Source organism: Eschrichtius robustus, chromosome 19 (assembly GCF_028021215.1).
Source record: "Eschrichtius robustus isolate mEscRob2 chromosome 19, mEscRob2.pri, whole genome shotgun sequence".
NCBI classification, from domain to species: domain Eukaryota; kingdom Metazoa; phylum Chordata; class Mammalia; order Artiodactyla; family Eschrichtiidae; genus Eschrichtius; species Eschrichtius robustus.
Window position 1 is genome coordinate 37,640,946 of NC_090842.1, and position 63,398 is coordinate 37,704,343.

At 43.5% G+C, this 63,398-nt stretch overlaps 1 protein-coding gene across 2 annotated transcripts; it reads left to right on the top strand.

Annotated features, from left to right (window-relative positions):
* The first annotated feature begins 689 nt into the window (after positions 1 to 689).
* Positions 690 to 59,269, top strand: MYLK3 (myosin light chain kinase 3). Of its 2 annotated transcripts, none has more exons than XM_068528118.1 (13): positions 690 to 743; positions 18,698 to 18,788; positions 19,570 to 19,954; positions 28,187 to 28,644; positions 30,067 to 30,172; positions 30,792 to 30,885; positions 31,306 to 31,415; positions 32,360 to 32,501; positions 42,586 to 42,656; positions 55,630 to 55,758; positions 56,930 to 57,082; positions 58,034 to 58,166; positions 59,133 to 59,269. In XM_068528118.1, the coding sequence occupies exons 1-13, from the start codon at positions 690 to 692 to the stop codon at positions 59,190 to 59,192; spliced, it is 1,986 nt and encodes a 661-aa protein (XP_068384219.1). In that variant the 3' UTR covers positions 59,193 to 59,269. The 2 variants fall into 2 exon arrangements, with proteins under 2 accessions (XP_068384219.1, XP_068384218.1); XM_068528117.1 differs by lacking the exon at positions 690 to 743 and adding an exon at positions 11,642 to 12,112.
* The last annotated feature ends 4,129 nt before the right edge of the window (positions 59,270 to 63,398 follow it).

Below are 63,398 nucleotides of genomic sequence, written 5' to 3' on the forward strand. Positions count from 1 at the left end.
ACATTAATTAATGAACCATAAAAATAAACACTGCAGCTGGAAACTGGAAGTGTAAATTCAGTTGCCTGTTAGGAATGTAATCTGTGACCATCACACTTTGTCCATAGAAATAAGCAGAGGGAGTGCTGGACTTGTCTAGGGGCCTGGTTCCCAGGCATGTAAGGATTATTTCTCCCTGAGGGCCGGACTGAAGCCGGGCCAGAGAGTTTGCCTTTGAGCTGTTCCCATTTGTTCATCCAGCTCCTGGGGAGTCGTCATTGCCTTCATTATGGATTACTCTGGGCTAGTGATGGAAGAGTTAGCAGGGTGGCCTGGAGTGGCTCTTAGCAGGCTGGTGCCAGCTGACACATGCCACTTAGGTTTCCAAGGAGCCAAGCTGTCCCCACTCACGCATGGCTGATGCACTTGTGGCTAAATGCGGTGCCACCAGGGCCCCGGGCCAGATTCAGGGCAGGAAATAGAATGCCACCTCCATCACCAGGGAAACAATGGCCTGCGTGCATGATTTAAACCAGGGCCAACAAGAAAGCTCAAAGGCAGGGTCAGAAGAGGAAGGGAGACCAGAGGGTGGCTTGCATGGATTTTGTCTTGGGTTATAACTGTTGACAAGCCACTTAGCTGCCCCCATGTTTAAGTTTATCTGCATATAAGATGGAGGTAACAATATTTACGCATCTCACTGGGGACTTATGAAAACAACATTTCTGACAGACCACTCAGGATCCATGGATGGAAGGTGGTATGTAAGTGCAGATGGTAAACTTACTGTGTGTGTGTGTTTTCAGCAGGTGCATTAGGGGCATGTAGACCCTCCGGAAAACACCTTTAGAGTCTGACCAAAAGCAAACAATAATAAAAACTAACAATTTTAAGTGCATGGATTTGTCTTTGGTTTTGTGCAGGTTTGGGGGAATTGCATGTGTAATTCAGACTTCAAGACTGTTTTCAAACATTGCTGTGATTAGTAATACTTCTGGCTCAAATCATTTGAGAATGCTGTGGTTGTTGATTGTTTCCAGATGTTTGCCAACTTAGCTCTAAAAAATTCCCAAGTTAATTCTCCTGTATAGTTTATGAGTTGCACGTGGAGTCTGGAACTTTTGTTCCCAAGTTGGAAGGAGGCAAAAATCTATTTAAAAAACAAAGTGCAAAGAGGAATCGTTGCTCTATCCCCTGGAGGTCTGCTATTTCTGAGGAGTCCTGAGTCTGTTACCTATACATTTGTTCTGTTCATTTAAGGTTAAGCAATTGACCTCTGACCTCCCTATAAGGTTATTAAATGCTGCTTTCTGCTAGCTGGGTTCCTGAGGTAGTCTCTCACTCTGTTCTTGGTTAATTAAACCTTTCTCTGGTGCATATTGTCTGTCTAGAATAATACCTGTGGGTCCAGGTGAATGGTGACTATTATAAAAAAACAAACTTGTTTAATAACACAAATAATACACTTAAAAATTAGAATAATTATATAAATGAAATATAGAAGAGAAAGATCATCTGCAATTCTCTCATGCAGAATTAACCATACTGGCATATATATATATATATTTTTTTTAAACAAATATGGGAGTCTAATGTATGTACTTGCTGTTTTGCGACCTGCTGTTGGGCTGAAGCCTTCACCTATTGGATCTGGGTGGAACACCACAGATCCTTAGAGTGTCTGGCCTACAGTGGGGAGGGGTCCTGCTTCGGTTGCGGGCATGGGGGTGGTGGAAGGAGGGCCTCAGAGCTTTAGTCAGCACTTGCGAAAGGAGTTTCAAAGACTTGTTCTCTCAGATGTCACTCCACTTCCTTAGCGCTCCCGTGTTTTGGCAACAGCATACATCCCAGAACTGGTAAACACTTGCTGGCCTTAGCGTCTGTGCAGATGATGACCCTGTGCCCTCCTGATCCATTTGCATTCTGCTGTCACATCCATCGGTTCCCCCTTCCTCCCTTTTCTTCATACTAACAGAACTTGATTAAGGCATGGTTTATATGCAGCGCACTGCACAAATCTTACAGCCTTTTGAATTGAATACTGCAGACCTGTATGCACATAGGCATGAACCAATGTAACCACCACCCGGGCTATAAAACACCTCCAACATCCCAGAAGTGGCTTTGTGTCCCCTCTGAGTCAATCCGTCCTACCCCTAGGTAATCATTCCGTCCATTCTTAGACACTAATTTTATCATGTTGTTTCCCACCTAAAAACATTCCACAGGATTGTTGCCCCTTTATCTTGCTCCTTTGGGTCTAAATGTCTCTGCTTGACTTTCCAGGTCCACTTTCTTTTTTTTTTTTTTTTTTTTTTAACCTTGGGTTTATTTATTTATTTATGGCCGTGTTGGGTCTTCGTTTCTGTGCGAGGGCTTTCTCTAGTTGCGGCAAGCGGGGGCCACTCTTCATCGCGGTGCGCGGGCCTCTCACTATCGCGGCCTCTCTCGTTGCGGAGCACAGGCTCCAGGCGCACAGGCTCAGTAGTTGTGGCTCACGGGCCCAGTTGCTCCGCGGCATGTGGGATCTTCCCAGACCGGGGCTCGAACCCGTGTCCCCTGCATTGGCAGGCGGATTCTCAACCACTGCGCCACCAGGGAAGCCCCAGGTCCACGTTCTTAAGGGTCCTGCCTGCTGAATCAATTGGGCCTCCGTTGACACCTCGTGGCCTGAGGCCAGTCTCTGCACTGTCACTTCCATCTGCCAGGCTCCACCTGGAGCTTTGTTCACTCTGTGCCCTCACCTTTCCCTGGCCTCCCCGAATCTCACCCATCCTTCAAGGCTCAGCCCAAGTCCTGTTTCTGGGAAGAAGTCCTTTCACTTTGCCAAAACTTCTTCCAAGTTCTTTACCTCCCTCTTACACCCTGTATTGGTTGACATCAAGTGACTGAGTTTCTGCAAAGACTTGGGGCCATGGAAGGTAGGCCCCTCTGCCATTCCTACTTATGATTCCCCATGACCATCCACATGTGGCAGCACACAGTTTTCCAAACCCTCCGTTCTTTTCTCGCCCATTCTCTCACATCATGGGGCTGCCCCAGGTCTGCAGCTCCCCAACCCCAGGCCCTGCTCCCTGTCTATCTCTCCCCGTCTTTTCTTCCCCTTCTTGGTACTTTGCTACCCAGCTCACTAAATTGTCTCCTCCAGACGTCAGATTCCACCCCTTCTTCAGATCTGACACCAAAAATCCTGAGACCAGGCTCTCCTCGGAGGGTGGGGATAAAATGCGGGGAGAGAATTTGAGCAGATAATGATGGAATTCTTTTTCTCAGATACAAGAAGGCTGGAAACACTGGTGCATCATATAATTTTGCCCCATCCCACCCACATCATTTGCACCCAGCAGTTAGTGGCTGTGCCACCTTCTCTGTTGTTCCAGTGTGTTAACTTTGCTCCCGCCCAGACTTCCTGAGTTTGCCATGGCACAAGCAGAGTTCTGAGCTCGCAAGAGTCAGCGCAATCAAGGGGTTTAAGTAAGATATTGCAGCTAAAGGGCTTAGCACAGGTCTGCCGTGGTCAGGCTCAGAGCTACTATCAAAAGCCTGCAACCCCTTCTCTGATTCCTATCAAGTCAGATGTGTTGGGGATCCTAAAGTGACTGTGATTGTGTGTGAGTGTGTGTGTGTGTGGTCAGAAACCCTACCTACTACAGTGAACACAGGCCCTGGGGCCAAGACCAGCTCTGCACTGCCTCTCCCTGGGACCCTCAGTCTCTTCATGAGTAAAATAAGATTCATAATCCATGCACCTCCGATGAGCGTAAGTGGAGCACACATCAAAGCACTTTGCAGGTGGGTCCACCCTGCCAGTGTGAGCCGGTAGAAGGACAGGCAATACAATGTGCTGGCAAGAAACTGGTTGGCCTAGTTCCAACTTGCAAATATAATTGTGTTTCTGAATTGGCAGTTGGCAAATGCAGCCCCCCAGAGACAAAGTCGGGTTCTAGACAAGATGTTTCAGTTCGACTCCTTCAGTGGTAAGCAGACTCAGGAGTTTGGCTGCCTGCATTGATATACAGGTCCTTACACCGACTTTGGAAAACGGCTTCGTCATTCCAAGCCTCAGTTGACTTGTCTGTGAAATGGGGATAATAGTCTCTTCCTCTTAGAATTGTTGTGAGGGGCAAAAGTAATTTATGTGAAGATATAGCACAGTGCCTGACACATAGAAACGCTCGATGAATATTAGTGCTTTTTTTATTTCCTTATAAGTGTTGCTCTGTACATGTTTAATGAATGAACAGCTGCTGGTGTGGATTTGGCTTATGAGGGTGCTTTTTGTTCTTCTCTGGTATTTTCAGGCTGATTCCATCTGACCGTGCTTGGCTGGGAACAACTTCGACTAGGTATGTGGGAAAGAAAATGATGAAATAAAAAGGCTTCAACCAGGGGTAGGAATGCTGACTACAGAAGACCGTGAGATCCTGGGAACAAACCCACTAGCCACCTGAGAGCTAACAGGGGACTTCCCTGAGGCCCAGGCCAGTCATGCAGCTGTCATTTCCCTCTCTGCTTCTTCAGAGAGGCCAACTTGACTTTGGTTTTATTCCCAAGCACATTTCCTGGATTCATCCTGGCAGGACTGTGGCTATCTTTCTGGGTAGCCAGATGAGATAAGCTGTAGACGTTTTTCTACGAAAGAATAAGCAACCAATATAGTATCTGGGGGTCCCTGCCCTGTGGCCCCCTCCTCATCTCCTCAGACAACTGTCAGAGCTGAGCCTGTGGGCAGAGGCCTATTTCATGACACACACACCCTTGTGAAACCCAGAGAGCAGGGTGGAGAGTTCCATGGTCACTCTGAGGGCAACAGTTTTGTTATTTGGTCCTGCCTTTGCCTTTGACTTACTATGTGACCTTCAGAAAGTCCCTTCCCCTCTCCAGGTCTCAGACTCTCCATGTACAAAATGAGGGAGTTGACCCTTGCAGTCTCTGAAGTCCTCTCTGTCTCTGAAAGTGGCAGAGTGCTGTGAGTTTTCAACCTGGGTTGGAATTCTGCCTCCACTGTTTTCTGACTTCGTGGCCTTGGGTAGGCCACTTAAGTTCTTTAGATTGATCCCCCTCTGTAAAATGGGGATGGTAAATAGTAATCTACCCTATAGGGTTGTAGCAAGGTTTAAATAAGACATGTGCGGCTAAAGTGCTTAGCGCAGGATCTGCCCATGGTCAGGTTCAGCAAAGCAAGCCAATATCAAAAGCCTGCAGCCCCTTCTCTGATTCCTGTCAGCCAGGCCAGGTGAGTTGGGGCCCTGGAGTGATATGCGCGTGTTTCCGTCTGTCTGTCTGTGGACATGTGCCAGTGTATGTGGAGGGCTTGGCCTCCCCCAGGGCACTCTGGGAAGATCTGTCCAGGGAGCCTCCCTGAGGGCACCAGCTGAGTTGCAGCAGGTGTCTCATTCAGCAGAAGAGGCAGGTCACAGCCTTCCCCTCACTGCAGCATGCCCCAGCCTTTGGGGCTCTAGATATCTTCATTGTTTCCTGAGCAGTTTTCCTTGAAGAGGCAATAGCTGGTCCCTCCCAGCCTGGAGATAACTAACCAGGTTCCCAGCCAGGGTGCAAGCATCCCCGGAAGCAACCTGTTCTATTGCTGCTCAGGGCTTTGCTCTGTCTTGGAGGGCTGTCTGAAGGCAAGGAGCCCCAGCTCTTCTCCTGGGCCCCTGGGTTTTGAACTCAGGTCAGCTCTGTCCTAGGACTCCCTCCCTTCTTTCTTCTCTCCTTGGACCACGTGGTGTTTGTTTCACACTGGACACTCCGCTAAGTGATGCAGGAAGTAGGCCCCCAGGGAGGCAGATACCGCCCAGCAAAGCAGATAACCAAGTGAAACCTCTGGATGCCTCTGGGGCCTGGGGCAGGCTCAGTGATAAGTGGAAATGCCAGGCTTATCGCTGTGGGCCGAGTTCTAGAGAAGCTATCCTGGCCGGCCCACGTCGTTCCCAGGCCTCTGGGCAGTCGGGCATCTCCAGGCAGAGTAAACACTGGGTTGGCACAGCCGCAGCAGCAGGACGGGACACTGTGCCCCACTCTGGCACTTCGCAGTCCCAGCGCCAGAGGCCAGTAGCGGGCGTCGGATTACACCCAGATATTTGCGGTAAGCAGGCCGGTCTGCTTTGAAGTAGGAACCCGAGGAAGCATTGTTAGGTTCATGGGACTGAGGGAGTCTCGGTGACAATTGTCCCCCTGATCTGGGTCCTCTTGGACCAAGAAGCTCCATCAGCAGGAAGCTTTGGTTGATGGGTGCAGCCCAGGGAAGGTCAGCGCAGGCCTTTCCCGACTAACGTGCTGTATAGCGGGCAGAGGAGGCTGAGGGGCCGCTAACCCACAAGTTGTCCACGTTGAAGCCTGCGAGACTTTCTGAGGTTCTGTTTCAGCTCTGGTTTCCTTCCAGGAGTAAGCGCAGCTTCGTGGAGGACGCGTTTGCCCTTTCTGAGCGCACATCAGCTGATGGTGCATGCAGGGAGGTGGCCTGGGCCAGGCCAGGTGGCTGGGGGAGCTGATTTAGGACTGGGAAGACACCCCCTCGTCCTCCTGCCCCCACCGCACAATGAGGGGACTGAGTACACTGCCATCCTTGTTGGCTGACCTTCTGGGGTGGGATGGGTGTGGTGAGGGGTGGTGAGTTCCAAGCTCTACGTTTTCATGTACTTTACCATGTGCCAGGTGCCGTGCTAAGTGTTTTACTTATCCGAATACTCAAATAGCCCTGAGGTTATTGCGCTGTTATGAGCCCCTTTTACAAATGAGGAAAGCTGTGTTCGGGGAGATTAAGTTCCAGGTATGCAGCTGGCCCCTACGGGCACTTAGGTATGAAAGTAGGTAAGCACCCCTTTCCTCAAGATACGTGGCCTCTGTCTCTCAGAAAACTGTCATGATGTTTGATTTTCTTAGAACAAGAACTTTCACTGCCTTGTGCTGCCACACTTGTTATAAATCCACAAACCTACACAGTCTACCGCATGTCCGTCTCCCCCTCAGATGTTGTGCCCTTGAGCTTTGCAAAACCTGCTTCCCATCCTGCTCCCCAGCCGCAAACACGCTGAAGTCTTCGAGCTGTTTCTCCTGGTGTTCGCCTCCAATTCTCTCCTCATCAGTTTTGTTCATTATCTATGGACTTCCTCTTAAGAGAGACGAAGATTTAGCTCTCCCCATTTTCCCTTCACAACTCTTGTAATACATATATCACTGTTTTAACTTAATAAAGTATTTACTTTATTATGGCATAAAATTATATAATATATATAATGTAATATTATATTATATAAATATTATTCACTGAAAATTCAATCATGTACTTAATTTCATTCTTTCCTGATCTCTGATTTTCTCGGAGTCTCTGATTCCTTTTGTTCCCCTTTTGCCCTGTTGCCGGCATCATACTGATGGCTAACATTTGAGCACTCACTGTGTGCCAAGCTCTGTTCCAGGTGCCTTGCAAGCATTCTCAAGTGACCCTCCTGGCAACTCCATGAAGTGCGTGCATTGTTATTATGTTACAGCCCAGGAAGTACAGACTCAGAGAGGTTAAATAAACTGGCTCATGATTCTGTCTAAAAGCTGGCAGAGGCAGGAGTTAAATCCAGATGGTCTGACCCTAGGCCCCATGCTCTTAATATTTTACTACATGTCTTTAATTATATTATATTGTATACTGTTCTTTTCCCCCCTGAAGTCCTCCCTTTTGGGGACCCTCCATCTTCCTGCTTCAACTTTGGGCCTAGGTAGAAGCTGTTGTTTCCTGGAGCTCTGTTTTTTTTGTTTGTTTGTTTAGTCCCTGGTTTTGCTGGTGTTTATCCTCCAAGCAGCTTCCTTAGAAAGGGGGCATACATTTTTTTACATCTTGGAAAGTCTTAAAACTCTTTATTCTGTCCTCTGACAATGGTGCAATGTCTTCAAAATTCTAATTCTCTCTCATCTAGAATTTTACATACAACCTAACTGTCTTGCCACATCCGGCTGTTTTTAGGATGAGAAGTCTGATGTCATTCTGATTCCAGTTCTCTGATATGTGATTTTTTTTTCTTTTAAATTTCAGGGAGCTTTTATAATCTTCTCTTTAATCCTCTGTTCTAAAATTGCATAATGTCTGTAGTATTTCTTTAATAAATTCCTTCCCTCTTTCTTTCACTTCTCCTCCTGAACTCCAGTTAATTAGATGTAGGACCAGCTGGATCCACTGTCCCTCTTTCTTATCTTTTCTCTCCTAATGTATACATCTTCATCTTTCAGTTCTGTTTTCTGGAATATTATCTTAACCTTGTTTTCTAATCCCTATACTGGATTTTTAAATGTTAACATTCGTATTTGTAAAAGACCTCTCTTTTATGCTATGTTTGTTCTTTTTCCATAACATCCTCTTCTTTTTTTAATGGATGGAACAGTCTTTCACACTTTTCTGTGGTTACTAATGAGAACCTTTTTTAAAAACTTTCCTCTGTTTCTTGTTTTCCCTGTTTCTGCCACAATCATATTTCTGTTTATTTGTTCTGAGCTCCCCTTTTCATCTTGGGGGCTTTCTTTGAATACCTGGTGATCCTTTTTTTCTGTGCATATTTCAGAATAAGGCACAAAAACCTGGGTGGGTGGTTGAGGCTTGTTGACTGCTTGGCTTTGTAGAGGATCAGATGGGGAGCTCCCCAGGGACCCCAAAGTCAGTGCATAGAACTGTTGTATTGTGGACTGCTCCATCTCTCCAGAAACAGATCTCTGATCTGCAGGGCGGGTGGGGAGGGAGGAGAGCCACAGCTTTGGATGGACTCCTCAGCCTTGCATTTCTGCTCCGCTCTTCCTCCACCTAGGGTCTCAGGGTCCACAGGCCTCTCTGGGGTTTTTCAGGGAAAGCTGGCTGTCACCAGAAAGACAAGGGAAGAGTCTTGGGGTTCAGCACACACTGACCACAGCCTACGGCAAACAGAGGTCAGCCTGTGTTTTTCCGGGAGTGGATCAGCTCAGTCCTCACCCAGGAAGGATGAGGAGTCATTGCACTTGCTGCTCTGTGTCCATCCAGCTTGGCTGCCTCTTCTCTGGTCTGCGTTCTCTTGACTTGGTGGGTGGAATGCCTCCCCCGTCCTCTGGGCAGGCGGCATGGCCCAAAAGGAATTGCCCATGGCTCTTGCTGTGCCCTCTAAATCGGGGAGTTGGAGAGAAGCCATGCACCAGCCCTCAGAGAACCCGTGTGCTCATAAACTCACGTCTTCTGGAGGTTGAGAAATGAAAGGGGTTCAAAGCTGGTTTTCCTGGCTGCTCCTTTTCATCAAAGAGGCCTAAGGACTTGTCCTGTCGGCATATTCTGAGCTTTCTCCCAGAGGGTCCCAGAGCTTACTTCTGGGAATTGTCAGGGCTTCCTGCCCTCTGCTCATTTGATTGTTCTGGGAAATCTGGGCTGCAGCCTCCTCCTTCCACAATTCTCCCGGTGGCCAGCCCAGCCTCCGGCTCCTGCTGGAGCCTCCTTTATTCATTCCTTCCATATAGTTGCTTTGAATACCTATGTGCCAGGCACGTTGGTGTGCTGGGGATCAAGGCAAGCCAAAGGGGCACTGTTCTGCCTCAGGGGCCTTCAAGGTGGTTCTGTAACAGTGGATGACGCAGCAGACATGTTTGCAGTAAACCAGCTGCCTTGCAATTACTTGTCGCTTAAGGGAAACCTGGGGCAAATACTTTTGTAGTTTAAATAATTAGCTTTTGATATAAATAGGTGTCTAGGCCATTTATTTGTGTCCTTTGTGTTCATCTAGACTTTCAGGATATCTTTCCAGGCTTTATTAACCCAGGACTTGCCTGGATGCAGGCTGCTCTGAAACTCTCTAGAGCAGCGGTCATAGTGAAGCCAAGGATTGGTGGGAACTGTCTCCCAGAGACAGCATCTGTCTCTTTAGACTGTGGGGACTTCCTTTCACAAAGATTATCGGCACCTATTGTAGGACAGACATTGTGCTGGGTGTTAGACTTCCAGAGATTTCTCTAGGAGGACACTTCCCAAAGTTTGATCCAGGGAACAGTATTTCCACAGGGAAGTATTAGGCAGGAATTACGGGGGAAGAAGTAAGTCCCTACCCAGGTGCTGGTTTCTTTCTGTGACAGCTGAGGTCCTGCTGAGGGAGAATCCCCAGGAGGGACTGGAGCCTGGTGTGTCCCAAATTTCTTTTTCCAAGGAGAGTTTATCTGTGTGTTTTAAATCACAGTAAATGTAACAGACCAGTGCCCTTTTGAGCATGCTCTGGGCCGTTCCATCAGTGACACCCAGTCTGTGCTCCCAGAAATGGGTCTGGATTTCTACATGGGCTGCTAAGGGCAGCTGTCCTGACAGAGGGTGAGTGGCGAGGGGTTTGTGGTCAAGCTGCACGCTGTGTTTACCACTCACCTACAGCTTAAAACAGCAAAACGATCCCAAGGTGTTTTTAGATGTCGGAGTTCCAGGTCAAATTTATTCTCATAATTGCTTTTATTCAGAAGGAGGGAGTTTAGGGGTATGCTAACACTTGCTTCCCTGGTGCCAGCCTTCACCAGAGCTGCGCTATCCTCAGGAGGTCGTGTGCCGGGGCCACCTTGCACAGAGTCCCTCTCTGGCCTTGTTTTCTCTCTCTGAGGGCCTGGATGCAAGTGCTGTCAGTGGACTGTTCCGCGGCAACCTTGGGCTCTGTGGTGCCCCCTCACACCCCACCTTAGTGTCAGCCTGAGCGTGTCCTTTTGTCTGGTATATTTATTGTGGCTTCTGTAAAAGTTTCATTTGAACCAAGTGTTTCTGAGGCTAAAATATTTGGAAACCACAGGAAACCCAGGCCCCCTTGCTCTCTAGGGCCTTACTGTGCCTGTTTCAGTTTAGAGGCTGGGTGCCTGACGTCTGTGTAGTCATCCTTGGGGGAGAAGGGGGTCACTGGCAAATGGTCCCCAGAGGACTCTGCAAGGAACATGACCTGCGAGGATGATCCTTGGTGAGTAACCTAGGCCACTGTTCCTCACTTCTATTTTTAGGGATAAGTGACTAGTGACTGGTGGCCCCATGTGGGGAGGGACCTGCTGATTCACCCCAGAGCAGACTAAACACCTTTGGGGCATCAGCAAAGTAGGGGAACCAAAATTTTGTTTTTAATTTGCAGAAGCGTCAAATTTTTTCATCATGGCAAAATCAGAACTTTGTTGAATGGCCTCACATTTCCTTCTGTTTTGGTCTAGCCTCTTACTGTGAATTGGATGTGTATGTGATGGGTGGGACCCATCTGCTTCTCAGTGCTTTGGACCTCTAAAGCCCTTACTCTGCCCTGGTATCCCGGAGGCCCCCTTGTAGAGTCCAGCTATCAGGACGTTACCTAAAGGATCCCTTTTCTTCTAACCTTTAGTTTCAGCTACACGAACTCTGCCTGCCCTGGGCAGATTCTTAAAATATTTGCCCATCAGCAGCCTCTCAGAGAGGAATGTTAAATGCTGCCGTGATGTCAAAGGGGCCCCCAAGGGGAAGGGCCTGGGCCAAGCCCAGCCTGTCACTCATGGCCATGGCAGAGTGGGAGATAAGCAAAGGCAAAGGCTCGGAGAGAGTCTGGTCCTCTGGGCGCCCTGAACAACCCAGGTGAGCCTTAGCTAAAGAACAATGAACTTCCAGACACCACTGCCCAAGTGAAAGCCAGAGGTCTGCGGCCCTTCCGATTCCTCACCCTTGGCGATCTTCATCAGGATGTCAGGAGCCCCCAAGGAGAGTTTGCCGGGGCTGCCGGGGCTGGGCAAGGCCCGCTTAACCACCATGGACCAAAAGCTTAACGTGCTGGACGAGAAGGTTGACAAACTCTTAAATTTCCAAGAAGACGTCATGGAGAAACTGCAAAGCGTGTACCAAGGCATGGGCCACCTGGAGCAAGGCCTGCACCGGCTGGAGGCCTCCCGTATTCTGGGCCCAGCTGGGGCCGACCGCACTCCCCCCGCTGACATGCAGGCTGGGTGGCCGGAGGTCCTGGAGCTGGTGAGGGCCGGGCGGCAGGATGTCGCCCAGCAGGGCGCCAGGCTAGAAGCCCTCTTCCGGATGGTGGTGGCTGTGGACAAAGCCATAGCTTTGTTGGGGGCTGTGCTCCAGAACTCGAAGGTGGTGGATTTCATCATGCAAGGCAGTGTCCCCTGGAGGAAGGGAAGTCTGGCCGACGGCCCTGCGGAGGTTGGTTCCTGCTGCCCTGCCCCGGTGCCCTTCTGGCTGGAAGGGAGGCTCGGGGCCCTGGTGGGGAGACCAGACAGGAAGCTAGTCTTAGGAGAGCTGGAGGGCTGTTGTCCCCTCTTGTGCCTCCTGCGTGACCTGTTGATGGGAACAAGGAGAGATGGAAGCTTAAAGACCATAGGTGGATTTCCAGACAGGGCAGGACAGGTGGATTTCTCCCAGGGAAAGGGAGAGTCAGTGCCTCTGTGGGGCCCTGGGCTGTGCAGGGAACCTAGAAGTGGGGGACAAATGAGCCATTAGGGAGAGGAGGGCAGTTACACTTCTTTGACATCCCAGGAATTTCTTTTCTCCTTACACCTGGGGTGGGAGAGAGGTGGGGAGCGCTCAGTTTACCCTGACAGAGCCCCCTTCAGAAACCCAAACCCCCCTCCCTTCCTGTCCCCAGCCGTGTGCTCTGTCCCCGAGTGGGCGGAGTGCGCAGCTGCCTGTGGGGCGATGAGTGTTGACAGTGACCCACGGGGGACACAGGCGGGAGCCGGAGCCTGGGGGTGGAGTGTGGCATTTCTGGGAGCGGCTGTCCCCAAGGGTTGCATAATCGGATCCACTGGCTAATGGAAGCTTGGCTGGGGCGTGCGTGTGTGTGTGTGTGTGTGTGTGTGTGTGTGTGTGTGTGTGTAGAGGCAACACTGGGAACAGCGAGGGTAAGCCACCTAGCAACACTCAGATGGCCTGGAGCCACCCTTTCAGATCTCTGCAGCTTCCCCCCAGCATGGAGTCTGCGCTTAAACTCTGTCAGCGACTGAGGCTTTCAGGAGCAAGGCTGCAGGAGTTTGCCTTCCCTCCCCCTCCCCAGCCAGGCCAGAACTCGCTCTGCAGATCCCTTCCCCTCCCCGCCCAGCTGCTTCTCCAGAGCCGGCCCCTCCCACCCCAGCTCCCTGCTTTCTGCACCTTCCCTGAGAGTCAGGCCAGCAGGGGAGATGTGACCTTCTGCTCTTGACAATGATAACCAACCTCAGCCTTAAAACAGAAAATAAATCTAATTTATGCACATGGTAAAAAAACATTCTCCCTCCTACTGCATCCCCCCAGTCCCCGGGACAACCCTCCACCCCAGACAATCATAGGAACAAGTCTCCTGTGAAGCCTTCCAGATAGAGTCTGTTTATCTACAAGCACATTGGTATACACACCACCCTCTTTTTTTTGTTTTGTTTTAACTCAAATATTATTCACATTGTACTGGCCTGGATTTTTTTTTAACTTAATATATTTGGGGCATTGTTTCATATTTATAGCTAGAAAGCTTCCTCGTTCTTGTTCTTTAAGTTGCAGAGAGCTCTATTTTTGAGGATGTGTCTTAATTTGTTAATCAGTCCCATATCATTGTTTGTTTATATTGTTTCTCATTCTTAGCTATTATAAATAATGATGTAGTGACTAACCATGGAAGTGTGAGTTTATCTATATGACACACTCCTAGAAGTGGCAATGCTAAGCCAAAGGGTAAATTTATACAATAAATGAAGCCAAACCAACCTTCAAAGAAGTTATTCTAATTCGATAACGTATGGGAATGCTTGTTGCCCCATTTTTGCTAACAAAGCATATTATCCAGTTTTTGACTCTTTGCCTGTCTGGTGGATGAAAACATCTTATTATGCATGTGTTTTTAAAAAAACATTTTAGTATAAAAAATGTCAAACATTTATAAAAATAGAGATTAGTACAATGAACCCTGTGAGCCCATAACTGGACTGATGCTTCCCACCCACTTCCCTCTTTCCAGATTATTTTGATGAAAATCTGAGATAATGGATTATTTCTTCCATAAGCATTTCAGCATATATATCTAAAACATAAGGGCTCTTTTTTTAATTTTAATTAATCAACTAAGTAATTTTTTTAGAGTAATCTTTTATTTTTATATTTTTAAATTTTTGGCTGTGTTGGGTCTTCGTTTCTGTGCGAGGGCTTTCTCTAATTGTGGCAAGCAGGGGCCACTCTTCATCGCGGTGCGCGGGCCTCTCACTATCGCGGCCTCTCTTGTTGCGGAGCACAGGCTCCAGACGCGCAGGCTCAGTAGTTGTGGCTCACGGGCCCAGCTGCTCCGCGGCATGTGGGATCTTCCCAGACCAGGGCTTGAACCCGTGTCCCCTGCATTAGCAGGCAGATTCTCAACCACTGCGCCACCAGGGAAGCCCAACATAAGGGCTCTTTTAAAAAACATTATCATGATCTAAAATGTGAATGGTAACTTGATATTACCAGTCAGTGTTCAAATGTCCCTTATTTATTTATTTTTATAATTTGTTTATTTGAGTTAAAATCCAAATAAGGCAATTGGTCATATGCCTCTTAAAGCTTACTTTTTTTTTTTAATTCTTAAAATTAAAAAAAAAACCAACTTTTTATTTTGAAAAATTTCAAACATAACCAAAAGTAGACAGAATGATATATCTCATTGTAGTTTTAATTTGCTCATACCCTTTCCCCTTTATTTCTTTTTTTTTTTTTTTTTTAGTCCCAGCCTTCTTGCAACTTTAATTTTATTTATTTATTTATTTATTTATTTATTTATTTATTTATTTACTTACTTACTTACTTATGGCTGCATTGGGTCTTCGTTTCTGTGCGAGGGCTTTCTCCAGTTGCGGCAAGCGGGGGCCACTCCTCATCGCGGTGCGCGGGCCTCTCACCATCGCGACCTCTCTTGTTGCGGAGCACAGGCTCCAGATGCGCAGGCTCAGTAATTGTGGCTCATGGGCCTAGTTGCTCTGCGGCATGTGGGATCTTCCCAGACCAGGGCTCGAACCCGTGTCCCCTGCATTGGCAGGCAGATTCTCAACCACTGCGCCACCAGGGAAGCCCTTTATTTCTTTTTTTGCCTTTTTCTTGATTTGTAAGAATTCTTCATATATTAGTGAAATTAGCTGTCATACGTGTTGCAGATATTTAGGCATTTCTGGATAGGGTGAAGCCATGGAACCTTCTGTTTTCTGAGTTCTTGCCATAGTTCTTGCCTGTGATTGATCTGGCACGTGATTGATCTCTCTTCCGGTCTTTGTGTTTAATACACATGTCAGTAACTATGTACAGGGCTAGATCTAGTCTCCCAGTCAGGCTGTCAGCTCCCTGCTGACTGTGAGGGCTCTGCTTCCCTCTGTGTGCTGGCAGGGCTGGCCATTAGACAGCTGTGACCGAGCCCCAGCTATTTAACACACTGTCCACGCTGAAAGCAGTGCATTGTGGAGACTTTCTGGAGATCCTCTTTGTATTTCCTAGGAGAGTAGGGGCATAGCAATCTGTGGAATTGAATTCAGTCTTAGCACTGGCTGCCAGGACCTCGGGAAGCTCCTCCTCAGGTCTGGAGTGCCCAGTGGCACTTCGTTTGGTTGTAACAATGAATCAGATTATTACCGGAAGCTGCGTGCTCTCTCATGGACAGGGAAGGGCTCAGCCAGGATGTGCAGAATCACAGTCAAGCTGCTCAGAAGGCATCAGTCCTCCAGATGCCTAGGCGTTTGGGGTCTAGCCTTTTTCTTCGGGATGCATCGGACAAGGCAGGAACCAAAAGTTTGAGCCTTGAAGTCAAAACCCAGCTCTGCATGTGTGTGTGTTTGTGTGTGTGTGCGCGCGTGTGCGCACACGCCTCTCTCCACCAAAGACAAAGGGAGGGAGAGGACAGTCTGAGCCCCACAAGGTCTACTAAAGGACAGTCTGTTCAAGTCTTTCTCTACTGGTGGGTGAAACAGGAGGCAGCCGTGATAATGCTTCCAGTTCCCCCAACTACGGGGGTGGCAGGACAGAGTCTGAAAAGAGACCAAAGGAGAGGTCTCTGCAGAGCAGGGCATCCGGGTCGCATTGATGATGCTGGTGATAATCATGATGACAGCAGCTAGCAGTTATTTATTAAGTGTTTCCATGTGTTATGTTGTTACCATTAAGAGGGCAAAGCTTACTGTCCTGGAATCCCAAAGACATGAGCAGGAAACAGGACTGAGAGAAATGGGCACAGCATAGGAAAACTGGTTCCAGTGGAACCAACCTGGAACCAAGCAGAACCCCGTGCCACCCCCCCACCCCCACTCCAGTACAAAGGCCCCTCCACGTCCCCTGCCTCTTGTTTGTAGAAAAGCTGAAGTCTCCCAGGCCTCCCTGAGTCACAAAAGAGCAGGCCAAAGCAGCTAATGATTAGGACAATAGAGTCACAGACTCAGTGTCTGATGCACATTCCTGAGTTGTTTTACAGACACTGTAACTGCCACCAGAGGGAAAAAGCTAACTACATGATGACCAGACTGCAGCCGTGACATAAGCTCCATCTTGAGCAGCACTGAATCTATGGCTAACAAAGTTTCAAGAACTGGCCTCAAGAGAATGGGATACCATTGCTCATAATTATCTATATCTTTGTGGGCATCAACATAATTGTAGCTTCTTCTGCCCGTATATGTAAATGCGCAACTACACTTGACAGCAAAGAGATGCTAGAGACCCATGCCGACATCTTCCACTCTAAGAATACGGCGCCCTACGTCAGCACGAAGTAGTTACAGAAGATGGACCTTTGCCCATAATCCCACAGAAATGGAATGATGTTCTGACAAGTGGGGGGTTTGTAAGCAGCTTCTGGCAGGAAAGAGCTCTCTGCAGGAGGCCCCTTTTGTCTTGTCACTAACCTTAAACTAGGCTCCCCCATGCTCTACTCATCTCTGGCCCAAGCGCAACTTTCAAATCTTTTGATCACACAATACCTTGCCTAACATGTCAGTTCTTTCTGTAGATCGAAGAAGTAGAAATGAAGAATAAGTAACTAACAGAAGACCAGATCTCTTCCTTAGCTTCCCCTTCAGTAATCTCACAAACTGTGTGAACAAACTGTGAGCAAGATAGCATCGACAAGCCTGCACGACAAGCCTGCATACACTGGGGGATGGCGATAACTCTGATTAACTGAGATTACTTCCCTCTTTCCCTTTAAAAACTTTCATGGCTGAGCAGATTCTTTGGAGGTGGTTTTTGGGGGACGCTGAGTCCACCATCTCCCCAGATTGCCAGCATTCTGATTAAAAGCAACTTTCCTTTCCACCAACATTTGCCTCTCTCAAGTATTGCATTTTGAGCAAAAAGCAGCTGGACCTGATTTGGTAACAAACGTAACCTCCATCCTTAGTGTCAGGGAGACATGCAAGAGAGGTGAGCACTATGGTGGGAATTGCTCCAGCTGATTTTTGCCACATGGGCCTGGAATTCCCAGATCTTCTGATTTTCCTTTTCAAGAGAAGCTGGGAACCTAGAATTTTTTCTAATCAGTTTTATTAAGGTATAATTCACATAAAATAAACTGCACATACACACACTAAGTATGCAAATTTTAAGTATACAGTTCAACAAATGTATACACCCTAATAACCACCACCACAATCAAAATGTAGAACAATTCTATAACCCCAAAATGGAACTTAGAATTTTGATGTAAAAACCTCCTAGATTTAAAATGGTGATAACAAATTTAAAAATTTTAAATTCTATGCAGGCCAAAAATAATGCGAGCTCTTTTTGGACTCTGGGCTCCCAGTTAGGGCCTCTGTGGCCAAAGCAGGAGAAAGGGCCTTCAGTCTCTGGCCTGAGACCAGACCCACTTCTGTGACAAGTGCCAGGAGGAATCTTAGGGGCCATATCAGTCAAAGGCTCAGAAATACCAGGGGGACCCAGCAAGGGTCAGGCCACCTAGAAATATTTGCATTTGGAAATACTGAGTGCTCTGGACGATTTCAGGGGCATGAGCATATGCACTGGACTGGTGTGGACCATTCAGTTCAGGAAAAGCTGCTGAGAGCCTCACTGGGTGGGCTCCGAGTGTCCTTACATGATCTGCTCTGTCTGTCTCAGACAGCACAAAATCATCCGAGCTATTGAGCACTTACCATGTGCTGGGAGCACTTCTCAGGAAATTCCACAAATTAACTCCCCCAATCCTCCCGCTAGCTCTACGAGTAGATAATACTATTCTCCCCATTTTACAGATGAGGAAAGTGAGATGCAGAGAAGTTAAGGATCTTGGCCAAGTGGTGAAGGTGGGGTTTAAACCCAGCAAGTCTGGTTCAAGGGTCCGGTACTGCAAAGAGGCAACCTTGGGATCCACCCACCTAGCTCCCAAGCAGACATTATTAATTGATAGTGGCACTCTCCCTCTGCAAGCATGGATTTATCTGACCTCAGTATCCAACTCAAGCCAACACTGTAATAGCCGTGACCGATTGATCTAAATTGACACCTTAAATTTATTTTCCACGCCTTGTCTAGTATTTTCAGGTCCGGTCTGTTTAGATCACCCTGTCAAGGGCTAGGTCTGCCCCTTACCTGCACTACGGTGACCCATTAGAAAGGACTTGGTGACCTTGGGAAAGCCTCAGCATCCTTATCTCTAAAATGACAATAGTAATATGTACCCTCTAGTCTTACTCTGAGACTATGAGAAATAACCTGAGTTCTTCTATTTCAAGCACAAGGTAGGTGCTCAACAAATGTTTGTGGCCTGAACGATGAATTTGATGATGATGCTAGTTTTTATGGTTATTCTTTTAGAACAAAGAGCGAGTGGAAGAGAAAGGAGCAAAACCAAAGCACGCGCTGAGCACCAGAGGCGTGCAAGCCGAGCTCAGGGGGCCTTGGGAAGGTGAGTGGGGCCCCGTTGGCTTTATCCCACATGCACACCTAATTTCAGAATAAAAATACCACCGCCACCACCACCACCACCACCAACATGATTACTGAAAAACTGTTGAAACTTGGTCTTCTTCCTCTTTTTTTTTTGCAGTTCTTTTTGTGCTTTATGCTTATTCCATTCTGTATTGCTGTTTATTTCACTTTGCTTTAAATTTTTATGGATTGCTTTTTTTAAAGTTTAATTTTCTTTTATAATCTTGCATAATATTTTCATGGTTCCAAAGCCAAATTGACAAAATAAGGTATATTAAGAGAAGTCTAGCTTCTATGCATGTTCCCTGCATCCTATTTTCTCCCCTGCATATGTAACTATGCAAAAAAGTTTTTGTCTTATCTTTCCTTTGAGGTCCAGTCTCTTTAGACTACATTATAAGTGGTTATACACACACATGTACGTGCTCATGTATACACACATGTGCGTGCTCACATACACACAGCCTTCCTTCTTAGACAAACAGAAGCATACCACACACTTCTCCTCCTTGCTTTTCTCCACCGTATATCCTGAGATCACTCCATAGCCGCATATGGAGATATTCGTTTCTCCTTTTTTATGCCTGAGCGGCCCTGGTGTAGTCAACCAATCCCCTCCTGATGGTCACTTGCGTTATTTCCAGTCTGCCTGTTATAAACATGGTGCACTGAATGGCCTTCTACATATTTTTCAGGATACCTTTGGGATAAGTTCTTCTAAATAAGAGAGCATTTTTATCCCGCTTATTTTCCTATAGAGAGCCAGAAGGTGGACCTGCCAGAGGGGACAGTGGAGAGGTTGCCCCCCATCAGTGCTTCGGGGATAGGAGCTGACCTCCTTACCCAGGCAGAGGCCTCACCAGGGCAGGGAGACGGAGTTCCTGGCCCAGCCCAGGTACGCCCAGAGGCGGAAGCCAAAGCTCCTGCAGCATCCAGCGAGAACTCCAGGGCGGGCCTGGAATCGTCTGTGGTGTCTGAAAGGGTCAGTGAGCCTCTCACTGGCCAGAAGGCTGCATCGGGTGCAGGACAAGGAACACCATCCAGTAGGCCTGACCCCCGGCCCTCGGAGGAGGGCATGAGGCTGACTCCAGCGCTGCCAGCCCAGGCCAAGGCAGCTCACGGTGGTGGAGAAACACCTCCAAGGTAAGGGATGTGCCTCCAAGCTGGGCAAGGGAAGGAATTAACTGCAGCTCCTGGGCTGGAGCCTGCCACGGGGCCAGCTGCTCCTGTTTGAGCATCCACTGTGTGTGCAGCTCTGGCTAGCCTCGAGACGAGAAGACAGGAGAAGGCCGAGGCCCTGTTTTCGGGAGCTTAGAGCACTGGTTCTTACCTGGTACCCATTAGAATTACTGGAAGGAATTTTTTAGATACAAATGCCCAGAGATTCTGATGTATTCAGTCTGGAGTGAGGCTCAAGCATCGTTTTTTTGTTTATTTGTTTGTTTTTAAAGCTCCCCAGGTGAGTCCCATGCGGAACAAGACTGAGAGCAATAGTAGTAGCTATAATAATACTTAAAAGTGTTCACTGAACACATCCCAGGTGCCAGTCATTGGCTGAGCATTTCACAGACATCATCTCATTTTATTCTCACAACTTCCCCAGGAGGCAAGTGTGGTTGGTGTCCCCGGTTTACTCATGATGAAACAGGGTCAGGTTGCCCAGGGCCACACAGCTAGGGATTCATAGAGTTGGAACCTGAATCCAGGTGTTTGTTCATTTATTACGGAAGTATAGTTGATCTACAATATTATATTAGTTTCAGGTATACAGCATAGGGATCAGAAGTTTTATAGTTTATACTCCATTAAAAGTTATTATACGATAATGACTATAATTCCCTGGGTTATACAATATATCCTTGCTGTTGATCTAGTTTATACATGGTAGGTGTACCCTAATGAGCAACTCCCCGCTTCACTCTCCCCACTGGTAACCAGTAGTTTGTTCTCTGTATCTATGAGTCTGTTTCTGTTTTGCTATATACCTTCATTTGTATTATTTTTTAGATTTCACATATAAGTGATATCATACAGTAATTCTTTCTCTGTCTGACTTACTTCACTAAGCATAATATTCTCTAGTTGTATCCATGTTGCTGCAAATGGCAGAATTTCATTCTTTTTTATGGCTGAGTAATATTCCACTATCTGTATATACCATGTCTTCTTTATCCATTCATCTGTTGATGGACACTTGGGTTGCTTCCATGTCTTGACTATTGTAAATAGTGCTGCTATGAACATTGGTGCACATGTACCTTTTTAAATAAATGATTTTGTTTTTTTCTGGTTATGTACCCAAGATTGGAATTGCTGAGTCGTATGGTAGTTCTGTTTTTAGTTTTTTGAGGCACCTCAATACTGTTTTTCATAGTCACTGCACCAATTTACATTCCCACCAACAGTGTACAAAAGGTTCCTTTTTCTCCACATCCTTGCCAACATTTGTTATTTGTAGTCTTTTTTTTTTGTGTGGCTGCGTTGGGTCTTTGTTGCTGCATGCAGGCGTTCTCTAGTTGTGGCGAGAGAGGGCTACTCTTTGTTGCAGTGCGCAGGCTTCTCATTGTGGTGGCTTCTCTTGTTGTGGAGCACAGGTGCTAGGCTTGTGGGCTTCAGTAGTTGCAGCATGTGGGCTCAATAGTTGCGGCATGTGGGCCCTAGAGTGTGTGGGCTTTGGTAGTTGCGGTGCATGGGCTCAGTAGTTGTGGCTCGTGGGCTCTAGAGGGCAGGCTCAGTAGTTGTGGTGCACAGGCTTAGTTGCTCCGCAGCATGTGGGATCTTCCCAGACCAGGGATCGAACCCGTGTCCCTGGCATTGGCAGGTGGATTCTTAACCACTGTGCCACTGGGGAAGTCCCTATTTGTAGCCTTTTTGATGATAGCTGTTCTGACAGGTTTGAGGTGATATCTCACTGTTGTTTTGATTTGCATTTCTCTAATAATTAGCAATGTTGAGCATCTTTTCATGTGCTTTCTGGCCATCTGTATGTCTTCTTTGGAGAAATGTCTATTCAGGTCTTCTGCCCATTTTTTCATTGGGTTGTTTGGTTTTTTCATATTGAACTATATGGGCTGTTTATATATTTTGGATGTTAACCCCTTGTTGGTCATGTCATCTGCAAATATTTTCTCCCATTCAGTAGGTTGTCTTTTTATTTTTTCAATGTCTTTTCATTTTTTCATTTTTCTTTTGCTGTGCAAAAGCTTTTAAGTTTAATTAGGCCTTGTTTGTTTGTTTGCTTTTATTTCTTTTGACTTAGGAGACAGACACACACAAAAAAGTTGCTATGATTTACCTCATAGGCTGTTCTGACTGAACATTCTTTTCCAGGAGTTTTATGGTTTGGGGTCTTACATTTAGGTCCTTAATCCATTTTGGGTTTTTTTTTAAAATATGGTGTGAGAAAGTAGTCCAGTTTGATTCTTTTGCATGTAGCTGTTCAGTTTTCCCAACAGTGTTTATCAAAGAGGCTGTCTTTTCCCCGTTGTATATTCTTGCCTCCTTTGTCATAGATTAACTGACCATAGGTGCATGCATTTATTTCTGGACTCTCTGTTCTGTTCCATTGATCTATGTGTCTGTTTTTTGTGCCAGTGCCATTATGTTTTGATTACTGTAGCTTTGTAATATAGCCTGAAGTCTGGGAGGGTGATACCTCCAGCTTTGTTCTTTTTTATCAAGATTGCTTTGGCACTTTGAGGTCTTTTGTGGTTCCATATGAACTTTAGGATTATTTGTTCTCATTCTGTAAAAAATGTCATGGGTATTTTTATAAAGATTGCATTAAATCTGTAGATTGCATTAAATCTGTAAATTGCTTTGGGTAGTATGGCCATTTTAACAATATTAATTCTTCCAATCCAAGAGCATGGGATATCTTTCCATTTCTTTGTATCATCTTCAATTTCCTTCATCAATGTTTTATAGTTTTCAGTATATAGGTCTTTCACCTCCTTTGTTAAGTTACTTCCTAGGCATTTTTAAAATGTGATTTTAAAAGGGATTCTTTTTTACTTTCTCTTTCTGATAGTTCAACATTAGTTATAGAAAAGCAACAGATTTCTGTATACTAATCTAGTGTCTTGCAATTTCATTTAATTTGTTTATTAGTTTTTATAGTTTATTTGCTTTATAGTTTTATATGTTTTATTGTTTGTTTATTTGTTTTATAGTTTTCAGGTGGAGACTTTAGGGTTTTCTATTTAAAGTATCATGTCATCTGCAAATAGCGACAGTTTTACATCTTTCCTTCCAATCTGGATGCCTTTTATTTCTTTTTCTTGTCTGATTGCTGTGGCTAGGTCTTCCAATATTATGTTAAATACAAGTGGAAAGAGTGGGATCCTTGTCTTTTTCCTGAATTTAGAGGAAAGGCTTTTAGCTTTTCACCATTGAGTGTGATGTTAGCTGTGAGTTTGTCATAAATGGCCTGTATTATGTTGAGATGTGTTCTCTCTATACCCACTTTGATGATAGTTTTTTATAATGAGTGGATGTTGAAGTTTGTCAAATGTTTTTTAGGCATCTATTGAGATGATCATGTGATTTTTATCCTTCCCTTTGTTAGCATGATGTATCACATTGATTGATTTGCAAATATTGAACCATCCTTGGGTCCCTGGAGTAAATCCCACTTGATCATGGTGTACGATCCTTTTTATATATTGTTGGATTTAGTTTGCTAATATTTTGTTGAGGATTTTTGCATCTATTTTCATCAAAGATACTGGCCTATAATTTGCTTTTGTTGTAGTGTCTTTTTCTGATTTTGGTATCAGGGTAATGGTGGCCTCATAGAATGCATTTGGGAGTGTTCCATCCTCTTCAAGTTTTTGGACTAGTTTGAGAAGGATAAGCACTAGTTCTTTTTTATAGAACACAAAAGAGAATTACCCTGTGAAGCCGTCCAACCCTGGACTTTTGTTTGCTGGGAGTTTTTTTTTTAATTACAAATTCAGTTTCACTACTAGTGATCAGTCTGTTCAAGTTGTCTGTTTGTTCTTGATTCAGTCTTGGCAGGTTGTATGTTTCTAGAACTTTGTTCTACGTTGTCCAATTTGTTCACGTATAACTGTTCATAGTATTCTTTTATGATTTTTTGTAGTTCTGTGGTATTGGTTGTTATTTACCCTCTTTCATTTCTTTTCTTGTTTTTTAATTGAAGTATAGTTGATTTACAATGTTGTGTTACTTTCTGCTGTACAGCAAAGTGATTCAGTTATGCATATATATACAGCAAAGTGATTCAGTTATACATATATATACATTCTTTTTAAAAATATTCTTTTCCACTATGGTTTATCATAGGATAGTGAATATAGTTCTCTGTGCTCTACAGTAGGACCTTGTCCTCTTTCATTTCTTATTTTGTTTATTTGGGTCCTCTCTCCTTTCTTCTTGATGAGTGTGGTTAAATGTTTATCAATTTTGTTTGTCTTTTCAAAAAACCAGTTCTTGGTTTCCTTGATCTTTTCTATTGTGTTTTGATCTCTGTTTTATTTATTTCCTCTTTAACATTTATTTTTTCTTTCCTTCTGCTGACTTTGGGCCTTCTTTGTTCTTCTTTTTCTAATTCCTTTAGGTGGTAGTTTAGGTTGCTTGATGTTTTTCTTGTTTCTTGAGGAAAGCCTGTATTGCTATCAGCTTCCCTCTTAGAACTGCTTTTGCTGCATCCTATAGGTTTTGGAGTGTTGTGTTTCCATTTTCATTTGTCTCAAGGTATTTTCTGATTTCCTCTTTGATTTCATCATTGACCCATTGGTTTTTTAGTAGCATGTTGTTTAGTCTCCATGTGTCTGTTCTTGTTCCATTTTTCTTTCTGTAATTGATTTCTGATTTCATACCACTGTAGCTGGAAAAAAATGCTTGATATAAGAATACACATTCAGGACTTCTCTGGTGGTGCAGTGGTTAAGAATCTGCCTGCCAATGCAGGGGACATGGGTTCGAGCCCTGGTCCGGGAAGATCCCACATGCCACTAAGCCCGTGTGCCACAACTACTGAGCTTGTGCTCTAGAGCCCGTGAGCCACAACTATTGAAACCCGTGTGCCTAGAGCCTGTGCTCCGCAACAAGTGAAGCCACCGCAATAAGAGAAGCCACCGCAATGAGAAGCTTGTGCACTGCAATGAAGAGTAGCCCTCACTTGCTGCAACTAGAGAAAGCCTGCACACAGCAACGAAGACCCAACACAGCCATAAATAAATAAATAAATGAATACACATTCTTTTCAAGTACACATGGAATGTTCTCCAGGATAGATCACATGCTAGGCCACAAAACAATTCTCAAAAAATTTGAGAGGATGGATCTAGGTTTTTGGACTCCAGAATCTGTGTCCCTAACCACTGCACCATCCTGTTTCTTCAGGTCAGCATTTAGTTTAGTTCTAAATACTATGATGGGGAGAGAATGATGGGTGTTCAGAGGTGGGAGGTTGGTGTAGGATGAATCAATCCAAGGGCTTTCAGGAAGATTATGCTTGGAGCTATGGAAGTGGGACTGTGTCCTAACTCTCAGGACTCAGTCTCAGGACCTGCCCTCAGCAGACATGGTGCAGGAGAATGAAGAGCCAGAACTGCTGACTGTCAGGTCCTACCTAGCCCTGTGTTTTCCAGCAGTGTTCTCCAGGGGCAGTGCATCCTGACCCCAGGCAGCCCACTGAAGGGCACTCTGCTTCCTGGGCCTTTCTCTAAGGGGACTGGTGCCCTTCTGCACCTGCCCTTGGCTGTCCTGATCTATAACTGAGTCCCCCAAGGCCTGGTTCAGGGAGAGGAGCTGGTGTCTGTGTATGCTGTGGTGGCTGGCAGGGAAGCCCAGTCCTTTTTCTGCCTTTGTTCTGGAAGGAAATATGAGTCCCCAGGAGACCTAAACAGCTGGAGGGAGGGATTCCTGGCAGGCATCCTTGGATCCTGGCCAAGGCTCTAAATGTGGAATCTAGGGTGGGGATGAACTTTCCATGAACTTGTTAGGGGCCCTAAAAGGATTCTGGGTGAGGGGGAAATGTCTGTATGTCAGTTTCAACCCTGAGCTGAATTTCAGACACACCAGACTGGGCTCAGGAAGTGGGGCGATCACTGCCTACCCTCTCTCACCTAGCACATGGGTATATCTTGAGGAAAATGGATTTGAACTCGAGCGTTGGCTGTGATTGGCAGTGGCTGCCTGGGTAGAGGATCCTCGGGCCCTTGCTGGACTTGGTGGAACAGAGTGCTGCAATCAATTAGCAATGCCTGCCCTGGGTGTGCTGCGCAGGAAGTGGGGAAGCCTTAGACACTCAGAGTGGCATGGGAATGCATGGCAGTGCCTTGGGGTCATCCCATGCCCCCAGGTATGAAGACCAAGGGGAACTCAATGACTGTTGCCCTTCTTAGCTGGCTACCTGGCTACCTGGATATTCTTCCAGAAACTGGCTTCCTGCAGTTTCCCGTGTCCCTTGGTTAAGACAAGGGCTGAGCTGGGCTTGGATGCCACCCTTCCCATCCTACCCTGTCATCACCAACCCGTACTTGCTCCTGAGGGAGTGTCGGGGGACTTTTGCTGCCTCCCACCCAAGGCTTAGCTGTGAACAGGCTGCTGAACCAGGTGCATTCAGAAGTAGGCACTGCTCTCAGAGGACCTGCAGCAGCTCAGAGAAGGGGCCTGGGCCTCCAGCTGCTAGGGAAAGCCTTAATTTTTTAAAAAATATGGTTAAAAACTCATAACATAAAATTTACCATCTTAACCGTTTTTAAGTGTATAGTGTAGTAGTGTTAAGTATATTCATATTGCTGTGACACAGATCTCCAGAACTTTTTTGTCTTGTAAATCTGAAGCTCTGTTACCATCAAACACCTTCCCCCCCAGATCATGGTAACCACCTTTCTACTTTCTGTCTCTATGAATTTGACTATTGTAGGTCCTTCATATAATTCGTTTGTTCATATATGTGGAATCAGTCTTTCTGTCACTGGCTTATTTCACTTAGCATAAAGTCCTCGAGGTTCATCCAGGTCAGAACTTCCTTCCTTTTTAAGGATGAATGATATTCCATTGTACGTATATGCTACATTTTTTTATCCATTCATCCATCACAGGACACTTGGGTTGCTTCCACATTTGGCTGTTGTGAATAATGCTGCTATGAACATGGCTGTGCAAATCTCTTTGAGATTCTGCTTTCAATTCTTTTGGATATATTTCCAGAAGTGGGATTGCTGGATCATATGGTAGTTCTATTTTTACATTTTTTAGGAACCGCCATACTGATTTCCACAGTGGCTGCACCATTTTAGGCTTCACTGTTAGGACCTCCTGCATTTGTACTTTCATTTCTTAGTCGACTCTCAGTACATCTGTGAGGTGTTACCGTCCCCGTTTGACAGAAGAAGTTGCTGAGGCTAGACTTGCCCAAACCCAGCCCTGTCCAGCAACCTGTGGCAGAACTACGGCCAGGATGGAGGCTGCCTGGCTCCCTCCTGAGACTCAGTCCACCCCAGACACTCACCCCCTCACCCCTGCCCCAACACTCATAGACCTCGGCAGTGGGGTTGTGAAGGGCAGCCAGAGGGCAACTCTGAGAGGGAGGGTCTGAAGCTCCCAGGATCAGGGTCCTTCCCTCTGAATGTCAGGGCTTAGAAGGCCTTCCTGACCTCCAGCTGGCTTCCCAAACCACAATGCTTCTTGGTCTGGGTAACAAACATGGATGCAGTGGGCCCAGTGGCATGGCCCAGTGACATTGCCCAGTGGCGCAGGGGAGCCTGTAGGGAGGCAGAGAGTTTCCTCAGCTGTGTAAGCACGCAGGCCCAGCACAGCCAGGACGGTTTTATTCAGGAGAAACAGAAAGTCCGGACTCATATGAGCAATTCCCTGATTTTACTAAAATGTGTCTGACCTGAAGCTTCAGTGTGATGTTTGACTTGGTTCACCCTTCTCTTCATTTAATGGAAGGGAAACTGAGGGGAGGGAAGAGCCCAGGTCTCCTGCCTCCCGGCCACATTCCTCCTGGGGCAGAAGCACATTTCCAAGGGGCCACAGAGACAGCTGGTGCCCACCTCCCCACTCCTCCCAACCCCCAGCCACCACAGGTTGCTTCAAGTCTTTCCTGGTTGCTGATCCAGTGGAATCCTGAGAGCTGGTGGCACCGTATGTCACTGAAGCCAGCCTCTCCCCTGGTGTCCTGTCTGGGCAAAGAGGGACAGGGGATGGAATCTGCTGGTTTCGACCGCAAGCTAACTGTCACTATTATAACAACCCAAAGGGCCCTCTTTAACAGATGAGAAAACTGAGGCTAAGCGGCCATGGTCAGTGAATGGCAGCAGCAGGCATTTGAACCCAGGTCTGTTCTGACTCAAGTTCTTGCTTTTAACCTCAGGGCCACATTTCTCTCTGCCCCAGGATCTCCATCCACGTGCAGGAGACAGACACCCCTGGGGAGCTGCTTGTGACACGAGGCGGCAGCCTCAGAACCACGCCCCCTGCAGAGGCTCCAGCAGCTGCCCATCCAGGTGAGCAGGACTCACCTGGGCCCAGGTGCTGCTCCCAGGCCCCTGGGACTGAGTCAGGAAAACATATCCCAAAAGGAGCCGGGGTGTTTTCCCCACTGTGGAAGCGGAGCAGCGATTGCGGAGCAAAGGCCAAAGAGAAGCAGGGGTCTGGGCCCGAGCCCGCCATGGCACCAAGCAGGGCCTGGAGGGACAAGGGAGCCGATGCCAGGACCCCAGGCCCGCAGCAGGACACAGGCCCAGGAGCAGGGAGCCCTGAGCCTGGAAAAGACTGCACAGCCAGGGGCACGAGCAGAGCCGAAGCAGGAAGGAGGACACCCCCAGGAGCTGAGGCGGGTAGCCTGATTCTGGGTAAGTGAGGGCATTGCTGTGTGCCCCCGAGGTGAGTGAGTTTGAAAGGCCTACTCTGGGGGGCCTCCCTGAAGCTTCCAGGGAGAGAGAATGTGGGTCTTGGGGAGTCCAGGACAGGGAACAGCCTGCCAGCACATCCCAGGGCTGGAGACCAAGGCACGGAGATGCAGCAGGCTGAGCTCACGTTGGCTCTAGCCATTGGAGAGGAGGGAACCCATGGGGCTCAACTCGGATTTCTCAAAGCCACCTGTCTGCCCGATACTACTGGTATCATTCTGGATTGAGACAGGGAAGGCTCCTGTTAAAAAGCAAATCCATTAACTGGTATATATAACCCACTATCAGCCGTTTGCACCCAGTGGGCTGACTGTCATCCAGGATTGGGAAGGGGCTGCTGACCTGCTTTCTGTCCCAATGGTAGTGGGAGGCGTCCTTGTGTTCCTGTGACCCAAAGGGCCTCAACTCCTCCAGCCCTTAGGGCCACACCCTCGTTGGTCTGAGCCCTCATCCCATATGGCTGCTGGAAGGCCACCATTTGCTGACTCCCTGTCCCAGAATTTCTGGAGGTCCCTGAGGAAGGGCTGAGGGTTCTGCAGGGTCCTGGTGCCCCTTGCCAGTTCCGGGCTCCACAGTTGCCCTGTGCTGTGCTCTGACTTCTCTGGCTGCTTCCTCTCCCCTTGTATGACCTGGTCCAGATGTGGACATAGGCCTCCCTTAATTCCTGAAACACAGCTGAGAGCAGGCTGTGACTTTAGAGTCTTTTCTGAGACTTGAGATGGTGATAAAGCCAACGTTAGCTGAGGACTCCCTGTGAGCCGAGCCTCGGGCATTTGTGGTGGCGTTTACCCTCACAGGCCTGTGGAGTGGGGACACGTGAAACATAGGAGGGGCTGAGAAGCACGTTTAAGGTCACAAGGTCAGTGCTGACAGAGCCAGGATCCGACGGTTGGGCTCCGGAACAGAAGGCAGTTACTTTGCAGCGAAGGAGACTTCAGACTGGAATTCTAGATGTGGATTCCCTGCGACACACCCAGAATCCAGGCTTTCCAGGGGCCCAGGAAACAACACAACCATGCAAATGTTACCCCCTTGTAGTCTAGGGCTTGGGCAAAGGTGTCACCTTTGCAGACACAAAAAAGATACACAATACGCTCTCAAAGCAAATTCAGTCTTCTACTTTGGGGAGCAGAAAGTTGCTCGTAAGACAAACTAAGAGAAAATAGAAGTATTTCCCCTGCTCTGGGTCCAGGGTTGCGGAGGTCATGGAGTTGTCCCTGGAACACTCCGAGTGCTCCCTCGATAAGCCCCCAACAAACTGGCAGAAGCCGTTTTTGAACCAAGTGGGTCTGGGACTGGGGGTGGGGGGAGCTGAGAGGTGGGGACGGCACGAAGGAGGCTCACAGGCTGCTGTCTCCCGAACAGACGACAGTCCAGCCCCGCCAGCCCCCTTCGAGCATCGGGTGGTGAGTGTCAGGGAGACCTCGACCTCAGCGGGCTACACAGTGTGCCAGCACGAAGTCCTGGGAGGGTAAGCTGGCCTTCTGCCTTGATGAGGGGCGGGGCAACTGGACAGCTGGGTGCCGCTGATGGTTCTCGGGAACCGAGTGATGGAGCCCCCGCCAGGAGGGGGATGCCCCGCACTGCATGAGAGTGAGCGCAGAGCTCACAAAGAGTGGGTGAAGAGATATCCGCGGAGCGCAGGAGGGCCTGCATGGCGTGAGCGAGATGAGGTGTAGGGTGCAGGAGGGCCCACAGTGCAGGCCTGGGACCCGTGTACTGGAGGTGGCACGGGAGCCGACATGGGGTGGGGTAGGAGGGATGTCCTCTAGGGTGCAGGACGGTCTGGGTGGTGTGGGTGGAGAGAACACCCCCTGGGGTGCAGGGTGGCCTAGGTGGTGTGGGTGACGGGGACACCCTCTGGGGTTCAGGATGGCCCACACATATGGGGTGAAGAAGCTCTTTTCCAGGTTCAGAGCCCGTGTGGCGTGGGGGTGGTGACTGATAACTCTGGGGTGCAGGGTAATCGCTGTGGTGTGTGCGGAGCAGAGGTAGGACCAGAAAGCCCAGGGTCCAGGATGGGGCTGGCCCACCATGTGCAGGGTGTGCTTCTGGGGCTCTGAGACTGCTCTGTCATCATATCTCTGCAGGGGCCGGTTTGGCCAGGTCCACAGATGCACGGAGAAGGCCACGGGCCTCTCGCTGGCGGCCAAGATCATCAAAGTGAAGAGTGCCAAGGACCGGGTGAGGTTTTTGCCCCAGGCCAGTGGGTGTCCTGGGCCAAGCTCAGGATTCCTTCACTTCCCCCTGGGCCACCCTGGGCCCCACACTGCCCCAGATCCCTCCACTCTGAGCAGGAAACCCAGCCACCTTCCCTGCCTCTTTTCCATGACTGCCACACTCCAGTTAGCAGGTCACCTTGCACCCTGGGCAACAGGTCCTCCTGGACCTCCAGGGTTCCTTTTTGGGCCTCAGGTTTCCTATCTGTGAAATGGGTGGGCCCTTGCTGTTGTAAGAAGCTGGTGTGGGTGGTGAGTTGAGGAAAGCTGGTGTGAGAACAGAAAATGAGGATGCAGGGTGGGGGTGTGTGTGTCTTGGGAAGGGCAGCTGACTTCTCTTCCTGACCCTTTTCTTGGAAACTCCTCTCCCCTTTGGCTCCACAAGGAGGATGTGAAGAACGAGATCAACATCATGAACCAGCTCAGCCATGTGAACCTGATCCAACTCTACGATGCCTTTGAGAGCAAGAACAGCTTTACCCTTGTCATGGAGTAGTGAGCATAGGAGGCGGGGCCGGGGCTCGGGGTGGGGCTGGGAGCTGAGATTCCAGCAAAACTCTCCCTTTCCTTCCCCTCTCAGTGACACCCAGGGAAAGGCATCACCTCCTCTGCCTGACCTCCAACATAGAGCACAGAGGACAAAGCCATTTGTCACAAACCAGCAGCCAGTGAGGCTGATTTGACCTGCAGATATTGTTTTGGCCTACCCAAGTTTTAGTAATTTTGATTTAGTTGTTAACTAAATTTAGTTGTTAGTCGGAAATTGGGAAATTTCACATTAAAACCTAGATGTCTAGCTTTTCTTGCAAATATACAAGATCTAGTAATGCTGGATCTACCTTTCCAGTTGGAAATGGTGTGATGGAGCTCATAGTAACTGACCTTTGTAGACGGGGCAACCAAACTGCCATTTGCTACAGTCCCTACCACTTCCAACTACCCATGACGTTGAGGCCAGGGGCTCAGGGGACATTTATTATTGTGCTTGTGTTGCTATCTTCCTTCTGGTAAGACTGAGGAGAGTGAAATATTTGTCATGTCAGTTCTCTATAAAAAGTGGAAAAAGAAGTTAGACTAAGGGCTATGTGTTCTAAGAAAAGTTTTGTCTTACATCTGGTATGATTTGTCCACTTAGGGTTCTTGCCATGTAGGTACTAATTGGCCCCTGTAGGCCAATGAGTTTACAACCTTGGCCTAGAGTAACAAGAATGAGTATCCGGAGTGAGCCTGGATGATCAACACTGCAGATAAGCCCCAGTCTCCCATTTGGCCCATCACTTCCTTTTTACACCCATACTGTGAGCTGGGAATGGACCAGAGCAAGGGTCCCCATAAAACCCCAGATGGCAGTGGCACCCTTGGGCTCACCTGGTGATGAGTGGACCAGTCTTCTGAGAGCCTTGCTCAGTCAGTGCCTGCCTCTTCCTTTGCCCTGGCAGTGTGGATGGGGGTGAGCTCTTTGACCGGATCACAGAAGAGAAGTACCACCTGACTGAACTGGATGTGGTGGTGTTCACCAAGCAGATCTGCGAGGGTGTGCAATACCTCCATCAGCAGTACGTCCTGCACTTGGACCTCAAGGTCAGGCTCCGCCCTGAGCATGTGGCGGGTGGGTGCCCCGGTTTCTGAGCCTCTGCTGCTCTCTCATCTTTGAGAGCTCTGTCAGCACCCAATCCTGGCTTCCATTCCTTGCTCTGCCATTGCCTACTTCTGGAATCTAGGGCAGGCCAAGTCTCTGAGCCTTGGTTCCTCCATCTGTGACATGTGGAAAATAGGTACCTCATTAAGTGTTCTTTGAAGATCAAATGATACAGTGACTTTTTTTATAAAAAAAAAATCTCTAAGATTAGTTTTTTTTTAAACATCTTTATTGAAATATAATTGCTTTACAATGGTGTGTTAGTTTCTGCTTTATAACAAAGTGAATCAGTTATACATATACATATGTTCCCATATCTCTTCCCTCTTGCATCTCCCTCCCTCCCACCCTCCCCATCCCACCCCTCTAGGTGGTCACAAAGCACCGAGCTGATCTCCCTGTGCTATGCGGCTGCTTCCCACTAGCTATCTATTTTACATTTGGTAGTGTATATATGTCCATGACACTCTCTCACCCTGTCACATCTCACCCCTCCCCCTCCCCATATCCTCAAGTCCATTCTCTAGTAGGTCTGTGTCTTTATTCCCGTCTTGCCACTAGGTTCTTCATGGCTTTTTTTTTTTTTTCCTTAGATTCCGTATATACTGTTAGCATACTGTATTTGTTTTTCTCTTTCTGACTTACTTCACTCTGTATGACAGACTCTAACTCCATCCACCTCATTACAAATACCTCCATTTCATTTCTTTTTATGGCTGAGTAATATTCTATTGTATATATGTGCCACATCTTCTTTATCCATTCATCTGTCGATGGACATTTAGGTTGCTTCCATGTCCTGGTTATTGTAAATAGAGCTGAAATGAACATTTTGGTACATGACTCTTTTTGAACTATGGTTTTCTCAGGGTATATGCCCAGTAGTGGGATTGCTGGGTCGTATGGTAGTTCTATTTGTAGTTTTTTAAGGAACCTCCATACTGTTCTCCATAGTGGCTGTATCAATTTACATTCCCACCAACAGTGCAAGAGGGTTCCCTTTTCTCCACACCCTCTCCAGCATTTATTGTTTCTAGATTTTTTGATGATGGCCATTCTGACTGGTGTGAGATGATATCTCATTGTAGTTTTGATTTGCATTTCTCTAATGATTAATGATGTTGAGCACTCTTTCATGTGTCTGTTGGCACTCTGTATATCTTCTTTGGAGAAATGTCTATTTAGGTCTTCTGCCCATTTTTGGATTGGGTTGTTCGTTTTTTTGTTATTGAGCTGCGTGAGCTGCTTGTAAATCTTGGAGATTAATCCTTTGTCAGTTGCTTCATTTGCAAATATTTTCTCCCATTCTGAGGGTTGTCTTTTGGTCTTGTTTATGGTTTCCTTTGCTGTGCAAAAGCTTTGAAGTTTCATTAGGTCCCATTTGTTTATATGTGTTCTTATTTCCATTTCTCTAGGAGCTGGGTCAAAAAGAATCTTGCTGTGATGTATGTCATAGAGTGTTCTGCCTATGTTTTCCTCTAAGAGTTTGATAGTGTCTGGCCTTACACTTAGGTCTTTAATCCATTTTGAGTTTATTTTTGTGCATGGTGTCAGGGAGTGTTCTAATTTCATACTTTTACATGTATCTGTCCAATTTTCCCAGTACCACTTATTGAAGAGGCTGTCTTTTCTCCACTGTATATGCTTGCCTCCTTTATCAAAGATAAGGTGACCATATGTGCGTGGGTTTATCTCTGGGCTTTCTATCCTGTTCCATTGATCTATATTTCTGTTTTTGTGCCAGTACCAAACTGTCTTGATTACTGAAGCTTTGTAATATAGTCTGAAGTCAGGGAGCCTGATTCCCCCAGCTCCATTTTTCGTTCTCAAGATTGCTTTGGCTATTTGGGGTCTTTTGTGTTTCCATACAAATTGTGAAATTTTTTGTTCTAGTTCTGTGAAAAATGCCAGTGGTAGTTTGATAGGGATTGCATTGAATCTGTAGATTGCTTTGGGTAGTAGAGTCATTTTCACAATGTCGATTCTTCCAATCCAAGAACATGGTATATCTCTCCATCTATTTGTATCATCTTTAATTTCTTTCATCAGTGTCTTATAATTTTCTGCATACAGGTCTTTTGTCTCCTTCGGTAGGTTTATTCCTAGATATTTTATTTTTTTTGTTGCAATGGTAAACGGGAGTGTTTTCTTAATTTCACTTTCAGATTTTTCATCATTAGTGTATAGAAATGCAAGAGATTTCTGTGCATTAATTTTGTATCCCGCAACTTTACCAAATTCATTGATTAGCTCTAGGAGTTTTCTGGTAGCATCTTTAGGATTCTCTATGTATAGTATCATGTCATCTGCAAACAGTGACAGCTTTACTTCTTCTTTTCCGATTTGGATTCCTTTTATTTCTTTGTCTTCTCTGATTGCTGTGGCTAACACTTCCAAAACTATGTTGAATAATAGTGGTGAGAGTGGGCAACCTTGTCTTGTTCCTGATCTTAGTGGAAATGGTTTCAGTTTTTCACCATTGAGGACAATGTTGGCTGTGGGTTTGTCATATATGGCCTTTATTATGTTGAGGAAAGTTCCCTCTATGCCTACTTTCTGCAGGGCTTTTATCATAAATGGGTGTTGAATTTTGTCGAAAGCTTTCTCTGCATCTATTGAGATGATCATATGGTTTTTCTCCTGCAATTTGTTAATATGGTGTATCACATTGATTGATTTGCGTATATTGAAGAAAATTAAAATAGAAACATATGCATGTGGTAACAAATATAGACAATATAGAAATGTATGAAATACACAGTGAAAGTTCTTCCCACTCAGTCTCTGTGCTGAGAGGTCTTCTTTATTAGCAATTTGGCATGACAAACACACACACACAAAAGGGATCATACTATACATCTCGTTTTTAAACTTGCCCTTTTTAGTTAACAGTATACTGTAGACATCTTTTCTCATTCTTTTTAAGGGCCATGGTATAGTCCATTGAATGAATGCATTACAGCTTCTTTTGTCTACTTGACAAAAAGTAAGCACGTGGTAGCCATTCTTTTCTTTCTTTTTTGTACATGGGTTTATTTCTGGGATGTCTATTCTGTTCCACTGATCTACATGTCTGCCTTTTTATGCCAATATTATACTATTTTGATTAGTGTAGCTTAGTTATAGTTTGAAATCAGGAAGTGTGATGCCTCCGATTTTTTAGATTCTGCTTATAACTGAGATCATACAATAAGTGTCTTTCTCTGTCTGACTTATTTCACTTTGCATAATGCCGTCAAGTTCCATTTTGTGACAAATGGCAGAATTTCCTTCTTTTTTATGGCTGAATAATATTCCACTGTGTGTGTGTGTGTGTGTGTATATATATATATATATATATATATATATATATATATATATATACACACACACACACACACACACACATATATATATACCACATTTTAAAAATCCATTCATCTGTTCATGGACACTTAAGTTGTATCCATGTCTTGACTACTGTAAATAATTCTGCAGTGAATATGGGGGTACAAATATCTCTTCAAAATAGTGATTTGGTTTCCTTTGGATATATACCCAGAAGTGGAATTGTTAGATCACATTGTAGTTCTATTTTTAATTTTTTGAGGAACCTCCACACTGTTTTCATAATGACTGCACCAATTTATTAATACATTCCCACCAACAGTGCACAATGTTTCCCTTTTCTCTACATCCTCACCAACACTTGTTATCTCTTGTGTTTTTTTTTTTTTGATGACATACATTCTAACAGGTTTAAAATGATATCTCATTGTGGTTTTGATTTGCATGGTGGCCATTGCTGTGGTTTTTCTACTCCATTGGCACAACAGGAAGATATTTCTCTACTACCCCTGTCAGGAATTTCAGTGGCTCCCCACAGAAGATGGGAAGTGTTGTCTGGACCTACATGTGTACACATTGCTCCTTCTGACCATCTTTCCTGATAAGGTTGTGGTACTATGAAAAATGGTGGAGATGGTGGGGAATTGGCCTCAAGCTTCCCTGCTTACTAGAGCTAATTCCAGAGCCTCTGGACCAGCTGCTTGTGGGATGAGAAGTTAGGAGAAGCTAGGATTCTGCTCTGTGATTCAGGGTCAATGAACAGCCTTTGGGGCAACGCCTGTGACACTACAGCAGGAGACAATTATTGCCAAGGTCTGTTTCCCATCCAGAAGCAAGGCTTGTGTTACTTCAGCCTCTTCCTGCCCATGAAATCTTGCATAAGTTTCTTGATCTTATGGATTGATTTTGCATAAGCTCATCAACTGAAAAGTGGGGAATGATAATACCTACCTACTAGGAATGTTGGTTGATTTAAAATATGGAGAAAGAGCTCAGAGCTGCACTGTCCAATATAATAGACACTAACCACATTTGCCTTTTTTCTTTCTTTCTTTCTTTTTTTTGACTGTGCCGTGTGGCATCTTCGTTCCCCAACCAGGGATCAAACTCGTGCCCCCTGAAGTGGAAGTGTGGAGTCTTAATCATTGGACTGCCAGGGAAGCCCCACATTTGACTATTAAGCCCTTGAAATATAACTAGTGTGAGTGAGGAACTGAATTTTAAATTTTATTAATTTAAATCTAAAAATTGACACGATTAAATTATTGAAAAACATTAAGTATATTTGGAACAATTTCAATATGTTAATTTGCTTTTCAAAAGCTATAAATTTCATGAAATCTAAATACAAATAATTCATGAGATCTAAATACATCTAAAGTATTTCTGATGAAAATTTAGTGTCTGATTTGATATGTGCTATAAATGTAAAATGCACACTGGACTTCAAAGACAATATAATAAAAATAATGGAAAATGTTTCATCAATATTTTTTATTTTGATAACCTATTGAAATGATAGTCTTTTTGATATATCAGGCCAAATAAAATTATTATTAAAATGAAGTTTTAGAAAATACTTTGAGATGAATGAAAATGAGAACACAACATGCCAAGACTTATGGGGGTGCATCTAAACTAGGAATGAAATTTGTAGCTGCAAACACTTATATATTAAAAAGAAGATCTCAAACCAATAATCTAACATTCCATCTTAAGAAACTAGAAAAAGAAGAGCAAGCTAAACTCAAAGCAAGCAGAGGATACAAATAAGAAGGATCAGAGCAGAAATAATTGAAACAGAGAACAGAGAAACAGTAGAGAAAATCAATGAAACCAAAAGTTGGTTCTTTGAAAAGATCAATAAATTGACAAATCTTTAGCTATATTGAACTAGAGAGAAGACTCAAATTACTAAAATGAATGGAATGAAAGAGGGGACATCACTACCAGCCTTACAGAAAAAAAAAAAGATTATGGGCTTCCCTGGTGGCGCAGTGGTTGAGAATCTGCCTGCCAATGCAGGGGACACGGGTTTGAGCCCTGGTCTGGGAAGATCCCACGTGCCGCGGAGCAACTAGGCCCGTGAGCCACAACTACTGAGCCTGTGCGTCTGGAACCTGTGCTCCGCAACAAGAGAGGCCGCAATAGTGAGAGGCCCGTGCATCGCGATGAAGAGTGGCCCCCACTTGCCACAACTAGAGAAAGCCCTCGCACAGAAACGAAGACCCAACACAGCCAAAAATAATAAATAAATTAAAAAAAAAGATTATAAGGGAATGTTATGAAAAATTGTATGCCAGTAAATTAGATAATGTAGATGAAATGGATGAATTCCCCAAAAAGACACAAACTTCTGAAAACTCACTCAAAAGGAATAGAAAACCTGAATAGACTTATAATAAGTAAAACAATCAAATTAGTGTAAAAAACTACCCACAAAGAAAAGCCTAGGCCCATATGGCTTCATTGGTGAATTCTACCAAATGTTTAAAAAATTAATACCAATCCTTCACAAACTGTTCCAAAAATTAGAAGAGAGTAAAGCACTTCCTCACTCATTTTATGAGACCAGACTTATCCTGATTCCAAAACCAGGCAGACATCACTTCTTGTGATGAAACTGCAGACAAATATCCCTTATGAATATAGATGTAAAAATTCTCAATAAAATATTAGTAAACTGAATACAGCAACATATAAAAAGGGTTATACACATCACAAAGTGGGATTTGTCCCAAGAATGCAAGGTTGGTTTAATATATGAAACATCAATCAATGTAATATGCCATATTAAGAGAATAAAGGACAACATCACACGATCACTTTAGTAGCTGCAGAAAAATCACTTGACAAAATCAAACAACTTTTCATTATGAAAACACTAAACAAATTAGGTATAAAAGAGAACTCCTTAACCTGATAAAGGCCATCTATGAAAAACGCACAGCTAATATTAAACTTAATGGTAAAATGTTGAATGTTTTCCTCTTAACATCAGGAACAAGACACGGATGTATATTCTTGCCATTTCTATTAAACATTGTACTTGTGGTTCTAACCAGGGCAATTAGGCAAGAGAATAAATAAAAGACATCCAGATTGGAGAGGAAGAAGTAAAATTCTATTCACAGATGACATGATTTTGTATATAGAAAATCCTAAGGAGGGTGGAGGGAAACTATTAGAACTAATCAATGAGTTCAGCAATGTTGTAGGATGTAAGATGTAAAAATCAATTGTATTTCCATACATTAGCAGTCGACATTCTGTAAATAAAATTAAGAAAACTATTTCATTTACAGTAGCATCAGAAAGAATAAAATACTTAGAAATGAATTTGACCAAAGATGTATAAGCCTTATATTCTGAAAACTATGAAACATTGTTGAAAGAAATTAAAGATGGCATAAGTAAATGGAAAGACATCCCATATTCATAGATCAGAAAACTTAATATTGTTAAGATGACAATACTCTCCAAAATGATCTGTATGTTCAGTGCAATCCTATCAAAATCACAGCTGGCTTCTTTGCAGAAATTAGTGATCTAATCCTAAAATTCAGATGGAAATTTATGGGACCCAGAATAGCAAAAACAATCTTGAAAAAGAAGGACAAAGTTGGACGACTCACATTTCCCAACTTCAAAACTTACTACTAAGCTACAGAAATCAAAACTGTGTTATGACGTAAGGACAGACAGACAGATCAGTGGAATACAATTGAGAGTCCAGAATTAAACCCTTATATTTTTGGTCAATAGATTTTTGAAAAAAGTGCCATGACAATTCAATGGGCAAAGAATAGTCTTTTCAACAAATGGTGCTGGGACACCATGCTTGATATCCACATGAAAGTTGAACCCCTACCTCATAATATATACAAAAATTAACTCAAAATGGATATAGACCTAAATGTAAGAGCTAAAACTATAAAGTTCTTAGAAGAAAGCATAGGAGTATATTATATATGAGTCAAAGGCTCAAGCTAGAAGAGCAAAGTTGATAAATTAGACTTCATCAAAATTAAAAACCTTTATGTTTCGAAGGACACCATAATGAAAATGAAATAACAGCCCACAGAATGGGAGAAAATATTTTCAAATCATATATCTGATAAAGGACTTGCATCTAGGGTATATAAAGAACTCTTACAACTCAATGAGAAAGACAAATTTGAAAATGGGCAAAGAATTTGAATAGACATTTATCCAATGAGGATATAAAAATGGCCAATAAGCACATGAAAAGATTTTTAACATCATTAGTCAAAAGAGAAATGTAAATCAAAACTACAGCGAGATACTATTTCACACCCATTGGATTAGCTAAAATAAAAAATAAAAATGGCAGACAAGAAGTGTTAGCTAGGATTTGGAGAAATTGGAACTCTCATACATTGCTGGTGGGATTGTAAAGTTGTGCATCCACTTTAGAAAACAATTTGGCAGTTCCTATAATGTTAAACAAAGAGTTAGCATCATATGACCCAGCAATTTCACTTCTAGGCATGTACTCAAGAATTGAAAACACAAGTCAACACAAAAACTTGTACACAAATGTCCTTAGCAGCGTTATGCATAATAGCCAAAAAGTAGAAACAACCCCAATGTTTACTAACTAATGAATAGATAAACAAAATGTGGTAGGTACTGTCCTTACAAGGAATATTATTCAGCCATGAAAAGGAATCAAGTATTGGTACATGGATGAACCTTGAAAATATTATGCTGACTGAAAGATATCAGATGCAAAAGGTCACATATTTATGATTCATACGATTCCATTTATATGAAATGACCAGAATAGGCAAATCTACAGCGATAGAAAATACATTAGTGGTTGCCAGGAGTTGTGGGTGAGGAGGATGGAGAGTGACTGCTAATGAATATGGTGTTTTTTTATTTGAAGTGATGAAAATGTTCTAAAATTAGATAGTGGTGAACTATCTACTGAAAACCACTGAATTGTACACTTTAAAATGGTAATTTTTTATGATCTAATGTTTTATTATTTACTTATTATTTATGTTTATTATTTATATTTCAATAATGCTTTTAGGAAAATTAAGTTCACCTATTTCTTTTTACTTATTTAATGTGGCTATTAGAAAATTTTGAATTATATATGTAGCTCACATTATATTTCTACTGGACAGTGTTGTTCTAGACCTTATAAAGAAGACATGAAGATTTTTTTTTTTAGTTTTATTTATTTATTAGAATTTTAAAATTAATTAATTTATTTTTGGCTGCATTGGGTCTTCGTTGCTGCGTGCGGGCTTTCTCTGGTTGTGGCGAGTGGGGGCTACTCTTCCTTGTGGTGTGCAGGCTTCTCATTGCAGTGGCTTCTCCTGCTGCGGAGCATGGGCTCTAGGTGCGCAGGCTTCAGTAGTTGTGGCAGGCGGTCTCAGTAGTTGTGGCTCTCGCGCTCTAGAGCACAGGCTCAGTAGTTGTGGCGCACAGGCCCAGTTGCTCTGCGGCATGTGGGATCTTCCCGGACCAGGGCTCGAACCCGTGTCCCCTGCATTGGCAGGCGGATTCTTAACCACTGCGCCACCAGGGAAGTCCCAAGACATGAAGATTTTTAATCATCAATTTCCTGAACCTATCTGAGGAATTTCACAACTGCTTTGTAACGTAAATAGCAATAAAACCTTCTGTTAGGAGAAATAGTACCTGACATTTGCTTCATCAGCTAGAAAGTTTTTAATGCATATTATGTCATTTGATCTTCACACCCTCCCAGGAGGAAGGCAGGAAGAGGTTATTATTCCCATTTTACAGATGGAGACACTGAGTCTCCGGAATGGGAAAGTACTCATCTAGGGCTAGGGACCCTGGTAACGGACCCCTGGACCTCAGGCACTGGCCTTAGGTCTCTAGGTCCTTTATACCATAAGCCCTCCATCTGCCCTCCACCCCTACCCCATCCAAATTTGTCTGGCACAAGCAACGAGAATCGTTCCAGTCTCCCTCAGGGCCTCCAAGCTAATCTGAAACACTTAAGAGAAGTATGTCAAGTCCAGCACCTCCATCCCATGGGTCACAGCTGTCACCACAAAATGGCAGGTTGACATTTTGCAGCTCTGATCTCCTTGACCAAACTACTGCAGATTTGGTCCCACCCTGGAGATTCTGATGTAATCAGGTCAGGGTTGGGGCCTGGGTGTTGGGACTTCTGAGGACTTCCCTGATGATTCTAGCGTGCAGCCAGGGTTTGGAACCGCCACCCCAAGCCAGTGGTCACAAACAATCAGCTCGTGGGCCAAATCCGCATCCCAGACATGTCGTGTTTGATTCCTATACGTGATGAATGCATGTTTAAATTGGATTAAGTTGTCAACATTGAAAAGCATGGAATTTTTACTTAAACCTGGATTTCTGGCTTCCCTTGAGGACTGAGGAACTCTGGCGACTGGGCCTGCGTTCCTGTGTGGTAGCCAGTGGCTGGAGCTGAGCAGTGGCAGCTCCTTTACATAGGGCAGGAGTTCTCCAGTTCCCCACCGTCCATACCACTCCTTATTGTCTCACACTAGCCCACATCATTTATTTGCAGTATCTATCCATCCCTACAGGGCTGCCCTCTAGGGCTTTCCCTTGCAGGCTGGGAAACTGAGGCCTATTGACAAATAAGTGTGGGAACTCAGACCTTCTTAGCTGTTGATTAAGCTATGCAAACTTCTCTTTCTTTCCCAGCCTGAGAACATACTGTGTGTCAATCAGACGGGACACCAGATTAAGATCATTGACTTCGGGCTGGCCAGAAGGTAAGGGAGTTTTATTTCGGTACTTTGACAGAACTTCTTGGAAACTCTTGGTGGCTCTCTTGGACATGGTTACCCACAACTCAGCCAATTTTTGAGTTTTGGGACTGGTATGAGAAAGCTCTCTCACTGAGGCTGGTGGCCTTCACAAAGACTGCATAGAGAGGCCTCATTACTACGGCAGGGGACGGCTTTGTGCTGCGGGCTCTGCTTCTCCTTAAAAGGCTGTGGGATTAACAGTATTTCAAACCACCTGTGTGAACAGAGAGGGGAGTGACAGTTAAAGTTGGTCACTGAATGGGGGTGCTGGGCAGCTCCTTCTATTCGTTCCCCAGGCCTCCTGGGCCAAGATGTACTGGGCTGTGTGATGCATTCATCACCAACCCTGCCCTCCAGAAAATGACTAGGTTAAATAGGATGGTGCCATGGGTAAGAGGTTCTGGGCACTCAGGACTGGGTTAGATCTTGGTAAAATGGTGATACAATGCAGTGCCCGCTGATATGGGCAATTATGAAGTTTAAATGAGATAATACATCAACAGTGCAGACCCATCCTATGAGGGTGGTTAGGTTCTCAAGTTTCAGTGCATAAAGTGAACGTCATATATAATTTAAAAAACATGTTAAAGTCCCTTAAAACGCCTAAAGCCTAGTGACGTATAGTTTTACTGTTGAATCCTGTCCAGTCTCATGCTTGATGAGCACCATGTCTCTGCAGGGCTCTTGCCCATGGCGTGCACACCCAGTGGTGTGGCTGTAGCAGACCCTTGGCACTGGGGAGGGCATCCACAGTCTGTGAAGATGGCAATAAATTTATGTTCATCCTCCAGGCTTCCTCCAGAATTCTATTTCCACCAAGAATGACATTTCTCTGAGAATCACATACTTCCTAGATAGGTCTTCACACCATGGCTTCAAATCTTGAAATTTTCTCTTACTCTAATGGTCATTCTCCACACAGAAGTTGTTTTTGTCACTTTCTGAGCCTTGCAGCATCTACCACTCCATCTACAAGGGGAGAAAGGAGCACTTCATCCCCATGGAGGCAGAGCCGTGCCTGAGCTCAGCCTCTGGTGTCCAGCACCGGCCTCCCAGAGGGGGCGTTCAAACCCACAATGGTGGTCTTCCTAGGTCACTTCCCCACCAGTTGGAGAGGTAAATGTCACCTCTTTGCAGGTGTGAAAGGTGCATTTTCAGGGCCCCACATGATGGATGGGGGGCCAAGTGTGGTATTGGAGCAACAGCAGAGGGAAGTTCTTATCACCCCGCTGTACCTTCAGGGTCCACACTACACAGTGTACTGCATTTCATGAACAGTCCCAAATCCCCCAACCCAGATGCCTAAAAATCACACTCAATCCATCACGTAAAAAATTGCTTAATATTTTCCCAAATAATGTTGTATAAAATTGGGATGCATCCTATACACTTGCACACCTTATGCACCAGGGCGTGTTTCTCAACCTATTTTTCATGTCTCCACCTGCCCCACAAAGAGCCTTTTTAACCATTTCTTTCCTAATCCCTCGGTCCCCTCCTCATGAAATGTAATGCCACAGGTGTATTGTGTATCTGTTTATGTACTGTGGCCCTTTGGAGAGCCGCAGACCGTTGTAATAGCTAAGATTTTTTGCCCTCCCCCCAAGAACCACTGTTCCCTCACTGTGGGGCAATATATTCTTCATCCAGACCTCACACACTAGTGTATGCAGGACCCTACCAAATGCCGGGTGACCAATTGCCAAATGAGGATTTTACAGTGACACACTGTGAATTCAGAGCAAGAAGTAACCACCTGAGGTTCCTGGAGTCTGGGACGTCTCTGAGCAACCAGAAGAGACGAATGGACAGGGTTTTGTTACCTGCAGGCAGTAGTGTTCTGGTAAATTTTTAACAACCCGCTGCGTCTGGGGCGTGAGAGGAGGTGGGGCTGATTTGTAACCTGTGCTAACTTTGGCTGATTTCAAGCTACCGACGTGACGTCACTGAGTGCAGAGTTGGGAGGAGACGTGCACCATTGGCTCTCGTGCACCCGTGAGAACCGGCTCCAGCACGACTCTGCGTGGAGCGGGGCAGGAGGGATAGTGTCAGGGACCAAGAATAGGGTGCGCACTGCGCGTGAGCAGGCTGGCCTGGGGAAGGCAGGAGCTGTGGGTGGGACTCGGGGAGGAAGACACAGTAGAAGATGAGGGCACTAACGGGGCATCCTGAGTAGGGAGGCTCAGAGGTTGGAGTGGTATCCAATAGGCCATTGAGTCTCTGGTGGGAGGTGAACAGGGTTGTAGGCCAATTTACCAAAAATCGATTAGTCAAAATCTATCCCCAATACCCACTACTATATATAAAATAGGTAACCAACAAGGGCCAACTGTATAGCACAGGGAACTATAGTCAATATTTTGTAACAACCTATAATGGAAAAGAATCTAAAAAGGAATATATATATATATATATATATATATATATATATATATATATATATATATATATATATATATATATATATATATATATATAAAACTGAATCACTTTGCTTTACACCTGAAACAAGCACAACATTGTAAATCTACTATATTTCAATAAAAATTAAAAAAAATCTATTCCAAACTGTCAGTCAAACTTGTTAATCTGGTTAAGGGCATTAATGGCAATAATTTTGCCAATGGGACCAGAGGTAGAGGGCAAGTTCAAGAAAAACACAGGGAGCCATATTTTTAATTTTAATTTTAATTTTTTAATTTAAAAAATTTTTTGGCCGCATGGTATGTGGGAGCTTAGTCCCCTGACCAGGGATCGAACCTGCACCTCCTGCATTGGGAGCACAGAGTCTTACCTACTGGACCACCAGGGAACTCCCAGGGAGCTGTATTTAAGAGAAAGCCACCCACGAAAAACTGCTGGGCACTGGAGAAGTGCAGGTGTCAGAAAACGTGGTACTCAGGAAGTTGCACTTAGTGGAACTGGGCTGACAGGTTCACAGGTTCTGGCTGTGAGATGAAAGGAAAACCTCAAAAGCATCCTCAATAGTCTGGCAAACTGGTCATTCAGCACAAAGATTCTTTGGCAAATTGGTTTTTGACAAATTGACCTGCTTCCTGGGAGGTGTGTCCTTCTAAAAGGAGGGACCTGTGGGGGGAATGTGCAGGTTGAGAGAACATGCTTTATGCTCCAGAATAGTTAAATGTTTGTAAAGAGGGAGGAAATGACAAATTTTCCCCATAACACGAACTATAGAAAGTGCAGTTGTATTTCTGGGTGGGGCTGTGCAAAGGCGCTGAGATTGTGAGTGGAGGTATGACCCCCAGTAGAGGGGGGCCATACAAATCTTCAGAGACTCTGACATCCAGCAAGAGGAACCAGTTTTACACCAGGCTGGGTGGTGAGAGTCATCAGTGGGTCTGAGTAGGGACATGTCAAGGGGTCGAGAATGGAGACAGAGTGGGAAGTATCTTGTTTAATTATCTTGGTCTCCGGAATGTTGGGTGCAGGGATGAGCCTTCTGACTCCCAGTGCAGTGCTCAGACTGGAATCTAAGCCCATTTCATCAGATCCTTTGGCAGGGCGAGGAGGTGCCTATCTCAGACCTTATGAGGCTGCAACCTCATATGTGACCTTATGGTCACAGAGGGCCTCGTGCTGGGAATCTGGAGAGGGGTGTCTTAGTAGATATTTTGACACAGCTTTGGGGTGGATGGATCAGTTAACTATTGCTACAGTACTGTTATATAACAAATCACCCCCAAATGCAGTGACTTAAAACACCAATTGTTTATTTTCCTCCACACATTTTCGAGTCAGCTGGGGAGTTAGTATCCTGGACCCAACTTATACTAGCTCATGATAAGGAATCTTGTAAGGCAGTTGTTAAACATGGCCATTATTAAAAATTAAATTGTATAAGCTTACAATTAAAGAAATTATTTAAAAACAAAGATATTACATTTTGAAAAGTTAACACTTCCTAATTATTTCACTACATTTCACAATTATTTATGCTCATGAGTTTATTTACGCCGATTGGTATCTATATGGTGGAAAGACTATAGAATAGTGTGCTATTGCCGATCTCTTCCCAGCTCTTCATTCAGTGACATGGTGATGGTACTTTTAAATCAGACACGGTGAAATCAGTATTTACACAATTGGCAAATGCTACAAATCAAAACTTAAAAGAAAATCAGATAGCTGGTTGTTAAACTTTTACCCACACACCACTGGTTGGGAGTCACTGATCTAGGCTGAGTTGAACTGGGCTTGGATGCAGGTCAGTGAGGACAGGTCTGTTCCAGGGTGTCTCTCATTCTCTTCTCATGGTGATGGCCGAGGAGCAAGAGGGCACGCTCCTACAGCCTAGCTTGGAATTGGCCCACCGTCATGTCCACCCACATTCCACTGGCCAAAGCAGCTCATGTGGCCAAGCTCAACATCAATGAATGGGATGGGGCAATATATGCCATCTCTAGTGGAAGGAACTACAAAGTCATATGATACAGGATGTGGCTGTGGGGCAGATGAAGCAGTGGAAACAAGAATGCATCCTGGGAAATGGATGTCCAGGGGCTGAGAGCCTGGACCTTCTCTCCTCAAGGGGAAGCCTGTTCCTCTCAGTTTAGCTCCTTGGCCCCGAGGCTCCAGTCAGGTGCCAGTGCAGGGGGGGAACAGGCTGCCAGAGGAAGGCTCTAGCTCTCCTCCCCTCCCTGGCTTCCCGCCACAACTCAGCCACCAAGGTGATCTTTGTTGCTCTTTCACTGGATGAGTATGGTCTGTGTTGGCTCAGGGTCTGCATTTGCCTGACTCTCAGCAAATTTGGAAAAGAAGAGACTGTATTTTGAAAACTCACATCCCTGATTTAAGGGAATCAGGGCACATTGGCAGGATATTTATTTTATTCTTCTCTATTTCTCAATTGCCTCATCTGTAAAATTGGGACAATAAACTTACCTACTTCATAGGGTTGTTGTGAGGATGAAAAGTTTATGTAAGTAAAACTTTTAGCATGGTATCTGGTGAATAGGAAGTGCCCATTAATTTTTTTAAATTAACACTTCATTTTTTAGAGGAGTTTTAGGTGCACATCAAAACTGGGGGGAAGGAACAGGGATTTCCCATTTATCCCCTGTCCCCACACATGCAAAGCGTCCCCCATCATCACCATTGATAAGCCTACATTGACACATCATAATCACCCAAAGTCCATAGTTTAAATTTAGGTTCACTCTTGGTGTTGTACATTCTATGGGTTTGGACAAATGTATGATGACATGTATTCATCATTATAGTATCATACAAAGTATTTTCACTGCCCTAAAAATCCTCTGTGATCCACCTGTTTATCTCTCCCTCCTCCCTAATCCCTGGCAACCACCGATCTTTTTACTGTCTCCACAGTTTTGCCTTCTCCAGAATGTCATATATTTGGAATCATACAGTATGTAGCCTTTTCAGACTGGCTTCTTTCACTTAGTAATATGCTTTTTTTAAAACGTTTTATTTTATATTGGAGTATAGTTGATTAACAATGTTGTGTTAGTTTTAGGTGTACAACAAACTGATTCAGTTATACATATACATGTATCTATTCTTTTTCAAATTCTTTTCCCATTTAGGTTGTTACATAACATTGAGCAGAGTTCCCTGTGCTATACAGCAGGCCCTTGTTGGTTATCCATTTTATTTATTTATTTTTATTGGAGTATAATTGCTTTACAATGTTGTGTTAGTTTCTGCTGTACAGTGCAGTGAATCAGCTATATGTATACATATATCCCTTCCCTCTTGGACCTCCCTCCCCCCACCCCATCCCACCCATCTAGATCATCACAGAGCACCAAGCTGAGCTCCCTGTGCTATACAGCAGGTTCCCACTAGCTATCTATTTTACACATGGTAGTGTATTTATGTCAAACCTAATCTCCCAATTCATCCCACCATCCCCTTCCCCCCCGTGTCCACACATCCGTTCTCTACGTCTGCCTTTCTATTCCTGCCCTGCAAATAGGCTCATCTGTACCATTTTTCTAGATTCCACATATATGCATTAATATACAATATTTGTTTTTCTCCTTCTGACTTACTTCACTCTGTATGACAGTCTTTAGGTCCATCCACATCTCTACAAATGACCCAATTTCATTTCTTTCTGTGGCTGAGTAATATTCCATTATATATATGTTCCACATCTTCTTTATCCATTCCTCTGTTGATGGACATTTAGGTTGTTTCCATGTCCTGGCTATTGTAAATAGAGCTGCAATGAACATTGTGGTACATGACTCCTTTTGAATTATGGTTTTCTCAGGGTATATGCCCAGTAGTGGGATTGCTGCGTCGAATGGTAGAGTTCTAGTTTTAGTTTTTTAAGGAACCTCCATACGGTTCTTCACGGTGGCTGTATCAATTTACATTCCCACCAATAGTGCAAGAGGGTTCCCTTTTCTCTGCACCCTCTCCAGCATTTACTGTTTGTAGATTTTAAAAGTTCTTCCATGTCTTTTCATGGATTGATGATTCTTTTTTTTAATCACTAAATTTATTTATTTATTTAAAAAAATTTTTATTTTATTTATTTTTTTATACAGCAGGTTCTTATTAATCATCCATTTTATACACGTCAGTGTATACATGTCAATCTCAATCTCCCAATTCATCACACCACAACCCACACACCCCACCGCTTTTCCCGCTTGGTGTCCATATGTCTTTTCTCTACTTCTGTGTCTCAATTTCTGCCCTGCAAACTGGTATATCTGTACCATTTTCTAGGTTCCACATATATGCGTTAATATACGATATTTGTTTTTCTCTTTCTGACTTAACTTCACTCTGTATGACAGTCTCTAGATGCATCCACGTCTCTACAAATGACCCACTTTAATTACTTTTTATGGCTGACTAATATTCCATTGTATATATGTACCACATCTTCTTTATCCATTCGTCTGTCGATGGGCATTTAAATTGCTTCCATGACCTGGCTATTGTAAATAGTGCTGCAATGAACATTTGGGTGCATGTGTCTTTTTGAATTATGGTTTTCTCTGGGTATATGCCCAGCAGTGGTATCACTAGGCCATATGGTAATTCTATTTTTAGTTTTTTAAGGAACCTCCACATTGTTCTCCATAGTGGCTGTATCAATTTACATTCCCACCAACAGTGCAAGAGGGTTCCCTTTTCTCCACACCCTCTCCAGCATTTGTTGTTTGTAGATTTTCTGATGATGCCCATTCTAACTGGTGTGAGGTGATACCTCATTGTAGTTTTGATTTGCATTTCTCTAATAATTAGTGATGTTGAGCATCTTTTCATGTGCTTCTTGGCCATCTGCATGTCTTCTTTGGAGAAATGTCTATTTAGGTCTTCTGCCCATTGTTGGATTGGGTTGATTGTTTTTTTAATATTGAGCTGCATGAGCTGTTTATATATTTTGGGGATTAATCCTTTGTCCGATGATTCATTTGCAAATATTTTCTCCCATTCTGAGGGTTGTCTTTTCGTCTTGTTTATGGTTTCCTTTGCTGTGCAAAAGCTTTTAAGTTTCATTAGTTTCCATTTGTTTATTTTTGTTTTTATTTCCATTACTCTAGGAAGTGGATCAAAAAAGATCTTGCTGTGATTTATGTCAAAGAGTGTTCTTCCTATGTTTTCCTCTAAGAGTTTTATACTGTCCTGTCTTACATTTAGGTCTCTAATCCATTTTGAGTTTATTTTTGTGTATGGTGTTAGGCAGTATTCTAATTTCATTCTTTTACATGTAGCTGTCCAGTTTTCCCAGCACAACTTATTGAAGAGACTGTCTTTTCTCCATTGTATATCCTTGCCTCCTTTGTCATAGGTTAGTTGACCATAGGTGCGTAGGTTTATCTCTGGGCTTTCTATCTTGTTCCATTGATCTATATTTCTGTTTTTGTGCCAGTACCATATTGTCTTGATTACTGTAGCTTGGTAGTATAGTCTGAAGTCAGGGAACCTGATTCCTCCAGCTCCGTTTTTTTCCCTCAAGACTGCTTTGGCTATTCGGAGTCTTTTGTGTCTCCATACAAATTTTAAGATTTTTTGTTCTAGTTCTGTAAAAAATGCCATTGGTAATTTGATAGGGATTGCATTGAATCTGTAGATTGATTTGGGTAGTATAGTCATTTTCACAATATTGATTCTTCCAATCCAAGAACATGGTATATCTCTCCATCTGTTGGTATCATCTTTAATTTCTTTCATCAGTGTCTTGTAGTTTTCTGCATACAGGTCTTTTGTCTCCCTAGGTAGGTTTATTCCTAGGTATTCTATTCTTTTTGTTGCAATGGTAAATGGGAGTGTTTCCTTAATTTCTCTTTCAGATTTTTCATCATTAGTGTATAGGAATGCAAGAGATTTCTGTGCATTAATTTTGTATCCTGCAACTTTACCAAATTCATTGATTAGCTCTAGTAGTTTCCTGGTAGTATCTTTAGGATTCTCTATGTATAGTATCATGTCATCTGCAAACAGTGGCAGTTTTACTTCTTTTTTTCCAATTTGTAGTCCTTTTATTTCCTTTTCTTCTCTGATTGCCGTGCCCAGGACTTCCAAAACTATGTGGAAAGATAGTGGTGAGAGTGCACATCCTTGTTTTGTTCCTGATCTTAGAGGAAATGCTTTCAGCTTTTCACCCTTGAGAATGATGTTGGCTGTGGGTTTGTCATATATGGCCTTTATTATGTTGAAGTAGGTTCCCTCTATGCCCACTTTCTGGAGAGTTTTTATCATAAATGGGTGTTGAATATTGTCAAAAGCTATTTCTGCATCTATTGAGATGATCATATGGTTTTTATTCTTCAATTTGTTAATAGTGTATCACATTGATTGATTTGCGTATATTGAAGAATCCTTGCATCTCTGGGATAAATCCCACTTGATCATGGTGTATGATCCTTTTAATGTGTTGTTGGATTCTGTTTGCTAGTATTTTGTTGAGGATTTTTGCATCTATATTCATCAGTGATATTGGTCTGTAATTTTCTTTTTTAGTATCTTTGTCTGGTTTTGGTATCAGGGTGACGGTGGCCTCATAGAATGAGTTTGGGAGTGTTCCTTCCTCTGCAATTTTTTGGAAGAGTTTGAGATGGCTGGGTGTTAGCTCTTCTGTAAATGTTTGATAGAATTCACCTGTGAAGCCATCTGGTCCTGGACTTCTGTTTGTTGGGAGATTTTTAATCACAGTTTCAATTTCATTACTTGTGATTGGTCTGTTCATATTTTCTATTGCTTCCTGCTTCTGTCTTGGAAGGTTATACCTCTCTAAGAATTTGTCCATTTCTTCCAGGTTGTCCATTTCATTGGCATAAAGTTGCTTGTAGTAGTCTCTTAGGATGCTTTGTATTTTGGCAGTGTCTGTTGTAACCTCCCTTTTTCATTTCTAATTTTATTGATTTGAGTCCCCTCCTCTTTTTCTTGATGAGTCTGGCTAATGGTTTATCAATTTTGTTTATCTTCTCTAAGAACCAGGTTTAGTTTTATTGATCTTTGCTATTGTTTTCTTTGTTTCTATTTCATTTATTTCTGCTCTGATCTTTTTTTCCTTCCTTCCTTCCGCTAACTTTGGGTTTTGTTTGTTCTTTCTCTAGTTCCTTTAGGTGTAACATTAGATTGTTTATTTGAGATTTTTCTTGTTTCTTGAGGTAGGCTTGTATAGCTATAAAATTCCCTGTTAGGACTGCTTTTGCTGCATCCCATAGGTTTGGATCATCGTGTTTTCATTGTCGTTTGTCTCTAGGTATTTTTTGATTTCCTCTTTGATTTCTTCAGTGATCTCTTGGTTATTTAGTAACGTATTGTTTAGCTTCCATGTGTTTGTGTTTTTCAAGTTCTTTTCCCTGTAATTGATTTCTAATCTCATAGTGTTGTGGTCAGAAATGATGCTTGGTATGATTTCAGTTTTCTTAAATTTACTGAGCCTTGATTTGTGACTCAAGTTGTGATATATCCTGGTTATGTTCCATGCACACTTGAGAAGAAAGTGTAATCTGCTGTTTTTGGATGGAATGTCCTATAAATATCAATTAAATTTATTTGGTCTATTATGGCACTTAAAGCTTGTGTTTCCTATTAATTTTCTGTTTGGATGATCTGTCTACTCGTGTAAATGAGGTGTTAAAGTTGCCCACTATTATTGTGTTACTGTCGATTTCCTCTTTTATAGCTGTTAGCAGTTGCCTTATGTATTGAGGTGCTCCTATGTTGTGTGCATATATATTTTAATTGTTATATCTTCTTCTTGGATTGATCCCTTGATCATTATGTAGTGTCCTTCCTTATCTCTTGTAACAGTCTTTATTTTAAAGTCTATTTTATCTGATATGAGTATTGTTACTCCAGCTTTCTTTTGATTTCCATTTGCATGGAATATCTTTTTCCATCCCCTCACTTTCAGTCTGTATGTGTCCCTAGGTCTGAAGTGGGTCTCTTGTAGACAGCATATGTATGGGTCTTGTTTTTGTATCCATTCAGTGATCCTGTGTCTTTTGGTTGGAGCATTTAATCCATTCATGTTTAAGGTAATTATCGATATGTATGTTCCTATTACCATTTTCTCAATCGTTTTGGGTTTGTTTTTGTAGGTTCTTTTCTTCTCTTGTGTTTCCCACTTAGAGAAGTTCCTTTAGCATTTGTTGTAGAGCTGCTTTGGTGGTGCTGAATTCTCTTAGCTTTTGCTTGTCTGTAAAGCTTTTGATTTCTCCATCAAATCTGAATGAGATCCTTGCCGGGTAGAGTAATCTTGGTTGTAGGTTCTTCCCTTTCATCACTTTAAGTATATCATGCCACTCCCTTCTGGCTTGTAGAGTTTCTGCTGAGAAATCAGTGTTAACCTTATGGGAGTTCCCTTGTATGTTATTTGTCATTTTTCCCTTGCTGGTTTCAATAATTTTTCTTTGTCTTTAACTTTTGCCAATTTGATTACTATGTGTCTCGGCGTGTTTCTCCTTGGGTTTATCCTGTATGGGACTCTCTGAGCTTCCTGGACTTGGGTGGCTATTTCCTTTCCCATGTTAGGGAAGTTTTCAACTATAATCTCTTCAAATATTTTCTCTGGTCTTTTCTCTCTCTCTTCTCCTTCTGGCACCCCTATAATGCGATTGTTGTTGTGTTTAATATTGTCCCAGAGGTCTCTTAGGCTGTCTTCATTTGTTTTCATTCTTTTTTCTTTATTCTGTTCCGCAGCAGTGAATTCCACCATTCTGTCTTCCAGGTCACTTATCCATTCTTCTGCCTCAGTTATTCTGCTACTGATTCCTTCTAGTGTAGTTTTCATTTCAGTTATTGTATTGTTCATCTCTGTTTGTTTGTTCTTTAATTCTTCTAGATCTTTGTTATACATTTCTTGCATCTTCTCGATCTTTGCCTCCATTCTTTTTCTGAGGTCCTGGATCATCTTCACTATCATTATTCTGAATTCTTTTTCTGGAAGATTTCCTATCTCCAGTTCATTTAGTTGTTTTTCTGGGGTTTTATCTTGTTCCTTCATCTGGTACATAGCCCTCTGCCTCTTCATCTTGTCTATCTTTCTGTGAATCTCCTTTTTATTTTTTTTAAGTGTTGAATTCTATTCCATTGTCTAGATGTACTATACTTTATATTATCCATTCTCCAACTGAAGGACTTTTTTGCTGCCCATTAAATTTCAGCTAGAGGTTTTCTTCCTTTTCAAGATTGATTCTAAAAACCAACTTTCTCCAACCCCTTCCCCATACAGCCATCAATTCTCTTCCTAGCCTTCCTTAAACTTCATGTCCAGAAAACTTTTTCTAGTTCTTTTTGTAATTGTATAAAATACACATAACATAAAATTTACCGTGTTAGCAATTTTCAAGATTAGTTACAGTAGTCTTTAAATATGTTCATATTGTTGTGCAACCAATCTCCAGAGCTTTTCTTATCTTGCAAAACTGAAACTCTGTACCCATTAAACAACTACCCCTCGTTTTCCTCCTGCCTTCAGCCCCTGGAGACCAGCATCCTACTTTCTGTCTCTGAATTGACTACACTGGGAACCTCATATAAGTGGAATCATACAGTATTTGCCTTTTTGTGACTGGCTTATTTCACTTATTGTAATGTCTTCGAAGTTCATCCATATTACAGCATGTGTCAGAATTTCCTTTCTTTTTAAGGCTGAATAATATCATATTGTATGTATATACCACATTTTGTTTATCCATTCATCTGCTGATGGACACTTGCATTGCTTCCACCTTTTGGCTATTCTGAATAATGCTGCTATGAACATGGGTGTATAAATATCTCTTCAAGACTCTGCTTTTAATTCTTTTGGATATAACCCAGAAGTAGGATTCCTGGATCATATGGTAGCTCTTTAAAATTTTTTTTGAAGAACTGCCATACTGTTTTCCTTAGCAGCTGCTCCCTTTTACATTCCTACTGACAAGGTTCTAATTTCTTCACATCCTAGCCAACACTTGCAATTTTCTATTTTTTTCTGATGGTGTGAGGTAATATCTCATTGTGGTTTTGATTTGCATTTTCCTGATGATCAGTGATGTTGAGCATTTTGCCTCTTTCTATAACTCCTATCGTCTTCCCTTTAACCACGATGCACAATAGAGCAGTCCTCCCCACACAGCTTCTACGCAGGTTGTTTGTGTTCATCCATGTGACTGCAGGCCAGTCACATAAGATATATTGATCTTCCCTCTTTTTCATTAAGATATATTGATCTTCCCTCTTTTTCAGATTGTAAATACCTGGAGGAGGAGGAGGACTGTTGTTTTCTTATTCTCCGCAGTGACTTAGGAAAGTCTGCATTTAGGGCCTGGGTGTGTGATGATTTCCCAGTAAACCACGTGTGGTGGGATGTGATGTCCAGAAAACATGGCTGACAGCAAGGGTTGGGGAGTGTTTAGCGCCCCCCCAGGAATTAGCCGGGCATCCACATCTTCTCTCGGGGCTCACTCCCATTGTCCTCTGCACCCCTCCTCCCCAGGTACAAGCCTCGGGAGAAGCTGAAGGTGAACTTTGGCACTCCCGAGTTCCTGGCCCCGGAAGTCGTCAATTATGAGTTTGTCTCGTTCCCAACAGACATGTGGAGTGTGGGAGTCATCACCTACATGCTGTGAGTGCCCAGGGGCCTGACGCCCCACTGGGAATGGGGGCCATTTGTCTTAGTTTGGGTATCCTTAGAAGCAGCAAAAATTTGAGGGCAAGGAGTTTATTGGGGAGGCATCCCCAAGAAAAGCCAACAGAGAAGTGGGGAAGTGAAATGGGGAAGTCAGTAACCCACTGGAGTCAGTAACCACTGTGGGCACCTGGAGTTTAATCCTGCAGGGGACTGGGGCCCACTGTGGGACACCCACTCAGAGCTAGGCCAGCTGGTGGGGGAGGGAGTTGGGGTATTAATACACTGACTCTAATCAGTTGTTGCTAGTAGGCTGGTCCCAGAGTTATTAATTCCCTGAAACTTCTGGGTGGATAAATCAGCTTCCACTGGAGAGAAAGCCCTCTGGCAAAGAAATGCAGGTGCTGTGGTGCAAGTGGGGCTGGAGTGCACTGAAGCGGTAAGGAGAGGGGAGGGCAGGGCAGGGCACAGCTCCTGCATCTTCTAACTTTGTCCCTCTGCTCTGCGCTCCCTGTTTTCTGTGGGTTGAGGAAGCAGAGTTAGGATGGGCTGAGAGGAGATCTGTGCACAGACTAAATGTCCTCCTCTCTCTCCAACTGTGGACATCCCTCAGCTATTTCCTCAGAGGCCCAACAAAATCAAGCTTTGCTCCCAGTCTTATTATTACAGTTTAACTGTTTCCCCACACTTTGTGTGTGTGCTACACCAGGTTGGGGAATATTGTGGCCCAAGGCCAGCCAGTGAAGTTGTCTCATCTCTCTGCCCTCCTCTAGAGGAGCCTAATAAAGCCAGTTTTCCTTTGGCCCCTGAAGCCTGGGTAGTCTCAGAGACACGTCAAGCCATCTTAATATTCAGTCAAATGTACCTGATAAATGGGCATATTGGGTTGGACCCCAATTTACTCTTTACTTCAGGGTAAGGGGGAATGTGGTGAGCATGATAGGGGACTTATTCCACCACTCGTCCCACCGTCAATTTTTCAGTGCTTCCACTTCCTTTATCGAGCACACTGGACTTCTCCTGTGGAGAGGCAATGGGGGTGCTTTTCTTTTGAACCCTCTTGGTTCTGGTTAGTTCTGCTTGACCTTGTAAGAGTCTTCTCTATCTTGTCGATGTGTGTTGGCAGGTATAGCTTCCACATACTGACAGTCCTTTCTCTCCTCTGTAGGCTCAGTGGTTTGTCCCCATTTCTAGGGGAAACAGATGCAGAGACCATGAATTTCATTGTGAACTGTAGCTGGGATTTTGATGCCGACACCTTTGAAGGGCTGTCAGAGGAGGCCAAGGACTTTGTCGCCCGGTTACTGGTCAAAGAGAAGAGGTACCCTTTATTGCTTGTCACCCATGATCCATCCTGATGGTGACCATCCATCTGGGTGCTGTGGAAATCAGGCTGGTGCTGGGCAGGGCTGCTGAAGCGAATGGTCCTTTCTTCCTGTAGACCGATTCTGTCCAGGATTTCTTAGTCTGCTACTTCTTTGGGGAAAAAAAAGAAAAGGTATCAGGGAAAGGGACAAAGGAAGTCAGTTAAGAAACAAGCAACTAGGAGCATAAAATCTAGACAAGAGTTTTAGAAAGGACCATATTTACAAATTAGGCCTATTTCCAAGTTATTGCTTTTCATAGGCTAATGTTGAAAAAAAGTTGAGATATGCAGCTGTTATTCCCCACAATAAAAGACAGAAAACCTTATTTCCTGATGATGAAGACCTACTTAGTTTTCAGGAGCTATATCAAGGTTATGGGTTGGGCCACTGAGTTTTCCGATACTCAGACATATGGGAATAACTACAAGTGGTGGGGAGACAGCTCTCGTTCCCTGGCCTTGACTGTTTTGTTTCTTCCTTATTGTGAAAAGTTATGTGAGAGGAAATACATTTCTAATTCAGATGAACAAGTTGACATTATTCTCTGTGAAGAAAGATGAGCTTCTTTCAAGGCTCATGTTCTTTTACTTCTTAAGAGCAATTCCAGGCACAACTGACCCTCCTACTGTCCTGCCTTGATTCCCCAGCTCTCTCTGGGAGGTGGTGATTAATCACTAGGACACATCCCCTCAATAGAGGGCAGGGAACATTTTGCTGACGACATTCTTGCACTTTTAAGGATGGGAATTTTAGGTAGTAGGAGGTCTTTTTTTAGCAAGTGGCATGAATCTGCCTATATGATTAATCTGTTCCACTGACTCAGCTTCCTACCAATTAAACAGATTTTGGATAGCCAGAAAAATGCAACCCCAACTAAAAGTCTCACCTGCTGTTTGATTTCACAGCTGCAGAATGAGTGCCACACAGTGCCTGAAACATGAGTGGTTGAATAACTTGCCTGCCAAAGCTTCTAAATCGAAAGTTCGTCTCAAATCCCAACTATTGCTGCAGAAATACATGGCTCAGAGGAAATGGAAGGTATCTGTTTTTCTTTTAGTAAAAGCAGCATTTGTTTTCTTAAAATGTCCTTTGAAAGAAGTGTACTAAGTTTTCACTTACGTTTTGATTCTAAATAGATTATTTAGGGGGAAAAAAGTCTCATGTCAAAAACCTGTTACCTTGATTAAAAAATGCCACAGACCAAAAGTGACTGGCATAAAAATAGCATTTAATTCATACTTATGTGAACACTTGAAGTGACAGAATGAAATTTGAGCATGTGTTCTCAATGAACATCGCAGTGCAGTTCTCAGAACTAACTGCCTGTAGCTTGAGGACGATTCCACCACATTTTAGAAAAAGGGCCTAGGAAAGCCCTATTAGGCTTTAAAAGCTTTATAATTTTGTTTACAACAGAACTCTTTGGAACCATGGACATAGAATGTATTTTAAAAACAATTGTCCTCCAGGGAAGTGACTTTCCAACATTTTGATATTGGCTTAGATCTTCAATAAAAAACAAAACCAAAATGCTTTACCCAGAGAGCCAGTATACAAGTACACGTATACTCGCACACATGTGAAACAAAAATACAGCGACATTTGCTCCACAGAGTGTGATGCACTCTGATATTTTCTATTCTATGATATTTAGTTTCATTAAAAAAAAAGTTGTTAGTCATGCCCCACCAATTTGATTTCATGACCCACTGGTGGGTCATTGTGAGTTACAATTTGGAAAATACCATTCTAGGGTGCTCCATTTTTCACATGAAAAGGGTAGGATATCATATTTTCTCACTTCAAACTTGCTCTAAACACGCCCCTGAAAGTCATGTGACTGTTTTACTATAATTTTGCTAGAATCTTCTTTTCCCCTTTAGTTACCGATTTTAAACAAACCCAAGTGGCTAAACTGAAGCAAGTCCTTTTATTGTTTCTTCTTAAAGTAATTGATCTAAAAATATGCCTTTTTCCCTCCCTTTTTTCTCTCCTTACCTTAAGAAACACTTCTACGTGGTGACTGCTGCCAACAGGTTAAGGAAATTTCCACCTTGTCCCTAATCCTCAACTCAGCTGCTCCCATGGGCCCAGAAATTACTGAGACTGGTGGTGAAGTCATGACTGAAGATTTTTAATAATCTGGCCTTCTACTTATTTTGTAAAAAAAGGTTATGGCTGTTGCCTTCCTTGTGGACAAAATGTGGCTGTAAAGAGACTGACCTAAGAACTTTTTTCTGCCTTATAAGATCAGTTGAAATGCTGTGATTACTTTTCAAGTGTACCTACTTTTGGTGATAAGTGTAGGCATGCTTTAGGTAGGTAGGAAATCTTCTACTTTGCATATGTCAAATTTAAAGTCTAAGCTTACTCTGATTAAAGAACCCAGCGGACTATCACACAGGGCATGTTAGTCAGTGTTACCTCCTCCAGTGCAAAGAGTTCCTAGCATTTTGACTTGCTCAAGTGTGAGCTGACATTTTGTATTACATTTGTTGCTCTAGAGTGAAGCAATGTGGATTTAGGGCAGAGATCCTCAAACTTGTTTTAACTTGTACTCCCTTTTGAGAATCAAAACATGCATCCTTTAATATTCTTTGAAATTTCAAAATGTACTGACTGTCATGGCTATGTCAGAGCAATGATAGTTTTGAATATGCTTTTAAAATCTGTACATACCTCTACCCTCTCTTATTCTGCCCTGTCCTGACACTGGCAGTCTCCCTCCTGATCTCGCTTCTGCAGTTATGAATCTATGGTCTAGTAAGTCTGGGAACTGATATGTAATATGTGAAAGAGAGATAAGAATGTAATGATGTTCAGCTTTCTGAGAGAAACACAGAAATGATGCATCAAGAGAAAACAAATGAAAACTGCTCTCCTACTGTTTTATCAGGTATATACCCATCACTTAACTAACTTCAAGAAATGATTAACAAGGAGTACTTTATTATTCAAAAGGAAACAATCCTTTTAATTTCCTTAGCTGTAAGGAAGTTTTTGTGCTGTTCTCATGACCTTCTTGGGTCAGAAGTTTTTAGTTACTTTTAATTTTTAATTAGCCATGCAACAGTTTCACAGCCTTTCAGGACTTTTGTCCCATAATAGACTTTTTTTATTGTGGGGAGAGAGGCAGAAGATGGAGACGTTAATCCTCCTGCTGCATTTCTTCGGTTATAGCTTTTCTCTGGAACACTAACCCCTGTTGGGAAGCTAAGATTTTCAGTATCAGCACATCTAGGCCTGCTCCAAGCTTGTCGGCTTGTGGATGAATATCAGAAGAGATGGCTGTTGGAAACCTCCCTTTCATGGGCCAGTAACAGTGATTTGGTAAAATGCTTTATTTTTAAGGTGTTTTGAAGGCAGCCTCCAGAAGGAGCTATAGAGGATATCTATAGTTCTATCTATAGTATGGTGATTCTTCCCTTCCATGGGACTTCACATTCTTGGGGGAATGCTATGAATCTTCTCCCCAGAAAAATGTACAGTTAGTTATCCTGATCTAGAGCACCACTCCCTCATAGAAATATAATATGAGCCATATACAGTTTAAAATTTTCTGATAGCTTCTCTAAAAAAAACCTGGTAAAGTTAATTTTAATAATTTATTTAACATATCAAAACCTATTTCAATATTCAATCAATATAAAAATTATTGATTTTTTTTCATACTAAGTCTCCAAAATCTGGTGTGTATTTTACACTTAAAATACATGCCAGTTCAGATTCTAGGTTTTTATCAGACATACAATTTGTATTTAGAGTTCATAAAATTTACTGTGGAAAAATATAGTCACATATTCAAGTTGTTCAAGCATCTTAAATATTTTCTAGTATTTTTACGTTTAATTAAAATGAAATAAAATTAGAAATACAGTTCTACTGTTGCATTAGCCACGTTTTAAGAGCTTAATAGCCACATATGGTTAGTGGCTTCTATATAAGACAGGGCAGATCCAGAGAAAATCCGATAGCTATCAAATTTTAATTTTTCCCCCTATATGCTGTTATTCTCTACCTAGAGAAACTTTTCAACAAAGTTCCTTTGAGGGATTTGTTTAGGCCAGGCCCACACAAGTGAGAGGTACTGCATAAGTTAGCCTCCCTTATTTGAAAGGCGAGGGAGCTTTTATGAAACTTTAATTTTCTGGATATTTTTAGTTCTCTGCTGGTGTGTACTGAAAATTTTTTAGATTGCAACTTTGCTAGTATTAACTATTTCAAACGGAACTTTTTAATTTGAATGAACAGTCGTTGAAAACTTCTGGGAAATCAACGATACTCCAATATAAAATAAAAATTATATTTAAAAAAATGAAAGAAAACTGCTGGGCAGAGGAACTCTGAAAGGTAGTCAGGACCCACTTTTTTCACCTATCAGATTTGGTGAGGGTGTGGGGAAAATGGAATTTTTCACTTTTGATGAATATGTATACAAATAAAAGTCATGCCCATACTTTCACCCGGCAATTCCATTTCTAGAAATTTATCCCTCAGCAATACTTGAACAAGCAGGCAGAGATGTATGCAAAATGACCTTTACTGTAGCAAAATGGCCCATATAGGTTGAAAACAACCTATATGCGCCTATCAGCAAGGGTTTAAATTTTGCCACATACATATGGGAGGTTACCTTGTAGCCAGTAAAGATAGATCTTGATGTATTGATTTTTATTAAGAAAAAAATTATAGAACATATATATGGTATTATCCCATTTATGGAGAGACATGCTTATATGCGCATTAAAATTTTGCCACATACATATGGGAGGTTACCTTGTAGCCAGTAAAGATAGATCTTGATGTACTGATTTTTATTAAGAAAAAAATTATAGAACATATATATGGTATTATCCCATTTATGGAGAGACATGCTTATATGCGCATTAAAATTTTCTAGGTTATGCAAGAAAGTTAACAGTGCGGTGTAGAAAGTGGGTGATGGGGGAGAGAGGGAATTCTACTTTTCACTTTATTACTTTCTAAATCATTTGAATTCTTTTTTTTTTTTTAACAATGAGCATGTATTGCTTTTAAAATTAAAAATTAGCAACCCACTGTCAAGTGTGGAACTTGTCTTGACCCTGATTTGAGCAAATAAACAATAAAAAGATATTTCAGAGACATCCAGGGAAATTTAATTTTAAATTGCATATTTGGGCTTCTTTGGTGGTGCAGTGGTTAAGAATCTGCTTGACAATGCAGGGGACACGGGTTCGAGCCCTGGTCTGGGAAGATCCCACATGCCGTGGAGCAACTAAGCCCGTGCACCACAACTAACTGAGCCTGTGCTCTAGAGCCCGCGAGCCACAACTACTGAAGCCCATGTGCCTAGAGCCCGTGCTCCGCAACAAGAGAAGCCACCGCAATGAGAAGCCCGCGCACCGCAATGACGAGTAGTCCCCGCTTGCCACAACTAGAGAAAGCCCACGCGCAGCAACGAAGACCCGATGCAGCCAAAAATAAATAAATAAAAATTTTAAAAAATTGCATATTTGATGATAGAATTTCTATTAATATTGTGACTTATGATAATGGTAATGTGGCTACAATGTGGGTTAAATGACTTCAGGAAAAAGGGAGATACAGTTAAGCAGGTGTGGCAAAATCTTAACTGTTGGGCTTGGGTAGTCAGTATGGGGTATCATAATACTGTCCTCTAGTAAAGAGGTATATATTTGTTGTATACATTTGAAAACTTTCATGATAAAACATTTTTTAATCAGTTAAATAAGCCAAGAGGAGCTGTTAAAGAAATGAGCTTCCGAAAAGTCCTTACAACAGTACTGAAATATATGGACCCACTAAGTAGTAAGCTTCCATCGCTGGGGTATGAATGTGTTGGAAAATTGTGAAGGATTCCTGCCCTAGGAGGGCATTTGGACAAGATTGCTTTAAGGCAATTCCCCTACCCCACAACTAGTTTAAAAAAAAACGAAGTACCTACTACATTCCAGATAATCAAAATATATTACCATCACCTGCTTTCAGGGCATAGAAGAAAAAGTCACAAACAGTACTTATATTTATTCTCATGAAATCAACAGTGAAAAGGCAACCTTAGGAATGGGAGAAAATATTTACAATCATTTTTTAATAGGGAGTTAATATTTACACTATATAAAGAACTCAACAACAAAAAAACCTATTAAAAAATGGGTGAAGGACTTAAACAGACATTTTCCCAAAGAGCCAACAAACACATGAAAAAGTGCTCACTAATCATTAGAGGAATGCAAATCAAAACCACAATGAGATACCACCTCACAC

Bases quoted from the DNA above. Each gene is read 5' to 3' on its own strand.
- MYLK3 (XM_068528117.1), top strand. From the start codon at position 11,642: ATGTCAGGAGCCCCCAAGGAGAGTTTGCCGGGGCTGCCGGGGCTGGGC. The intron at 28,645-30,066 runs GTAAGTGAGGGC...TCTCCCGAACAG, and splicing joins GGCGGGTAGCCTGATTCTGG to ACGACAGTCCAGCCCCGCCA. The intron at 30,173-30,791 runs GTAAGCTGGCCT...ATATCTCTGCAG, and splicing joins CAGCACGAAGTCCTGGGAGG to GGGCCGGTTTGGCCAGGTCC.